General features: G+C 38.0%; 1 protein-coding gene and 1 long non-coding RNA gene across 4 annotated transcripts; one reads left to right on the forward strand and one right to left on the reverse strand.

Annotated features, from left to right (window-relative positions):
* Nucleotides 1-20,501: 20,501 nt before the first annotated feature.
* Nucleotides 20,502-32,049, reverse strand: LOC125612086. Its single transcript, XR_007342387.1, has 2 exons — nt 31,916-32,049; nt 20,502-20,768 (listed from the first exon to the last, which is right to left on the reverse strand). It is a non-coding gene; the product is annotated as an uncharacterized LOC125612086 (long non-coding RNA).
* Nucleotides 32,046-38,615, forward strand: LOC107135725 (ADP ribosylation factor like GTPase 14 effector protein). Of its 3 annotated transcripts, none has more exons than XM_015477733.2 (4): nt 32,046-32,178; nt 34,124-34,623; nt 35,894-36,021; nt 37,078-38,615. In XM_015477733.2, exons 2-4 carry the CDS (start codon nt 34,198-34,200, stop codon nt 37,304-37,306), a joined length of 783 nt encoding a protein of 260 aa, XP_015333219.1. In that variant the 5' UTR covers nt 32,046-32,178; nt 34,124-34,197; the 3' UTR covers nt 37,307-38,615. The 3 variants fall into 3 exon arrangements, with proteins under 3 accessions (XP_015333219.1, XP_015333220.1, XP_048644483.1); XM_015477734.2 differs by having other exon boundaries at nt 32,071-32,207; XM_048788526.1 differs by lacking the exon at nt 32,046-32,178 and adding an exon at nt 33,695-33,711.
* Nucleotides 38,616-72,089: the final 33,474 nt, after the last annotated feature.

The raw sequence follows: 72,089 nt of genomic DNA on the forward strand, positions 1-72,089 counted from the left end.
ACCCTGATAATTAGACATGGCAAGAAGCTACAGTAATTAGTTTGGAAGCACATGGACCACTAGAATGGAAGAGAGAATAGAAAGATCAATGCAAACCTATTTTTTAAATGAATAATCCATGTAAGTAGTCAAAAAGAATAGATTATTCAATAAGTGGTATTGAGGCAACTAAGTAACCAAATAGGAAGAAAAAAATAGAACAATATCCCTACCAGTTTGTAGAACTAAATCATTTCTAGAAAGATTAAGATTTAAACACTTAAATCTTAAAATGTAAAACCATGAGTGTTCTCAAAGAATCAGTGAATGCATTCAAAATCATAGAATGGAAAAGGCTGCTCAGAAAAATTAAAAATCATTGTCAAGACTGGGAAAAATATTTATAAAACATATTAGAGAAAGGAAAACTTCAACATACACAAAAGTTATATAATTAAGACAAGTAATTTAATAAACATAAGCATAAAATATGAATCGCTAACTTGTAGAAAAATTGCTTAAATGGTCAATAGGCATGGGAAAAAATCACAATTAAAAAATGTAAACTAAAATATAATGTTAGTTCTATTCATAGAATGGCAAAAAATTTCAAAGTTTAATAATGACCAGCAATGACACTATTGTTAGAAATATAAATTTGTACAACATAAACTTATACAAACAATTTGGTTATCTCTTCCAATATTTAAAGTATACATACCCTTTGACCAAAAAATTCATTTCAGGGAACTTACCTACATCCACACTTGCAAAAGTTCACCAAGATATATATAGGATATTTATTGTAGCTAAAAATGGAAACACCAAATGCTTACACATTATATTTATTATTAAATTAAGTATGATATATCCAGACTATAGAATACCATGAAGCTCATGATATGAGGAAGGAGATCTGTATCATTAGCTCATAATAGAAAATGAGCAGCTCATATTATTGAGTTGCAACTCAAGTGCAGAATAATGTGTAAGGCATGCTGCTCCTTTCGTGTGAATGAAAAATAGAAATATTTTTATACTGATGTATGCATAATTTATTTTTCTGAAAGACACACAGAAACTAATTATGGTAGCCTCCTAGAAAGGGGCTGGTAGTCACTTAGAACCTTTCTATACTGCTTGACTATGAGTACTATGAACATATCATACTTTATTTTATGCCACAGACATTACAGCTCATTTCCTAAAAATACTTTTCATATCTTTAAAAAATTGTTATTTAACACTTTAAAAGTGTAAATTGATTCTTTGGAGCTCAGAATAAATCACTCACTGAACAGGACAAGCCTAAGAAAACTTAGTCTAATCACACATGTGACTGTATATTCTATTTCTATTTTCAACTGACCATGGGAGCAAAAGGAACAGATGAGATTTCTGTTAGAAAGGAAACTGGTGCTTGCCCACCCCCTTCATCCTTCCTCTGCCTCCTCCCTTCAAGGAAATAACAGAATTTTACTTCAAAAATGAAGGGAAGTCACTAAAATATTTTGAATGGGGAACTGATATAATAAAATTTACTTTCTTGAAGGATTCCCTTAGCTATTTTGAAAGAATAGGTTTACAGGTATATTAGATTCTCTAGAGAAACAGAACAAATAAGGTGTGTGTGTGTGTGTGTGTGTGTGTGTGTGTGTGTGTAGAGAAAGAGAGAGAGAGAGAAAGAGATTTATTATAAGGAATTGGTTCAGACAATTATTATGGATATTGAGAAGTCCTATATTTTCATCCAGCAAGCTATAAAACTGGGAGAGCTGTTGTAGTTTCAACCCCAAAGCTGTCAGTCTTAACACAAAGAGTGGTGTATGTTCTAGTTCAAGTCAGTTAGAGAGGAAGAGTGCTTTCTTACCTTTTTTTTTTTTTCCTTCCTTTTTCGTTTTATTGGAGATAAGGATTGACTCCAGGGACAATATGCCACTGAGTTATATCACTAGTCCTTTTTAATTTTTTTTTTAATTTTAGACTGAGTTTTGCTTAGTTGCTAAGGCTGACCTTGAACTTGGAATCTTTCCTGCCTCAGCTTCTCTGGTCACTGGGATTACAGGCCATTTTCACCATGCCTGGCTAGTTCCCTCTTATGTAAGTCTTACTTCTTTTCAGATCTTCATATTTTTGGATGACTCTCATCTACATGAGGGAGAGTAATCTGCTTTACTCAGACTACCAATTCAAACAACAGACTCAACCAAAAACTCCCTCACAGACACACCCAGATTAAGGTTTAATCAAATATCTGGTCACCCCAGGATGCAGCCAAGTTGGTATAAAATTAACTACCACATAGGACAAGAATTGAAATGGGAAGGCCAGTAAGGAAGTTCTTGCATTTTCCAGGCAGCAGATGATGGGATGTGGCCATGGAAGTGGTGGAAAGTGGCAGACTCAGAACAGATTTGAAATTAAGCCAATGGCAATTGTTATTATTATTATTTTGTTGTTAACATATTAGTAGCAACACCAATAATAATAAAAAACCCTGATGGCACTTCCTAAAAATTATTTAAGAGTAAACTATTATTTATTATTATTGGTGTTGCTACTAATATGTTAACAACAGTAAAAAACTTGATAAAAATCCGGATGGCACCTCCTAAAAATTATTTAAGAGTAAACCATTATTTTATCAAGTTTTTTACTGTATACCAATTCATTTAATACTCACATATTTTAATGTATATAATCTCCATTTGTAAGGTAACCAAGGTACAAAAATTTTAATAACTTATCCAAGGTCACAGAGCTATGAAAGTGAACTTATGACTCCTACTATGCTCAAAGCAGCTTCTTGTGTTTACTTTTCTTTTTAAGTGAGAGAGGGAGGGTGACAATAAAGTACAGATCAAAACTTGGCTTAAGATTAATTAATATTAAGATGTCTATTAGGTATTCAAGTGGACAGGTCAAGTCAACAGTTGAACATAAAAGCGTGGAGTTCAGAAAAGAGGTCAACCCTGGAAATGTAAACTTGAGAATGTATAGGTAGTATTTAGAGCTAAGGAACTGAATTAAGTCACATAAGAATATGCATAGCCAGAGATGAAAAGAGGTACAAAGACTGAGCCTGGGGAACCCCCACATTTAGAGGTCAGGGAGGGGAATATGAGCCAACAAAGGCAACTGAAAACCAACAATCTTTAAAGTAGAAGATGAACCATGAGAGAAGAGTACCTTGGGAACCATGTGGAGGAGCTTTTCTAAGAAAGAGGTCACCCATGGGAATTGACCCCACCTGCAACCCTGAATTCTCAGGTGACTTCACTAAAAGTTTCACTAATTCTTTTTACTGCAGTAAAATATGCACAACAAAATTTACCATATTTTCACCTAATTTTATTACAATTTGTATTTCTCATTTATAGATATCCTATAAACAGAAAAAATCTAGTTTTTATTTTGTTTTTATTTTTAGATACTAAGGAAAGGAACTGACTAAGGAAGAAGTTCTCAAAATAAAATATTGTTGGGTAGGTAGAATAAGTTCCTCTGTCTTGATAGCAACTAAATTATAGAATGCTGGGCTAAAAATGAGAGAGAAAGCAAATGCCTGGGTTTTAATATATTTTCATCATAGAAATGTAATACACTTCCCACACACTTAGGGACACCAGCATTGGCCTCTTATACTACCACAAAACCTTCAGTAATCTTCATATATCTGTTTGGCAGTATGTATTTACTATTTTTACTTACTTCATTCTCAAAAACAGAACATTTACTGGCTATAGTTCCAATTTCTCAGAACATCCTACTGTAAGCTCTATATGTACTATATTCATTCATACCTATATTTCAAAAAAGCAAAAAAAAAAAAGTCATATTTGATGGAGAATGCAATGCTAAACTGCATATTTTGTCTATCATATATAAAAAATGATCAAAGTACCCCTCACTTCAACTGCTACCATGAGTCAAGCAACTCCATATCAAATTCCTGTAGCAGAAGCCTCTATACAGTCACTGGGCTTTCAACATTTCCTATAGTCTATTCCTAAAACAACAGCCAGAATGATCCTTTTAAACATGGTAAATTGCACCACTCTTCTTTTAAAAACTCTCCAGATCCTATTTTAGTCAGCTTTTTCACTGGTATGATGAAAAGACTTGACAAGAACAATTTTAGAGGAGGAAAAGTTTATTTGGGGCTCAGAGTTTCATAGGTCTCTGTCCATAGACAACCAATGCCATTGCTCTGTGCCCAAGATGAGGCAGCACATCATGACAGAAGGGTGAGACAGAGGAAAACAGCTCAGGATATAACCACCAGGAAACAAAGAGAGCTCGCATTTATCAGGAACAGAATATAAACCCCAAAGCCATGCCACCAATCATCCACCTCCTCCATTCACATTCTACCTGCCTACAGTTACCACCCAGTTAATCCCAAAAGGGTATTAATACACTTATCAGATTAAAACTCTCATAACCCAATCATTTTACCTCTAAACTTTCTTGCATTCTCTAACATGTAAGTTTTGGGGGAATAATTCATATCTAAACCATAACACCTCCTAATTCTATTCAGAAATATTCAGATTCTTTACCATGTCCTCTATGATCAGCACTTACCAATTCCTACCACTCTTCTACTCTTCATCTCCAAATGACTCGATATTCCTGATGCTCCTGTCTGAAGTCAGATATGACCCTATCTTAAATATTTATACTGATCATTCTCTTTGCCTGGAGAACTTTCCTCAAATAGCCACATGGCTAATTCCCCCACTTCCTTCAAGTCTTTTCTCAAAGAATGTCTTCTCAACTAAACCTGGTATAGATAATGGGTTGAAAATAATACTCTTTCTCCTTTTCCACAACCTTGACCTTAGGTTTACATTTTAGCACTGTTCCCCTGTAAACCTGATAAAGGTGGAAGAGCAATTCTGTTACCAAGCAACAGTGCTTTTGGTGAAGACAACCCATATCTTTAGACTTCTCAAAGTAGTAAATTTTATAACTTAACATGCCCTTGCAGAACCCCCAAAGCTATGCCTGAGACTATAAAGTGAGATACCATGTCACGTTTGGGACATGGGTATTTTATTATAATTTTATATTATAATTCTCCCACTGGATCTCTTCTCCTCATAACTGAACTCAAACTTGGTGTTGGTAACAGGGCACAAAAAGGACCAACTCATGGATGATTGGACTGCTGCAAGGACTGCTCCTGCCCTGCTGGCAGGATCTTTCCTGGCATATATCCTACCTGAAGTTTATTCCCATGTTGTCTATGGGAGTTTAGTTGAACCAAAGAAAACTTCCAAGGTGATAACTAGGATAAAATCTAAAGAATAAATGAGCAAGAAATCATCCATGTAGCAGACAGGCAAGAATATGGGAGAACTAGAAAGGCTCCCAGAGAAACAGAGAGACAGAGACAGAGAGTGAGTGCACTGAGCATTGATGCAGACAGCCCAAGAATGCAAGACCAGAAAGGAGCCCATGTCTGCAGTGATTAAAAGAAGCAAGTAAGCTCCTCTACACATCTACCTTCCTATTGCCACCCACATCTAAGATGCCTGCATTCAACTCCTGGCCTTTGGGTGGATCCTATAGAGGAAACTAGTGAACTTTCTACTGCTGTTCTCACACCTGATGATGAAACCAGTAATTATCTGCACCTGCCTGGAGTGGGAGCCATAGCCAATCAGCAGCATCTCCTGGAAAGTCCACCTGATAAACATAGTGGCTGAGTCAGAATCTTAAACCAGGCCAGACACCCTGTACCATGGTAACTCTGGTAAAGAGAGGGGAGCATGTGAAGAATTATATCTCTGGTTCTGGGACGTTAGGTCCAGGAAATCAAAATCCATCTCACATTCCTCCCCTTTCATCCTCTACCTTTTTCTCCAAACAGATCCCTTATTGCCTACCCTCAAACCAGATATTCTTCTGCCACCAAAAAAAAAAAAAAAAATCAAAGCAAGACAATATTCAGATATATTATTGACTCGATCTCCCAATTAATGTGAAGGGGATTTTTTAAATTAAACGAGGCACAGCAGGGAGCATGCTTTTGAGCTATATTTTGAAGACATAGGCAAAAGCTAAACTGTAAAGTCTCACGGGCACCAGCCCCTGTATTTTTATTTGTTTCACTAAGGAGAAGTTCACATTATCCAGAAATATTTTGAAGGATTTGCTTTCCTAATCAGCCAGCAGACCATGACTATAGGAGAATATCCCATTTCCAAAGACCCTTCACAGTACAGCTCCTGCCGGCTTCTCCATCTTCATCAACTCCACTCCACCCCAGAAACTTCCCACCCTGAACTTCTGACTATCATTTCACACATTAGACATTTTCCCACCTCCCTACCTTGTGAAGCATTATTCCCTCTGCCAGGCATTGACTTCTCCACTTCACTTTCTCTGTCTGGCTCAGAAAAATTCTGCAGGCCAGCTGAGTATCTTAACCCTAAGTCACCTTTTCTACAGGTGACCTTCTTTCCAGAAATTGCTTCCTCCCCTTCCCCCTTGAGACTGCCCACATTTTCATTAAATTCTCCACTTTATGCATGTGCCAGATTTTCCTACTGGGACTTTGATAACATTTATAGAAATTCACTGAACTTTTTTCACTTGTGCCTTTCTTCATTAGGATCATAGTTTCCTCAATTATTTTATACTTTTGTTCAGTAGTTCAGCATGTATTGACAATCTTTTTCCCTATGTCAGAGATTGTACTGGAAGCCCAGAGACAAAAATGACAAGTGAGAAAGACTATGCCCTTGTGGAATTTACTGTCTAGCAAGGGCCATTAAAATACTTTCTTGGCATTTTTAATTCTGAAGGCCATAGCACACATCACAGCAAATGTGTTTTAAATGTACCTACCAAAATTTTGAAAGGAGTCTTATAATTTTGTGTTTCAGATTATTGGATACAAATAAAACACAAAATTCATGAATTTTTATGATTTTTTAGCACGTAGGCTTATTGAAGACTTTGAAATTAATAAACAAACTTCTTTTGTATGTAGTATAGGTATTAAAACCAGGGGTGCTTTACCCCTGAGCTACATCCCAGCCCTTTTCATATTTTGTATTTTGACAGGATCTCACTGAGTTGCTGAGGCTGGCCTCAAACTTTCAATCCTCCTGTCTTAGCCTAACACATAGCTGGGGTTATAAGCCTGCACCACCACCCCCAGCAAGAAACAAAATTTCTGAATGCAATGAAATATTTATATACCCAATTTAATGATGAAGTAACATTTAACTGAACATTTATTAATTTGGATTTTATTTTTTTATTTTGATTTTTTATTAATTTGAATTTCCAGCTTTATTTTCATGTTTTAGAATTTTTTGAAAACATAATATTGATATTCACCAATAGCTGGTCCTCCTTCCTCATGGGCAAAAAGAAAGCTGCATATTTCAGACCATACACTTGAGCAAAGTCATGTGATTGGTCCCATCTAATGACAGGTGAGTGGTGAGGCAGAGAAAAGCCTATGCTCAACTCTTTAGGCTCTCTCTGCCCCTGCTTTGGCAATCAGGAAAGCTGTTTTCTAGATGGTGCAACTAAAAGATGGTAGAGGATCTATCAGTCTGGTTTTCTGAGTGACTTCATAGAGCCCAGAACCCCCAACTCCTTATTGTCAACCTGCAGTAGAAATGTAATATAAGCTAGTAATAAAGTTTTGATAAGAAGCCAGAAAGACCTGAGAAATAATTGATACTGCAGTACAGCCTAACCAATACTGACAAACACAAGCCTCATTTTAGTGTTTGTTTTCCTTTTCTCACATTTCTTACATTTTCTGGAGATCCTGCAAATGGAGTACAAATTAAAAGTTAAAATGAAATTCAATAGCTGCAATTCTTTCAACAAATATTTATATTATTTATAAGATTTATTGCTATATAGAAAGAGAATAGGGGTCTCTGAGTCACATGGCCTACATGAGGGGGAGTGGATGCTGGAACAGATTCAGAATTGAGTAGAAGAGGGGTTGAGGTTCTGTAGGCGATCAGAGTGTCATGGAAGAGCAACTTCAAAATTATAATGGGCTTAACTTTCACCAATGATCCCAAGTGAAACAAAGATGCTAAAGGAAAGACTATTTTCCTAGGAAGACATGCCAAGACACTGTACTGTGTTATGCCTGTGACTATTAAGGAGGCTAAGAAGGATGGACTTATAAAGAGGCCATTCCGTTAAAAACAAGATAAAACACTTTCTTTTCAAGTATGGTGTGAGAGAAAAAGAAATTGGCTAAGAGACAGTGGCTAGGGAGGAAAAAAAAGAGAAAGAAAGAAACAGCCGGGCACAGTGGCACATACCTGTATTCCCACAGGCTCGGGAGCCTGAGACAGGAGAATCACTAGTTCAAAGCCAGCCTCAGCAGAAGCAAGGTGCTAAGCAACTCAGTAAAATACAAAATAGGGCTGGGGATGTGGCTCAGTGGCTAAGTGCTTCTGAGTTCAATACCTGGTACACCCTACCACCTCCCACCAAAAAAGAAAGAAGAAAGAAACAGAAGGCAAGAAAAAGCTTTCAAGGCTTCTGGCCCAGAAAGCTACTCTCTCCACAGTATCTTTGGCTTCTGGCAATTCTATCAGTAAGATGTTACCTTATAAAATACTCACTGTAAGCCTGCAGGTAGGAGCTCAGCTCAGCTTCTTTTGACTGTGAATATTTGTGTTTTTCAAAATTTTATAATTTTTAAAATACAATTTTCTGTATATAAACATTCTTTTTATTCAATGGATTTTATTAAGGCCTAATTTAACTACAATAAAACTCATCAATATCAATTTTGATGAGTTTTAAAGGCATAAAGTCTTGTATCCATCACCCCTATTGATATATAAAACACACTCCCCAAAAGTTCCCTCATATCCCATTTTTTTTTAAGAGAGAGAGAGAGAGAGAGAGAGAATTTTTTAATATTTATTTTTTAGTTTTCAGCAGACACAACATCTTTGTTTGTATGTGGTGCTGAAGATCGAACCCAGGCCGCATGCATGCCAGGGAGCTCCGCTACCGCTTGAGCCACATCCCCCGCCCCCTCATATCCTTTTGATATGCACTCTTTAAAATGTGGCCTTAAGAAATTTGCCATCCTCAACTCCCCATATGGACTCTAATTAGATTGCATCAAAATAGGTAATTCCATAGCCTTTGCTGGTGAGTGGCTCAGGAATAAATGTGAAAATCTAATTCTGACCTAGGACAAGATTGCTATAGACTTTTGGGAAAGAACAGCCACCCTCTTCCTGTCCTGAGGGAGTAATGCTTATCTAAAATAAATACATAAATAATTTTTTTAAAAAGATCGAAATAGATAAATAAAAATAAACAATTAGAAAGCTGAACAAAATTCATGAAGGGACTGTTTTTGGACATCACACAGCAGGCAGTGTAGGATGAGGTTGTGATCCTGTTGTTCACTCTTAATTTCTGCCCAGAGGTATAAGCCACGCAGAGGCTATTTTACAGAACTGGGAAGAGAGATATCAGAGTTTGGGAAGCTGAGCAGCTAGAATTTATGAGGCTGAGTATCAAAGAGAAGGGAACTGAACTAAGCAGAAAAAGAGTGGCAGAAATATACATCAGATCTGGCAGATTCCCAGAGGCCACGTGACTGGTCAAAGAACAACCTCAATGAAAAGAACAAATATCAGGTTGTTATAAGTTGAGTATCTACTGGGAATGTTTAATTGTGATGAATTAGCTGAAACATTCAACAGGAACCCTAGAAAGGCCACATATCACCATGTGTTCTTTAGCCTCCCCTAATGATATTCCAACTTAATTACTGAACTTCGTGTTTTAGTTTTTCCTCCATAATAAATAAGCAGCTCTTGTAAATATCAGAAGTGTTTTTCCACACTTAAATAAAATTATAAGATTCTTAGAGTGATACAAATTCCCAATACAAAGAAAAAGAAATATGAATAGATTAATATCTATTAAAGAAATTTAAGTCATAATTTAAAACTTTCCTAAAAAGAAAATGGCAGTCTCATTTTCTGGATTCATCTAGATAGATAATTGCATAAAAGAGAAGGAAGATATAACATCAATCTTATACGAACTTTCTTAAGAAACAGGAGAGAACACGTTTCAAACCATTTCAGGCCAATATAATCCTTACACCAAATCCTGCCAAAAACATTACAGACTAATAATCCTAGAAAACTACAGATTAATAATCCTCAAAAATATACATGCAAAATTGTTCACAAAATATTTAAAATTTGAATACATAAATATAGAAAAGTAACACATCACAACTAGTAACTCTTAAATCCATTTTGCATGAACACAAAGTGGGTTTAACAGTTTTAAATCAATCAATATAACTTACTATATTATCAAATAATCAGATACATAAAGGCATGTAAAAAATAGATACATAAAAAGAATTCAACAAAATTTTACATTAATTACCCTAAAAACTCTCAGAAAAAAAAAGAAAAAGAAACACAACCTGATAAGGGACATTTACAAACAAATTACTGTTACCTAATTCTTAAGTCAGAATAAATAAATATGCTTCTACTAAGATCAGGAAGAAACTAAGTTATGATGTTTTTTCATCATAGTAAATGTCCCAGCTAATACAATTGATAAGAAAGAAGGTTGCAAAGAAAGAAAGAAATTTTTTGTCCTTGATGGAGGATTGACATTAATTACTACATAAATAAATTCTACAGAATATACAAGAAAAAAATAACTAGAACTACCAAGTAAATTTAGCAAGAGTTCAGGATGCAAAGCCCATATCCAAAATCAATTCTATTTCTATATATTAACAATAAAATAATTGAAAAAAAGAATCTTAACAAAAACCAATACTTTTGAAAGTATCAAATAAATATAAATCACTTAGGTACAAAAATTCACATAAGACCTAGACTAAAAACTGTGAAAAAATGTTGACAGAAACCAAAGATGATGTATATAAATAAAGATCTATACCATGTTTTGGGTTATGATATTTAAGATATAGATTCTCTATATCTCTAAATTTATCACATTATCAACCCAAGCTCCAGCAAGATTTTTAGAGAAATTGACAAGGTGATCCTAAAATGTATATGGAAATATAAAGGAGCTAGAATAGGAAAACAATTTTAAAAATAAAGAACAATTTTGGAGGACTTACACTTTTTAATAACAAGAGTTATTATAAAGCTAAACTTATAAGGACAGTATTCTACATATAGACAAATGGAAAATAGAGAAATCGACTCACACATACATGAGTATATCATTAAAACACAATTGTTTTAAATGAAGATGGAAAAATAATGCAGTCTTTCCACCAAATAATGCCAGATATGTTATGAATATTCATAAACAAAATAAGTAGCCTCCTAAAATCAAACACAAAAATAAATTTATAAGCATATAGCAACTGGTACACAAATATTTTTAAAGTTCTACTTTATAGTAGCCAAAAGATAGAAACAAGTTAAATTGACAGGTGAATGGTTTAACAAATTTGGCATTTCCACACAATAGCATACTGCTAAACAGTAAAAAGGAATGAAGTATTGATATATATCATGACATGTATGCATCTCAAAAGCATTACACTAAGTAAAGGAAACCAGACACAGCAAACTGAATGATCCCATTCACACAAAATGCCAAGACAAGCAAAACTAATTCGTAGTGACAGAGATCAGATTAGTAATTATCCAGGATTCAAAGTGGGATGAGGAGATTGCCCAGAAAAGACCTCAAAGGAATTAACTAGGGGCGAAAGAGCTGTTTTATATCCCAGTTGAAGAGGATAAATACATTTGCCCAAATTCATTGAACTTAAAAAATGAATGAAACTACATGTAACTCATATCTCAATAAAGTTGCATTTTAAAAACAAATACTTAAAAAAAAACAAACTACTGAATTGTGCTTTCACTGGATTCAAGACTTAGCAATAAAGTTAAACGTAATTAAAATCAGAAAAGTAATATAGTTCTTGTCTATGCAAGGGGCCATAGAATTTCTAATATGGACCAAGATTTTAAAATGCAACTCTTTCCTCTAAGAATTTGAGTTACCATTTTTGAGATTTCAATTGATTTATTCCCTCAAGTACAATATGAATAAGTATTTCACACTACTGTGTTCATGGAGGATTGTTATCCTTGGCCTTTGTGGGTTCTCCCTCTTATTACTTATTTTCACCCTAGATGGATACTACCATCTCCCAATACTCACCAGCAGAGAGAGCCACTTGAAAGGTTTAATTTATGTATTGATTATGCTTATACATCCCACAAAAAGTTCATTGTTTTATGTGTTTTGAGTTTTTTATTTATGTACTTTTTAAATTTATCACAAGATTTCAGATCAGGTAGCCATATGTAGATTTACTTTGTTGCTTTTGATGCTATTTTCTCTACAGCATAAATTTCTGTAGTTTGGTCCCCCATATTTTATTTACCCATTGTTATGGTTTAGATATGTATGAGACAATACAAGAATGTTCAGAGGTGAAATAATTAGTGTATGAGAGCCATAACCTAATCAGTGGGCTAATCCACATTGATGTGGATTAACTGGGTAGTAGCAAGAGGCAGGTAGGGTGTGGATAGAGGAGATAGGTCACTAGGGAGTGTGCCTTTGGGTTTTACATTTTGTCCCTGAGGAGCAGAGTGCCCTCCCCCACCCCATACTGTGTGTGTGTCTCTCTCTCTCCCCCACTGCCCTGGCCCCCTAGTTGGCATGTTCTGAGCTGCTTTCCCCTGCCACATGCTCCCATCATAATGTTCTGCCTCAGCTTGGGCCCAGAGCTATGGAGTCAGCAGGTCATGGACTAAATCTCTAAAACCATGAGCCAAAATAAACTGTTTCCTCCTTTAACTTGTTCTTGTCTGGCAATTGTTCATCACAACAAAAAGCTGACTAAAACAGAAACTGGTACTCAGAGTGGGGTCCTTGATGTAACTAAACTGACCATGTGGTTTAGAAACCTTTGTTGCTGGTTTGTGGGAGGAATTTTTAAAAGTTTAGAGTGCAACTGAAAAAGCTATATAATATTATAAACATAGCTTAATGGGTGATTCTGGTGGGAACTCAAAAGATCAGAATGCTGATAGGACTGTGGACAAAGACAGGGCTCATTAGGTGTCAGAGAAGACATTATTGGAAATTGGACTAGAGGCCATTCATGTTATATTTTGGCAAAGAAGTTGTCTACATTTTGCCCATGTCCTGAAACTTTCTGTGAGATTGAATTTAAAGGTGATGGACTAATGAATCTGGTAGAAGAAATTTCATGGCAGAATACAATTCAGGGTGTGGCATAGGTCTTGTTGGCAGCTTTTAGCCAAGTTTACTGTGATAATCAGTAGCAGAAAGAACAGAAGATTTGAAAAACTTGCAGTTTGGCCAGAAAAGTGCAAGTAAAACTGAGGCTAAGGAACTTGTTAAGAAATTATAGAAACTAAAGAAATGCTAAATACTTTACACAGATACAATAGGAAGGATGAGGGCATCTTAGGAATTGGCAAGACCATGTGCATCACAGGCGCAAGGGTATGAAAGTAATTACTCCTTTGAGAAGAAGCCATGAGGGAACCTACTTGCACAGGGGGCCTAGGAAGTTGTTTCACTGTGCTTAGCCACCAAGAGGCTGCTGTTGCCAAGGTCCCAGGAGGCTTGGCTACTGCTCCAGATGTTGGCAGACCTTGGCATCAACCCGAATCACATGGTGCTGGTTATGCAAGAATGCAGAATGCTGGAGTTATGGGGTCCTAGAAGATTCCACCAAGATTTCAAAGGAAGGCCTGGGAGGCCAGACAAGGTGTAGCATGGTTGGAATTCCTGCAGACTGTCCCAGAGGGTGATGCATGAAGGCAACCAAAGTTGCAGTGGAGCCTCCAGAGATTAAAGATGCCAGTTACATGGAACATTTGATGAGAAAAGCTGCAGGAATTGAGCAGAGACAGGCCAAGAGAGAGGCCATGTGAGCTACAATCAGCAAGGCCATAAAGGAGGAGGTACATAAGCCCTTTGGAGAGAATATCATGAAATTGGATGTGGAGCTATGGGACTTATTTTTCACAGCTATGTTTTTATCTTGCTTTGGTTCCATCCCTTCTTTCTATGTCCCTATTTCTCCCTTGTGGAATGGAAACATTTATTCTGTGCTGTAAGAGATTTTGGACTTGGACTTTTGGGCAGTGCTGGAACTGTTAAGACTATGGTGACTCTTGAAAATAGACTAACCATATTTTGCATTGTGAGATGGACATGAGTTTTCAGAGGAAAGGGGCAGAATATTATTAGGTTATGATAGTCATAACCTAATAAGTGGATTATTAGTGGTAATATGGATTAACTAGGTGGTAACTATAGGCAGGTAGAGTGTGGCTAGAGGAAGTAGATCACTGGGGGTGTGCTTAAGTTTTCTATTTTGTACCTGATGAGCAGAGCTCATTCATGTTTTCTCTCCCCCTTCCCCATCCCCTCAACTTCCTGGTTGCCATGTCCTGAGCTGCTTTTCTCTACCACACACCCTTCTGACACAGATCTTGGGCCCAGAGTTATGAAATCAGTCACTATGAACTGAATCTCTGAAACCATGAACCTTCTTATTTATGTCAGGTATTTCAGTCACTGTGACAAAAAACAGACTAAAACATTCATTACCCTGGTGATGACCATCTAGATTGCCTCTGAATTCTAACAGTGATGGACATCCTTATAGTTGCTTGTGTAGAAAATTTATTGTGTGATACATCCCCAGAAATGGGATTGTTGCTTCATAGAGTATAGTCATACTTAGGCTTTGAGCTTAATTTTCTAGAAATCTTACACCAGGTTCTGTTGCCACAGGCAATGCATTGTGTATCTTAAACTTAAGCTTATTTAAAATGTACTCTAGCACTGTTGAAATATTAACTTCATTTTGTTTCTGCTTACTCCACACTCATAAGTAATAAAGGGAAGACATTGTTCATCCCCCACTACCTAGGAGGTCTGGAGGGTTTTGATTTCTAAGGCCTGGATTTTTCTTAAGGTCTAAGGAAGAGTATATTAAAAGAAAAAAACAAGAAACAAGCAATGGTAGTTCAGAATCTACAATTAAGCAAGTAGCTGAGGAAGAAGAGAAATTTTTAGGTCCTTTCTGCTTTTCATCAGTGGGGTCATGAAACTTTCTTCCAAGTCAGAAAGCAAAAGAAAAGATTCTACCTAACATCTTCTAGTTGGTTCAACATAGGATTCTGAGTTAAAAAGCTACTATCCACAATAAATGTCATGGCATTGCTAATTTATTTAAGTGAAGAATCCTCATCTGTGATTTCCCATCCTTGCTTAGCCAGCTAAACTTTGCCTGAAGCAGAGAGCATGCTGGTAGTCACTAGACTATTACTAATAGTAGTGGGTTTAGCTCATTAAAATGATTTTAGAGCTTCTCAGTACAATAAACACGCCATGATGTTGCTATTTCTACATTTATTTCTTTGGGATATCAACTAGAAAGGCTAGATTAGATTATATAGTAAGTGACTGCAGCTAAGCTAATGGCAATGTGAAGAACCGTGCCCTCCTAAACTTCTGCTACATTCTCAATAGGTGGGAAATGATGGAATTCTTTAGTTAGTCAGATTGCATTCTCCAAAGGGAAGATACTTATCCACTCCGAGTCTTGGCTTTCTTGTCAGTAAAGTTAGAGCAGTAATGCATATGCTACAGAATTATTGTTAATAATTAGAGGCAACGTATATCTAACACACAACGCATTTGAGAAGTGATTGATAAATGATATGTTAATATAGCTTTCAGAAGATTGAAATAAATAAAATCTCTAAGTAAAACACAAAATAGGGCTGGGGATGTGGCTCAGTGGTTGAGTGCCCCTGGGTTCAATCCTCCAAAAAAGATAATAAGATAAAAATAAAACCTAGACGTAAACAGACACTCAATTTATCTTAAATCAGTGTTGTCAAATAGAACTTTTTACAACACTGGCAATGTTCTATATCTACAGTAGTTATTGCACATCTAGCTATTGACATTTAACTACTTGACATAGGAAATGAATTTCTATTATTTTATTTTAAATTTAAATTAAGTTCAAATTGAAATTTAAACAGCTACATATACCTAATGGCTACTGTAATAAATAGCAGTTCTAACCACTAATAGAATGCATAATTCTTATGTTGATAAATATTTAACATATTAAATATAAATATATTACATATGAATATTTTATTACATTATTTGATTCATCCATCAAAGGAGGAGAAAAGCAACACAGAACAAATGAGACCAAAAAAAAAAAACAGATATCATAGTGGTCAGTCTATACTCAAATATATCAGAATGATGTTAATTACAAAAAATAATTTAGAAAAATAAGGATTGTCAGACTGAAAAAGGAAACAAGAACTCTATGCTGCTTATAATCACTACACATTTAACTCTGGAAATTCTTTAAATACTGCCTCCTCTGCACTCTCTTTTCTCATCCTCTAGAATACTCAAATATTAGATATATGTTCAACCCATTCAGCCCACCTCTATGTCTCAACCTTTTTGCTCTATTTTTCCAATTTCTTTATATTTTTGCTGAATTTTAGATTTCCAACTTTGCTTTCCAGTTCAACAATGCTTATTTTAGATATGGCCTACTTACTGTTTGACCTACTCAATGAGGTTTTTATTTCAATGATTTCATTTCTAGGAGTTTTTTTCAATTACTTTTCAAATTCATGTATCCTTATATCATAATATCCTATTTCTCTATAATTTTTATTTCTACTTTTTCACTTTAACTGTGCTAAGCACAGTAACTCTATAGTACTTTTGAGATTGTCACAGGTCCACAAGCTCTTGAAGTTCTAATAGTCCTGTTTGCCATGTTTAATTGTGCTCTGTCATAGTCAATTATTTTCTTTTATGATTTACAAATTTTGCTCACAAGCTCTACTTGAGAGTCCCCTATTGGATGGACTGCTGCAAGGGCAGTCACAGAAGGGTTTGCTTGTGATGAACACCCTAGTGTCCATGTTCAAATTCTAGGGAGATCATCAAATGGGACCTCACACTGGAATATGGAAAAGATTTGGAGCTTTGGTTTTTCAGAGAAGATTTTCTTTCTTTTATTTATTTTTTATTTTATTTTTTATTTTTTTAGTTTTCTAGTTCCCCTGTCACTGAGAGACAGCAAGTCTTAAGATCCTGCCTTGATGCAAGAATGTCAGCTCTGACTTCCTCACACAAGTCAAAGCCTTGTCTTCTTCTCCCCGGTGGGCTTTAAAAATACAGACCCTAATTCTTAGTGGTTATATCTGATCTAAAGCGCCCCCTAGGCCATGGCAGTATTGTTCATTTTGTTGTTCTGGCTTTAATTAGACCAGATACAGCCATACTACAATGAGATTCTCTTACTGCCATGGCAGTAACTCATTTTATTGTTCTGGCTTTATTTTTCTCTTTCTTGCTACTAGTGACATCTCCCTTATAATAATAATTTTTGTTAGTTATTTATCCATATTTTCTATGTGGCTGTAGGGTATGAGAAGCTTTGACTCCGCCCACCAAGCTCCCAGGACTACCCTATGATCTCTATACCATGCTTCCTCCTTTTTCTGCCTCCACTCCTATTTGTTCAGATCTGTTTGCCCATGCTGCCTTCGATCTAAAGGCCTCATTATCATACACAAAATTTCCAATAATATGTATTATTTTTAATAGGCTTTCTAAAGTTCTGTGAAGCCACGGAGGTAAGAGAATCTCATTGTAGTGTGTATTGCCATATGCATCTTGTTTGCACCAACCATCATCTTCATTCTTCTCAACAAGACTCCTTCATTCTCTGATTTTTCCAAAAGCCCATGTGCTCAGATGTCTTCTTCCTGAGCATGCACAGGAAGGCTGGTTCTCTTCATTGAAAGATGGCCTCACCTAGCCCAAAGCAGATCTATTTTCCTACTCCATGGAAATTCTAGGGGAATGATATTTTCTTGTCTCTTTAGACTCTCATCAATCATGCAGAAGAGGACAGAGGCAAGACTAAACAATACCACATTACCAAAGATTTTTTTTTTATTTAGAAAACTGCAGTTAATCAATAAAAAAAGAAACTAAGAATCAACAGATTTAAGAATTGTTTTGACATTCATACACACACACACACACACACACACACACACTACATAATGTGTCTATTAGATCAACAAATATTTATTAAGCACTTAATAAACAATATTCTAGTTTATAGGAGTATAATTAGAAACAAAATACTTAACTTCATTTAATTGCCTCCCTTTCCTCCTAAACGATAAATTTTAGGAGGACAGAGCTGTATTTTGTTTATTCACTATTGGACTCAAACACTTAGCTCTGTGCTGGCACTTAATATTTGTTGACTGAAATGACAGATCATATTAATACACATAGGGATGATGTTACAAGATAATAGCCTAAAGAGAGGCTGGGTATTTAGCTTAGCAGTAGACTACATACTTTGCATGTATGGGACTCTGAGTTCAATCTCCAGTACCAGAAATTTAAAACAAAACAAAATAACACCTAATGGGTAAATCATAGGAAATTGTTCCTTAATACAGCACCTTTTAAAAAATAATAAGACACAAATCCCTCTCCTGCTAGTTTACTCATGTGGACAACTTTTTCTATGGGCAAGATCTTAATAACCCCTATACACTTGTTTCACTTTCTCCCCATCACTCTCTTCTCCTGTGTTTCCTTGCCTGCTATGATGGTTTAGATATGAGGTGTCCCCAAAAGCTCATGTGAGACAAGGCAAGGATGTTCAGAGGTGAAATGGTTATATTATGAAAGATATAACATAATTAGTGGATTAATCCACTGATGTGGATTAATGAAATTAATAATTGTAGGTAGGTTGGGTGTGCATAGAGGAGATAGGTCACTGGGGGTATGCTTTGGGGATTTAAATTTTGTCCCTGGTGAGAGAACTCTCTCTGTCTCTCTCATTCCTGGTTTCCATGTCCTGAACTGCCTTCCTCTGCCACGCCCTTCTGCATGATGTTCTGCCTCAACTCAGGCCCAGGGCAATGGAGTCTGCTGACTGTGGACTGAAGCTCTGAAACCATGAGCCAAAATAAACTTTTCTTCCTTTATATTGTTGTTGTCAGGTCTTTTTAGTCACCGTGACTAAAGCTGATTAAAATACCTGCTCATCCTGGACCTTATGGCTACCTTTCTGAAATACTCTCTTGCTAATATAACCAGGACATTAGACAATCATGATAAAAGTCATGGCTTAGTTTTTCATATCTGGTTATTTAACTATTTAAGTATCACTCTGAGTTTGTTCACTCAGCTATAACAAAATAACATAAACTGGTGGTTTATGAACAATTCATATTATTTTCTTACAGATCTGAAGACAGAAGATCCAAGATCAAGGTGCTGGCAGATTCTGTTTAGTGAGCGCATACTTCCTGGTTCACAGACAGCATCTTCTCACTGTGTCCTCACATGTTGGAACAACTCCTGCCTCTTCAGTTTCTTAGAAGAGCATTAACCCATTCATGAAGGTTCCCCCTTCATGACCTAACCTCCTTCCAAAGGCCTCTCACTTCATAATATTACCACAATGGGGACTAAGAGTCAACATATGAATTTTGGGAGATGCTACATTCAATCTATAGCATCTCAACTCATTAACTATATTGTACAAATTATTAGATGATTATTTCATATGGTTCAACCTAGTAGTCTTTTTAAGCTTCTTTTTCCCCATCTGTAATTTATGATCACACAAACATTGTTGTGAAGATGAAATAAAGTGATACATGCAAAGCACTCAGTCCTGTTTAACACATAAGTGCTCAATAAATGCAGGTCTTTTATAAAACTCACCAAATTCTACTTACTTACAAAATACATATGGAATTTATGTCTTTATTTCATCACTATTTACTTATTCACTCTCTTTGCATAATAACTACATGTTCCAGGTACTAAGATAGATGTTGGAAATGCAATGATGAAGTATACGTGACTTCTGCTCCAATGGTACTTTCAGGATAGAGGAAAAGGAAGACTGCTGAATAGCTATTTAAATGGAAGTAGTAAAAGGTAATGACCCTAAGGCTTTGCTCTGGTTAGTGAGAGAATATATTTTCCATGTCCCATCTCTTTTCTCCAGGGTCCTGGGTAAGGAAACAAATGATAAATTCAGAGATAACAGCGAATTGCTGGAGAAATTCTTGCCACACTGATTTATCTAAACTACCTATGTGCCTTTGTCACTTGCTATCTAAACCACTCTACAGCTCTTAGTTGCCTTCAGGGTAAACACCTTAAAGTGACAGATTTCCCACGTCTCTCTTAGTACTCTTTTCTCTCTCATTTTATGTTTCAACAAAACTGCACTATTTGTATTTCTCTAAACATGTCATGCTTCTTTATGTCTCTATGTTTTGCTCATGCAGCCCATGAAATGTCCTTCACCCTCTGCCTTGGCAACTCCTCACACCAACTGCAATTCTTGTGGCTGCAAAGGAAAGAAAACTATCTCAGACTAGTTTGAAAGAAAAGAAAATTTTATTATAAGGATACTGGGAAGTCTCACAAAAATAGAACAACAAAATGGCTGCACACCCACTACAGGTAAAAGCAGAATGTATTTTCTGGGAGATGCAGGGAGGATGCATTCCCTTCACAGTCATCTCTGCTTCTCTCCAGTTTCAGTATAACTCACATGGTTGTTGTTATTGATTTTCCTCTATCAAATGGCAAAAACAAAGCAGTTGATAGTTTTCAAGCTTCTCTGAGTCCCATGTTGCAAAATCCTAGGGAGGTATAATGATTGGATAATGATTTATCCTCTTACAAGGAAAATCAAGCGACTGAAACAATTCCAAGCCTTCTTGTTACATTGCTACTTTCTCTTAGAAGTAATTATTAAAGGTAAGATAATCTATATAATTGGTTTGAATGTACATAACATTTACAATCAATTAATACAACATTACAGAGAAAAGATGTGAAAGCACATAAATAAGTTTCCACTATGCTTACAAAATTTTCAACCCAGTTCAGTTGATGGACAGTGGGTTTACTAAAACTCTAATTCAATAATGAAAACATTCCCTGACTTCCCTAAAAGTACAGGAAAGGGTAGTGGTTTTCTCACAATTGCCAAGAAATGCATTAAATAAGTGGGGAGAATAATCAAAATACACAACAGAATGAGGAAAAAGTCAGTGAAAATGAGGAAAACAATGTTCTGTTCTCCCTCTGCTGGCACCTAGGCAGCATAGCTCTTCAACGTTTTGCCCAAAGAATCAAAGGAAATTTTTTCATGAAATTCCGGAAACATTTGGAATTATTCACAGTATTCATCTGAATAAGACCCACCAAAGCCAAAGTTTCCCCACTAAAGCCATCAGTACTTTCTCTCCCTATCACTAATTATGAATGATATAGAAAATAGAAAAGATAGATCACATAGAAACTAATGGCTTAACTGATTTTCCAAGGCAGCAGTTCAAAAGAAGATATAACACTTATATTACACATGTACTATATTATATTTTCTGACTTTTCTAAGAATATAATCCCCACAAGTTGAGATGAAGTCTGACAGAACAGCAGAACACTATCTCTTGAGTTAGAAGCCCTGAATGTGAGCCTGGACTCCTCCTTTTTCTTACTGTTTGTATAACCCTTATATATATGGTTGTCACTTACACATATTGGTTGTATAATTTTGCCATTTCTGGAATCGAGTTTCATCAACCTCTAAATGAAGATGCTGTGGAACAGAACTGTTGGCTCCATTTCTAGTTCTAATATTTTATAATTCTAAGTGCTGTTGAATTACAAATTTTAATGTTTTATTTGTGCTTTTTCTTTATACCATTTGGGTCATTCTAAGACATAAGCAAAATGGTTGAAACCTTTCCTGTAGACATCCACTTCCTTCCTTGATAGAATGCCAAACATACTGTGGACACCCAGATGAATCTTAATTGATACAATCATGATTATTATGGCAATGAAGGGCCCTGGGATTTTAATTTGAGCCAAATTCTCTCCTGGTTATATGGCTAGTATTTTGAGTAGCAGATGTGAGCAGATCTGTATTTCCTTCCCCACGCCACCCCCACAACAGTCTGAAATCTTCACTTGAAATGAGAAAAATTAGAAGCTTAAAATGCAGTTTCAATCTGTCCTACTATCCAATCATCAGTTAAGTTCCCTATGTCATATTTCTTTAAATCAACTGACTATTAAATATTGTTGTCAGGAAAGAGGGGACAAGATGGGTGAGAGGGAAGTCAGGAGTTAACAGGTTCAAAGAACAACTCTACTTTTTAGCTCAATATGATCTTTTAAGATTGAAACAGCATGTCATGAATGAGAGACATGTGTGAGCTGATCACCCAGTGTTTCTAGACATAATTGGAGGTCCATAAATGGTAGCAAGAATAATTATAGCTACAAGTTATCAACTGCTTATTATGTGCCAAGCACTATGCTAAACCCTTTATACCTATCTTCATGTATGTTACTTTTACACCCATATACAAAAGCACACACTAATCTATTCCACACAAAAATCCTACAGGGTAGACGTGATTACCTTTATTTTACAAAGGAGAATTTGAAGCCTATAGAATTACAGTAATTTCCCTAGGTTATACCACTAACTAGTAGCAAAACAGATTTGAATCAGGCAGTCTGATTCTAGAGCTCACTTAGAGTCTTGTTTGTGTCACCAAATTGGAAAATGAAGCAACTTGGCTTTAGAAAACAATTAATTCTGTACTTTCTAGAATAACTAAAATGAAAATCAACAATAGCAACTGATGATCCCAAGGGTTTGTGAACATGCTTAGGAATGTAAACTAGTGCTGGAAAGTGTATGAATTTGGAAAACTCTTGGAAAAAATATAACTTTGGAAAACTCTTTGTCAGTATCTAATCAAACAGAACATACATATTTCCTATGATTCAAGAGTTCTACAGCCACTATATACCCGATCAGAAGTATGAATTTATGTGCACCAAAAAACAGAATGTTCATAGAAACATTGTTTGCAAAAGCTCCAAATTGAAAGAACCCAATGTCTATCAACAGTAAAATGAACAGAATAAAATTTCAGCATCTTCATGTAAAAGAAATACAATTGGCAACACCAAAGGACTATTACTATATACAACATGGATGAATGTCACATTGTATTGAGCACAAGTAGACACAGTAGACTACATATGGCACAATTCCAAATTCAAAGTTCAAAAAACTCCCAAAACTAATCTATGGTGAAAGAAGTGAGAATAGTAGTTTACCTTTGACAACATGTGTTAAAAACTGAGGTGCAGTGCAATTGAGGATTCTAGAATATTAGTAATTCTTTTCTGGGGGGAAGGGGGGTTTTAGGGATTGAACTTAGGGGCACTTGACCACTTGGCCACATTCCCAGCCCTATATTGTATTTTATTTAGAGACAAGGTCTCACTGAGTTGCTTAGCACCTCGTTTTTGCTGAGGCTGGCTTTGAACTCAGGATCCTCCTGTCTCAGCCTCCAGAGCTTCTGGGATTACAGGTGTGTACCACTGCACCCAGATAGAATATTAGTAATTTTTGACCTAGGAAATACATATATGAAAATTCATTAAGTAGACTTAAATACTTCTCTGTGGTGTATTAAAATTTAATATGAAAGTTTACAAAAAGAAAATAATTACTAAGAATTCATCCTCCTTCATTTCTCACATTACCCTTCAAAGTATCACACCATCACAACCCAAAGTTGGGCCCCTCTGCATGTTAATATTTCAAGTCTCCTATTTCTTGGTTCATTTCCACATCTATAAGCATCTTTCATGAGAAACTAAAACTTGTCATAGCTGATATCCTAAACTCCAGTTCTATTCTCTAACCACAACTATTTACTCCTCCAATTTAATCAATTTTTTCACCTCTTTACCTTCTGTTTTGAGAGTTCCAGATCTTTTCATTCTCATAGTCATCAGAATTCTGTCTTGTTTGTTTGCAAAGATTTATCACTTCAACCATTCCATTCACTTAACTAATAGTGCTAGGCTCTGGCAATGCTATAGTAAACTAAACAGACATTATCTTCTCTTGAAGAATTCTTGTCATGGAGTGACTTCCATGGTAAAACCTAAAACTCTTTGTTCCCTTGTCCTTCTTATGCATTTGACTGATAGTTCCTCTACCTTGAATTAATCCAGTTGTCTGCCTTCACTGGTAGCACCCAAAAAACACCCACATGCTAAAAGAGAAATTGAAATTTGCATATGTATTTGCATATTTATGGTCTCTAACTTCATATAGTCTCCAAATTCTGTTCTTATAATATGCCTGTAGTTGCCTATTTTCCCTTTTAGCTAAAATCTCACATTTTATTTACTTGCAAATGTAAACAAATTACTTCTATCAGCAGTGCCCATTAGTACTGCTGCAGTACTGGTAACTTGGTCCATAGTGCCAACAACTTTGCCACCAATAGAAATCACAAATTCTTTATAATATATTAGAGTTGTTACAAATATTTTGGTACTCCTCAAAATATTTATAGTCATTGCTACTTTGAAATTTGGGTAATTATTAGATTTACTAGATCAAGCTATTTTTTGCATTAATATAAGCACAGCAGCATTTTAAAAACATCTATGAATTTTTTTAACACTTCTCCCATCAAGAGAATAGAGGCGGGGCTGGGGCTGTGGCTCAAGCGGTAGTGCGCTCCCCTGGCATGCATGCGGCTGGGTTCAATCCTCAGCACCACATACAAACAAAGATGTTGTGTCAGCCGAAAACTAAAAAAATAAATAAATAAATATTTTTAAAAAATCTCTCTCTCTCTCTCTCCCTCTAGAGAGAGAGAGAGAGAGAGAGAGAATAGAGGCTAAGCCCCTTCCCCCTATGAATCTGGGCCAAGCTGAATGAATCTCATATTTACCAATAGAATGTAGAGAAAGTGACACTACATGACTCCAGATATTGTCTTACAGGCTAAAGCAAATTTCACCCTGACTGCCAGCACTGGAAGCACTGAGCCATCCTGTAAGAATCCAACCACCCTGTATATGTGAGAAACTGATGTGACTCCATTTTTGAAAACCCAGCTTCTACCTCAAGGTCTGTCCAAAGGGAGGGGGCGTGGCCCTTTTCCTTGGAAAAACCCACAGAGCGCTCCTAGGCACACAGCCACCCTGCTGAGTTGTTTGTCTGCAAATAACAGGAGAGATCTACAGCACCAGGTGTCCCTGATTCAGTTAGGCTAGGTGAGGACCCATTGCAACCCCCCTAGCAACCACCAATCAGCATGAGACAGAGAAAATACCTGGGATGCCAGATGACTCCCCAGTAGTTTTGGTGGTTGATAACATGTTAAGAAACCATGTAGTTTAGCACGTACACCCCTCACAGATTAAACCAATCAGTTCAAACGAATCCTCCTCTTGTACTAACCAATCACCCCTACCCAACTTGTTCTGGCCAGTGAATGTGCTAATCAATGTTAAGAGTTGTTGTTTGATTTCCCCACGGTATGAAATGATTTGCTGTGTGATGTTGTGACGCATAGAGTATCCCCCAAAAACCTATAAATCCTCACTGAACTAAGGGTCAGGACTCACTCCTTGGGACAGCTGCGTCGGAAACAGTTGTGAGTCCAGGCTCGAGCTTGCAATAAAGACTCTTGTATGATTGCATTGGATTCGGCTCCTGGAGGTCTACTGGGGTCCCAAGAATCTGGCATTACAGACGCCAGGTGGTAAAGAAGACCAATCTAGCAGAAGCAGCAAGACCACATGGAGAATGGGAGTTGGGATTAGGGACAGAGACAGACACACCAACCAACATGGAGAATGGGGGTTGGGATTAGGGACAGAGACAGACACACCAACCAGGCCAGGCTCTGGCTGTTATTTTTATTGTAGAAACTAACAAATACTTATTACAAGGTCTCTCTTCTCTAGTTGATGGGAACACAAACTGTTTCCATCCCTGTTATAAGTACCAGAAATTGTTTGGTCTATTACTTTGGGGGCTTTTTACTTCAGCCACATGGAATTTCACCCTTTTATTATGTAAATCAGTACTCAGCCAAAGATAGGAGGGAACACTTCTGCAGATGTCCAAGACTCTGTCTCTGTGACACCTCTTCCTCCCTGCTACTCTGCTCCTTTGTCTCCCTGAATTCCTATTTGTCTCTTTCATTCAGCTAAACCACTGGCCTCCATATGAATCCCCTCCCTTCTCTAATCACTCCCTGGACATTGCCTCCATGTGGTAAGCTAGGATGACTATAAAACTCAACATTTGTTTTCCTTTGCTCAGGGATCACAATCCTACATAGCCTGGTGTCCAAGGTCTGAACGCAATTATTTCTCATATTTTGTCCATGTTTCTAGTTGTTTCTAGTAAAAGAGCAGTTCTATTGAAGCAAAAGTCCAAATGTAATTCTTAAATCTTAAAATTAAAAAAACTTGAATTGTGTTGTTTGATCTTAAAATTCATATACAAAGATACAAAAAATAAAGTTCTTCATACTTAATATAGTAAAACTTCTTGAAAATGTTCTCTAACTTCTCATTCTTTAATTGGGTATATGCTGGCTTCTACCCTCATCTTCACTTCCTTGAAAAAACTGCTTTCACACCCTTTATGGCCACCACATTATTATAGGTGAAAAATACATTTTATTATTTTTTATTTCATTTCTTTGCAGTTCTTTTCAATTCTTTTTTATATAACTTTCTTCAGTTGTACCATCCAATATGGCAGCCACCAGCCACATGTGACTAATCCATACTGAGACATGCTGAAGGTATAAAACATATCAGATTTCCAAGACTTAATATGAAAAAATATATAACATACATGATTAATTTCTATGTTAATCACATGTTAAAATGTTAATGTTTTAGACATTTGGGTTAAATAATGTTTCTATAATTAATTTTACCTGCTCCTTTTTTTAACCTTTTTAATATTGCTTTTAGTAAATTTGCAATTCCACTTGTGATTCACATTATACTTCTAATGACCAGTACAGCCCTACAGCAACCTTGTCTACTGCCAGAACTCTGAAATCCTCTCCTTTATTAGTCTGTGGGATTCTGCTCTTCCCTAGTTTTCCTGCTACCTTATTGCTCCTTCTCTAACTTCTTTTCTTAGAGTAAATCCATTGCTGTGAAATTTCATTGTGCTTCAAAATAACTCAGGGTTACCTGCAAACAGGACTGATTCTTGGACCTTATACGCAGAAATTCTGATCTGACAGACTGGCCTGGGGGACTGTTATAGTTTAGACATGAAATGTGCTCCAAAAGCTTATGTGTGAGACAATGTGAGAAAGTTCAAAGGTAAAATGATTCAGTTATAAAAGTCTTCACCTAATCAGTGCATTAATCCACTTGAATGGATTAACTGGGTGGGAACTATAGATAGGATGTGGTCACTGAAGACATGCCTTTGGGGTATATATTTTGTCCCTGGTGAGTGGAGCTCTCTCAGCTTCCTGATTGCTAGGTCTTGCTGCTTTTCTCCTTCAAACCCATCCAACTTAATGTTCTGACCCACTTCAGGCCTAGAGCTATGAAGCTGATATTTATAGACTAGACCTACAAAACTGTGAGCGTCAAATAAACTTTTCCCCCTCTAAAACTGTTGTCAGGTCTTTTGGTCACAGTGTTGAAAAAGCTGACTGAAATAAAGACAGAGATTCTGATTCAGTAAAATGGAATGAAGGTGCAAAAACTTGGATTAATCTTCAGTCCTATTCTTTCTCATTTGACCCTATATATTCCTTGGTTAATTCATCTTCTTTACCCTACCTCATCCCCCAAAACAGAACTACTATTACTCATAGACCAATATTTGCCAGATTCCTCTTATCTCCCGACGCTTCCTTCTAACTGCCAACTGCACATCTTCACTTGGATGTCTTAAATTTAGTATATCCAACAGTTAAGTCTTTATCTCTATTTTCCCTAACTCATTTCTCTTTTTGTCCTCCCAGTTACCCAAACCAGAATCCTAAAATCATCCTCTCCTTCCTAATATTGATATCTAATCAATTACAAAATCCTACTAATTCTTTTTGCTTAACTTCTATCTACTTCATGCCTGCTTAATTCCTTTAGTTTAGGGTTTCTCAATCTCAGAAATAAAGTATTGTTGTAGGGGGTTTATGTGGCATTGTGTGATGTCCAGCAGTTTCCCTGCTCTTACCTGTTAGAGTCTGTAAACAAGTCAAAATAACACCTGGCATTTTGCCAGGGGAATGTTAGAGTTGTAAACAAGTCTGGATGGTGCCTGGCAAAATGCCAGAGGGAGTGGTTTGAGAAGTAACAAAACCGAGCCATTAAGTGTAGAGATTCCTGATTGGTTGACTGATGTATCTAGTTTATGCTAATTAGATAAGCTGTGTGGAATGTATAAATACTGCTCCTGTCCTGCAATAAACGGCTCCTACTCCTGCTGTATCAACGTACACAAGTTATTCGTCACCCCCGGGTTATTTTGCTGCAGCTGGACTGCGGCACTTACCCTCCTACATACCAGTAGCATCTCCCTGGTTAGTACAAACCAAAATGTCTCCAAATGTTACCAACTGTTGGGGGCAGGGAGTGGAGTGAAGGAAATCCTCTCATCCTTAGAGCCACTACCTTAGTTAATTTAGTTCGCTGAAGCTCTCATTATCAGTCATGTACATTAGGATGAAAGGATTCTATGCCTTGTCCAGGACTGCATCTCTCCACCATTCTCCATACTCCTTATGGTTTTATAATGTCCATCAGGATAAAATCCAGTATCTATAATAAAGCATAAAAAGGGCATTGCCTTCTACTTGTCTTTCCAGCCATACTGAATTCTTCTGCAGTTTAATTAGTAATGTATGAAATTCATAAAAAGTGTTAACTATAGACAGTAAGTAAGCTACTAGCTTATGAGATAAATGCAAAACTCCCAGGGTGTTTTAAATATAGAATATGAGTAAGCATGTACTTTATGAAACATAGGCAGAGTTGTGTTAAATATGCATAGTAAGTTAGTAAACTATAAGGCATGCCAGAGTTAAAATATATAGAAAATATGATGGAACAGAGGGTCACTTATAGTCAAAGGGATGAAAAAAATAAGTTATGAATAATCATGACATCTCTAGACTGACAACTGTGTCACTCCTACATTGGCGACACACTGGTGAAACCCACAACAGTCTCATATGTTCTCTACCAAAGAAATGCAAACAAATGTTCAGCAGCCTAACTTGTAAGTTCTGGTTGTGGCCAGGCATACTTTCTACCCAAACAGCACGTGCATGCCATTGGCCCAAAGCATTTTCCACTTGTAGGCCTCCTTGCTTATTTTAGTCAGCTTTTTTGCTGCTGTGACTTAAGACCCGGCCAGCAAAATTGTAGAGGAGACAAAGTTTATTTGGAGGCTTACAGTTGTAGAGGTCTTAGTCCATAGAAGACCAGCTCCATTTCTCAGGGCTCAAGGTGAGACTGAACATCATGGTGGAAAAGTGTGGTAGAAGGAAGCAGTTCACATGATGATCAGAAAGCAGAGAAAGAAACTCCACTCTCCAGATACAAAATATATACTCCATAGCCATTCTCCTAATGAACCACTTCCTCCAGCCATACCCCACCTGCCTCCAGTTACTACTCAGTTAATCCATTTAGGCTTTTTTCCCACTGATTAGGTTAAGGCCATAACCCAATCATTTCTTCTCCAAAACCTTCTTGCATTGTCTCACATGGTGAGCTTTTGGAGGACACCACATCTAAATGATAACATTGCTGAAACCTCACTTCTGGCTCTTATGAGCATAGCTTCAATGGAAAAGGCAAAGACGGCAGACAGGTCATATGAACATTGCTTAACCAGTGATTTAGATGGCTTCCATTCACTTGTACCCTATCCTAATCATGTTAACTTACTACAATTCCTTCCTACTGTTTTCATTGGATACCTAAATTGATTCATTAAGCCATATCATTCACAAATCTTAATTTGATCTCATGAGCCTGCTGTTTTACACCACTGGGTTAGCTATCCTAGTGTTCACCTAGAGGCCACCATTGCATCAAGTTCATTTCCCATATGACAATTTAATTCAAGCATTAATCCCTTCCCCCCACAGAATGTCCTTGCATATTAGTATCTCCTATTTTATCCTGTTCATATCCCTATGCTTTTATTATAGCACTTATCAAATCACATTGTAATTAACAATTTATTCCTCGCTCACTAATCTTTGAACTCCTTGGGAGCAGGAATACATTTTATTCATTTATAGTCAGTATTACTTAGCAAAGTGCCAACCACAAAGTAACCAGGAAAAGAACTATCCAAATCAGTTAAGGGGATTACCCATGGTTTTTGCCTTTCTCCCATCCCCTAATTCTAAGATTGGTATAATACAGCCAGTGTCAAAATCCTGCTTAGCTGAGGAGGAGTATGAAAGATGAAAGTGTTGGAAAGAACCATAAACTCACTTTAGAAAACAATTTACAGTAAATATATGAAATTACAAGCAAGCATGGGCTTTGGTGGACCTTATTTGCCTGTCCCATGTCATTCACTTGCAGATTAAAATAGCAATAGTTTTTGGTTTTTGTTGACCTCTTATTCCCACATCATTATGGTTAAAAGATCACAAACCTTCAGTGGAAAAGACATTAAGCCTTATGTATGGGTGTCTGATAACTATCAAAAGAGACTCTGCTAAAATAAGTTTGCCCTAAGTTAATTTGTCTGATTTGACAGACATGCTTTTTTTTGGGGGGGGGGGAATCCAGATCCTGAGATGTATACAGGCAAATAAAAACTATTAAAGATTACCTGCATAGCCTTACCTGACCATAACTGCTATTAGAACCTGTGGTAACTATACTTCTGCTCCTATTGCTCAGCCCTTGCCTTTTTAATCTTCTAATAGAGTTTGTATCTTCCAAAATTTACAAGAATACTATGTTAGGAGGATGGCAACACAAGAATTCGAACTCATCCCACACTGAGACCAGTGTCTTTTTCTTTCAGATTAGTCAGGATGAGATCTTTGATCTCTAAGGAGGCAGGTTCATTACACATGCCCCCCTAAAGCAATCACAGAAGATGGATCTTTCTCGCTCACCAACCCTTCAGATTAAGGGATCAATGTCTGGGGCTGCGGTGAATTAGGAATTTGGGACAGAAAGATATACTGAGTCTAGAAGCACCCAATGTTCAAGTGCAGAGAAAACTGGCGTGAAATCATGCCGCTCCACTCTGCCTCTACCTCTAGTCCAGCCCCTAACAACCAGCCCTCTATAGATGTTAGTACCCCCACATCACTGGGTTGCTGTCTGTCCCCCTAGAGAGAGCCAGCATGCTCTCTTGAATGTGCATACCTTATTTTACCCCAAAGGCATCTCTCTTGAGATTGCCCCCATTCTCCCTTGAATATGTATCTACTTTCCTAAATAAACCTCCATCTATGCCTTTGAAAAAGAAAGAGGGAGGGGGAGAGGAAGAAGAGAAGGGAGCATGGAGCACTAGATGAATGCAGGTGAATAAAGTCCGATTTAAAAATTAATGAGCGCCTACGTGTGGCAGACAATAGAGATACAAGGAGACCATTTCTTCCCTTAGAAAATTACTGGAGGCTAAATTTTACTCAAAATAATAGCTATTTCGTAGTTCATTATTTTAAAAAAAAATAGAATATTTCGTTTGCCTGAAAGAAGCAAAATAAAATGTGTGACCTTAAATCAAAGGCTCGTTCTTGAGGTGCTTTTAACGCATTCACTCCCTTCAGGGGTTAGGGGTATCTGGGAGCAAAAGTTTGGTATCGTGCACAGGCGGAGAGATTTGAAGGCAATTAAAATTAGCAGAACCTGTGTCTCGTAACAGTTGAACCCTAGAGATCGCCCAATTCCCTAACCGAGAGGAGACGGTAAATACCAGTCAGCGCCTGAAGCAACTATTGCCTCGCGTTGAGTCATTTACCAACTCCGGCCACTGAGTCCCTTTCACTCCCAGAGGCGACCAGGCGGGGTTCCACTCTAGGCTTCTCTCGGGCCTCTCTTGATGGTGGCGCTGGGCCTCTCTAGCCGGCGCGCACCGTCTTCTCTGTGGTAGCGCGAAGACGACCTGGAAGGCGGGCAACCGAGTGAGGCCTTCCTGTATGCGGTGCTGCCGGTACCCCGCGGAAAACTCCAGCTAAGGTGGAAGGGAGCTGGGGGTGGCTCTGGAGGTGCGCGAACGTGGAGACCGGTCCCTAAGTGGGGAAGGAGCCCGAGGGCCTCCAGGTGTCTAAGGAGTTGGTAGCGGAGGCCCGCGCTGGTGAGGGGGGTTTCCAGCTGCCGGCTGGGGCCTGCCCCAGCCTCCCATCCCGTGGTTCCCCCGAGCTCTACAGCAGCCTCCCGTCCTGTGGGTCCCCCAGCTCTTCCCCGGGTTCATCTGCGACCTTTTGGGTAAAAGCCCAGCGCAGTTTCCGCCACTTGTGTCTCCTCTGCGGCTGTAGCGTCTCTGGGGGAGGCCCGGAGCCCTCTAAGTTCTTAATTTAGGATCGAGCTACTTAGAATTTTTGTGGCCTCGAACCCTGTATGCAGTTTATGTCTTTCCTTGCTTGTATTTATTTTTAAATCAGAAATCTCTCACCCTTAACAGTTTGCTTGAAGCCAGAAACCAAGTAAAAAATTTTTTCTTTCCTCCTGGCACCATGAACGTAGTAGGTGGTCATTGGACGTATCTGCTTATTTGAATCATTTTGATATAACCATTAACGAGGGGCATTTTGTATGGGACCGTTATAGGTTTAAGATAAGAATAATTGTAGGATCCTTGGACCTAGTCTCATTGATTTAAGGGAGATTCAGCCTTCCTGATTTGAGATTCTGGGAGTTTCTGAACTCATTCTAAAGAGGTTGTTAAGTGTCTGTTAAGTCCCAGTGTTGTGCTAATTAGAGAAGCCACAACTCTGAAAAGGCCCCAGGGGATTTCTTGCCCTCACAGACCCAAATGTATAAAAGATTAACAAGTGACAAAAAAAAAAAAAGCATATGATATTGCTATGAAAAATGAAGTTCTTAAAGTTAATTTTTGACATTGGTTGATAGAGAAAATGACATCATCATGTTCTTGTCTGCCATCTGAAAGGTAGTAGAGAAAAAGTTTCAGTACAATGAAAGTGTTATGCAAACACAGGAAGGAAGCCTTTAACAATAGTATTTGAGTAAGGCTGCATGAGATAGAAGAGGCTGGTGGTGTCTTGAAGGATAAATAATTATTGCATGGCGCAGAAAGTGCCAAAGATTTATAGTACCGCTTGTTATACATCAAGCACTCATCTATTCATGGATCTATTTATCTATACTATAGCAGTACCACACAGTTTAAATTATAACAGCTTTATAATAAATCAATATCTTGTTTTATTTCCCTTTTGAACCTTTGTTCTTCTGGGGTTTTTTTTTGGGGGGGGGTTGCTTTTTGGGTTTGTATTTTGACCTTTGGTCTTTCATAGAGGTCAGCTAGTTTGCATCAGGTTAGGGGTAGAAGAATATCTGATGGAATTTTGATTGGAAGAGCATTGAATTTATATATGGATTCTCAGAGAATTGGCATATTTTACTATAGTCAAGCTTCCCATGATTTGTAGCTTTATTTAGTTATATTGTCTTTTTTGTCTTTCAGTTTGGATAATTTTCTCCATAAAGATCTTGCATATCTTTTGTGAGATTTATATATTTTGGAAGGTATTTTATAAGTGGTTTTGGTTTCCATCATCTCTACTAAATTCTCTTACTGGTTCTAATTGTTTGTCTGTTGAATGTCTTATATTTCCCATGTAGATATTTGTGTCATCTTCAAATAATACTTCTTGTATCTTGCATTTTAATCCTTATACCTTTTAATATTATCTTACATAGAAGCTGTGATAGCAGATATTATGTGTAGTTTTGATCTTACAAGGAATGCTTCTGACATCTGATGATTAAAGATAATACTGTTTATTGTAGGATTCTGGTAGAATACTTACCAATTCTTAATTTGATGAGAGATTTTCTTTTTTTGAAACAAATACTGAATTTTATCAATTTTTTTTTCTTTTTGGTTTTCCAGGTAAAATAGTTTACAAAACAAATCTGTCTTTAATGTTTTTTCTAGGGTAATCATCACATGACCTACTAAAGAAAGATCTCTAGACAAAATAAAACAGGGAAAGTTTGCAAGAGTCAAGAATGATGGATCCATGTTCAGTTGGAGTACAGCTTCGTACCACAAATGAGTGCCATAAAACATACTATACTCGTCACACAGGTTTCAAGACTTTACAAGAATTATCATCAAATGATATGCTTTTACTTCAACTTAGAACTGGAATGACACTTTCTGGAAACAATACAATTTGCTTCCATCATGTAAAAATTTACATTGACAGATTTGAAGATTTGCAGAAGTCATGTTGTGATCCATTTAACATACACAAAAAGCTAGCCAAAAAAAATTTGCATGTAATTGACTTAGATGATGCCACTTTTCTGAGTGCAAAATTTGGAAGACAGCTTGTACCTGGTTGGAAACTTTGTCCAAAATGTACACAGATAATCAACGGAAGTGTGGATATTGATTCTGAAGACCGCCAGAGAAGAAAACCTGAATCAGATGTACGTATAGTAATACTTTTTCTATCCTGTGATGTGTTAGCTTTTTGTCACTGTGACCAAAATACCTGACAAGGACACCGTAGAGGAGGAAAAGTTAATTTTGGATTCATATTTTTAGAGGTTTAATCCATAGGAAGTTGAGTCCGTTGCTATGGACCCAAGATAAGGCAGAAAGTCATGGTGGAAGGAGATGGCAGAAGAAAGCTACTCTCCTCATGGCAGCCAGGAAGCAGAGAACAGGGTGGGGCTGCAGGAAAGATGCACCCTTCCAAGGCAAGCCCCTGTGACCTAACTTCTCCAGCTACTTCCCACTGTCTAAAGTCACCACTAGGATGAATTAATCATGTTATAGCTCTCATAATCTAATTATTTCACTTCTGGGCATTCCTGCATTAACACAGGAGCTTTAACAGGGACATCTTGTAGCCAAACCATAGCATGTGACAAGTATATTAAGAGTATGTCTCAAAATTTTTATTTACAGCCATTTTATAATTCTTGCTGCTGGAATATTTTTTCGAATTTCCCCTTTTTCATTATGTTCATAAGACAGAAGATAACTAAACTTTTTAATTATATGAATTATATGTATTGTTTTCCTTTTGTTCTAAGGCACATCTCTACAAGCCATTTTTATCTACAGTTCATTATTGATACTTGTTGATAACTGTAACTTCAGATGTCTTCATCTTATGTGTACATTGCTCTTGTGTTATTGTGTTATTCTTTTCCTAAATCCACTATCTTTATCACCCAAGGGTGATTCAGGGTAAATGCAAACATTTTGAAAGACCATTTACTTTCACTTCCTCAAATAACAAACATAAGCCCTTAGGCACCAAAATTTTGTTTTATCGAAGCTATTTAAAAATATCATACTATTTCAGAACTTTAAACCATATTGCTTCTCTCATCTTAATACTAGAAACTTTCCTAAGGACCCAAAGTTGTTATCAGGAAGCTCAGTTTTGTGCCATTGGGTTATAGCAGTTTTTTTGCCTTTGTTCCCATGTACCAGCAGCCATTGCAGTTGTCACCATGCCAGCCTGCCTCTACACCTAATTGCTGGAGACTAAAATCACATAATGGAAATGTCATTAATAAAAAAGTTTTAACATACTCAAGGACTAAGTAAATTTTCTTGCACTTGGGTCCTAATCTTTTTTCTGTGTTCCAGGTTAAGAAATAAATCTGGGTCAATACTAAGAGAAGTATTTATTTATTTTCTAATGACAATATTTTAATGGATAATTTGCTTGTCTTTATTCAGGGAAGAACTGCTAAAGCTTTGAGGTCACTACAGTTTACAAACCCAGGAAAGCAAACTGAATTTGCTCCAGAAACTGGTAAAAGAGAAAAAAGAAGGCTTACCAAAAATGCAACTGCTGGTTCAGACAGGTATTCTATGCATTTACTCATATTCTAACTTACTGCTTCACATCTGCATTGTTCCTTTATTTTCTATTAAATTTTCTGAGTAGACATTTTAAGTTGAATAATGTGGAATTGGTAAAAAACCTCCAAGGACCTTGGGGTTTATTCATAGAAAATTAAAGCATCCCTTTCAACTCTAAAAGTTTGTTTCCAAGAAAGTAGCAATGATGTGAAAAGGTAACATTTTGACATGAGGGTTAAGATATTGAAGCAGACTTAAAGTAATTCACTTTGTGAAAAGCCCTAATGATATTATCTTATTGGTATATCTCTCTCTATGAGTGACAGCTAAAAGGTAATTCAATTTTATGAGAATGCAAGATTGCTTTTCATTTTTTACCTGTTTTTCATGGGGCTGAAATAGAAACAGTTCTGGTACAGTGAACAGAAAGAATGGGAGAACTAAATTATTTAAAATATTATTTCACTATTTCTAAAATATAATCATTCAGAAATTTCACTATTTCTAAAATATAAAGTGTAATCATTCAGAATTAAATGCAATTAACATTTTTGTGTATTCCATTTATTCCATTTGTTAAAAGTTTTACATTGGCTAATTACAGTATAAAAACTTATAGTTTGATATACTACAAACTATGTTCACAAAGTAGTGAAGAGATTGATAACCAATAAAGTAAACCACTATTAACTAGCCATTATTTTTTCTTTAAAGGAAAATAATTTTAGCAGAAATTTACATATGATCTGGGACAAAGTTCTTGTCTGTTCCTTCGTTGAACTGACTTTTAAATGAACTTCAGGGAAATGGAGATATAGCTGAGTGGAAGAGTGCTTGCCTAGTACACACAAGGTTCTAGATTCAATTCTTAGCACCTCCTCTCACTTACTGTTTGTAGAATTGGCTGTAAGCCTGGTAAATTACATACTACTTTAGCAGGACCTTATCCCTAATTCAAAATACTTAATGTCCTTAAATTTTTTCATTATCCTATTTTCAGTTAAATATTCAAAAGTAATATATTCATGAGGTATAATTCATTACATTTTATTTTACAGACAAGTGATACCAGCAAAGAGTAAGGTCTATGATAGCCAAGGGCTCTTGATTTTCAGTGGGATGGACCTCTGTGACTGCCTGGATGAAGATTGCTTAGGATGTTTCTATGCTTGTCCTGCCTGTGGTTCTACCAAGTGTGGAGCTGAATGTCGCTGTGATCGCAAGTGGCTATATGAACAAATAGAAATTGAAGGAGGAGAAATAATTCATAATAAACATGCAGGATAATTTGCAATATCAAACCACTGGAGTCTAAAGTTCCTCTATTTCTAAAATTCTGTTACTCTTAAGGTACATTTTAAGCATGATGGTCAAATAACAAAAATTTGAAAACTACCAAAGTGTATGTATGCTAATGTTTCATTTGGGTTTCTTTAAGTTCATTATTTGATGTAAATTTATATGAGTTGTTTCTCAGTAGTCACTTTTAAGCCTGTCTGGGTCAATGTTAAGAAGGGTGTGGGCAGTCCTCAGTTTGTGTGGTTCCCATAGGCACAAATTTCAGTGACCATAATTTAGTTAAATAACAACAGCCTCCTAATAGCATGGTTCACATTCAGTTAGGGTAGCATATCAGCTGTTCATCTTGTGAAGTATTAGCACCTTTGTCCAGAAATTATTAAGTAACAGGTGTGCTTTATAGTCAGTGACCAATTATGTTATCTTTTTTCAAATTCTGCTTGTGATTGGTCCTTGAACATATGTATTTAGTTCATCTATAGCAAAGCGTATAGTTACATTGTCATCACCCAATGTGACATTTTATAAAAGTGGATAATCAAAAAAATTGGCCATCTAAGATTGAAAATGAAGCAAAGAAGTGAACAATAATAATGCTGAAAGTAATAATTTGAACATAAGTGGAGTTTTTAAAAAATGTCACTGATTCTGGGTGTTTAGATACAGTTGCTGTACAATGACTAGCTGAGTCTTGCTAAACAAACTTACCAACATAAGTGAGGAAAGCAGTTGTGATGGAGAAGTAATGGCAAAACTTTCACATTAAAGAATATTTATTGTTAACACAGGAATAGGTCACAACATAGAAAGCACAAACAATAATAAATGGTGGAAGCTGATCCCAACTTAAAAAGTACATAAGTTGCTGGAGTATAGGAGATGCTGACTCAGCATTATAAGTTAGAGAAGGCAAGCTGTGTTAAAACTACTCCTGATTAGTATTTTACAGTAAAGTAAAACTCTCACTCTCACTGTTTAAACTTTCATTTTCATCTACATTTATAACTGGCAGTTGAGAGTGTTTAATACTCCTACAGGTTTTTAAAGGTCATAGAATAATCGTAATTTTCCTTATTGATCATTGGGATTGCTTTGCTTGGACATCTTTATAGTCCCATACTACCATGTAAATGAGGACTGCCTATAGCTGGAAACAATGCCTCCTTCAGAGAAAACTGATTTTGATACTACTGACACTATGAGCTATTTTGAAAATAATCTATATATCTAAGTACTAAAATATATTTATTTTCTCCCAACTTAAATAAAAATAAGTATTAGTACCATAAAACTTTCATTATTTATACGGTGTATTCTTTGTGGGAGAAAAATATTCTTTTTATGTATAAAACATGAATACATAAACATACATTATATCTATTATTGAAATTGTATAAGATGACTGATGAGGATTAAGAGATCAAAAACTATTTCTTAAGGGAATGATAGTGACAAAAAGGAGAAATAGTGGTTAGAACAGGATATAAATAAGATTTTTTGGAAATAGATTGAACTGTGGTTTGGAATTTGTGCGGGTGCTGCTCAGAGGATGGGACAATGATACTTCTGCACTTTGTTTTTTTAAGACATTTACCCACCATTTTGTCTAACGGCTCCTTCTACCTAGAAAATTGTAAGCTGAGTTTTTGTTTTTTCCAAATACGATACCTCAGTTAATTGAATGAACTTTTGGCAATTTGAAATATTTTGTAGCTGTTGAAACTAAATTTCTATAGCCAGTTTAAATTGTCCGCTGGAGTTTTGTTTGTTTGTTTGTTTGTTTGTTTGTTTTAATGCTCTCTTAAATCACTGTTTTTACTTTGATGCAATGTCATTTTCTACTTTGAAATTAAATGTCATTTTGAAGTTATAATTTTTCTTTGACCTAATTATTAGTACAGTTACTTGTCAATTCCTTATCTATGTTTGAACTGAGCACTGGCAAAAGGAATAGTTTAACTTTAAATCAGGTGTTAGATTGTTAACTTTTTCTGAATGAAGAAAATATTTTGTTATAGAGGATACAAACAGATTCCAATTAGGATCATTAGAACTTAGTTTTTTGTTTTGTTTTGTTTTTTGGAGGGATTTCTAAGTATAAGTTAGATTGTACATTGCTTAGACTCTTCAGAGAGAGATAATCTTACACTTTCTCTTTGCTTCAAACAGGATATAGGGCTGGGATTGTTGCTCAGAGGTAGAGCGCTCACCTAGCATGCGTGAGACACTGAGTTCTGTCCTCAGCACCACGAAAAATATAAAGATATTATGTCCACCTATAACTAAAAAAAAATGTTTAAAAAAATTATAAGGACTGGGGCTGTCGCTCAGTGGTAGAACACCTGCCTCACACATATCTGTGAGGTACTAGGTTCAATCCTTAGCACCACTTAAAAATAAAGATATTGGGAAAAAAAATTATAAAAAAACAGAATATATCTCTGGAATAAATGACTTAAGTTTTAAATGGCTGTATTTCAGCTTTCATTCAAATAGGTCTGTTACTTTTCAAAGACAGTAATGATTAAAAGGCAAGTTACTTGGAACAATTTTGCTAGTATTCTGCATTCCTACTTAGGGGCCCAGATAACAGTTGTATTTTTTTTTTTTTTTAATAACATCACAGGTTCACTTACTATTTTTAATCCAGATTACAAATATAGAATATAATGAAATCATCTAGATCCCTTTTATACTACAAAATGTTAAGCATTAAATTACTATATATTCATCTAAAAAGCAAATAAAAGTTATATAAACTCTTATGCTTTATAAAGATTCTGTAGAGAATTTAATGTAAAGCCACTCAAACATTGGTCTTATAAAATGCTGGTCACAAATATTAAAGGAAAAGTGCTTGTATATATTTGAATAAAATGAATGTCATCCCTTGTGACCTTATTCCAACTTTTTACAATTACATGTAAGAATATAGCTATTAACCTTTGGGATATAATACATAGAATTTTTCTGTTTTTAAAATATGTCTAATTCTATATAACAAGCTGTTCTACAACTTGACACTCTATTCTAAAAATGCTCTCTTGACCTAGAGTCCAGCCAATAATTTTGAACAAGTGAATTTTGACACATACATAGTGATTTGTTAATAAAAATATATCTATACATTTAATAAGTTTTAGCATCATTCTTTACAGAAGTCAGAGACCCATGGGGGAAGCTGATGAAATGTATGGACTATTTCCACAGGAAAAAATAAATATTCATGTACTCACAAATTCTGTGTTCAGAATACCTGAACATGGAATGTCTGGGTAGTATGAGATCTGATTTATTTGATTATATTTTAAGTGAAGTTGCCTGTCTAAAGTGTGGTTTGTTTTATTATATGGTGGTGATGTTTTAAATATAGTTCAGTCCTTAAAAAAGCTATTGCTGTCCTGAAAAATTAGATCCCACTCTGGCCTCTTACACCACCACATGCCCCATCTCCAGAAAGGTAATTACAAATTGAGTCACAATGTAAAAAAAGTGTCTTATCTGGACTGAACTTGGTTATTAGAGATTTCTACTTGCATTATGGTTACCCTACTACAAATAGGTTATTTTTTTGTGTAAAACTCATGTAACACCTTAGTTTTTGCTGACATCTGCTGGTATCTTCATGAAAATGAACTCTTCACTGCGGCTACATCTGCTTTATCTCTTCTAAATTAAACTATGAACACATATAATTATATAATCCTCTGCCGACATGAGTATCAAAACAAAATCCTAAAAATAGTTAGTAGCATTCTTAAGTCTTGCTTTGCAGTCAACTATATTGGATTTTATTTTATAAGAATATAAGGATACACAAATACACGTGGGCAATTCTGGGTTTCTTTTTATAAAAAAGAAGGGGTACTTGGAGAAATAATGCTTTTACCTTTTTTAGAAATCACCAAACACCATTGAACACTTAGTTTGAAAGGTGAAATAAACTTCTGCACAGCATATGTCCCAACTTATAGATATTTTGTAAGGATGTTGTAGTGAAGCCAGATTTAAAGTTAGGTAGTCAGTGTAGTTAGGTAAATCAGGTCTAATATCGAGTAAGATTCAAAATGGAGGCCATGTTGAGAATGAATTCTGGGGAAAAGCAGAACAACTCTTGGAATGTTAATGAAGTCCCTGAAAAGCCCAAGGCCCAGAGCCCATCCCAAAGAAATGTTAATGAAGATTACTTCTTTGGCCCACCTGTGCCCCACCCTTTGGGCCTTCCCACCTACATTCCATCACTGAAGAAACTATAAAATGGAGAGACAACCACACTTCCATGGATTCCATCTCTTGGGTCCCCTTCCTCTGGGAGAAGTCTTTTCTGCTGTCCTTTAATAAACTATTTTCCACTCTGACCTTGCCTCGGCGTGCTTCTCTGGTGTTATTCTTCAACATTGGGGAAGCAAGGACTCGTCACAGGTCAACAGCGGTAACAGTAACCAATCACCCCTACCCAACTTGTTCTCCCGCCAGTGAATGCTAATCATGTTTTAGAGTTATTATTTGATTTTCCCGCGGTGTGTGATGATTTGCTAAGAGATGCTATGATGTATGTGGGGGTCCCTGCCTTCTCCAAAGAATGTTTAAAACTGATGCAAACCCTGGACTCTGGGGCCTCTCAGCGTCACCAGTTGCTGTGTGTGCGCCTGGAGGACGGAGCTAGCTAGCAATAAACACCTCTTTGCTGCTTACATCGATCTTGGTCTCTGGTGGTCTTTTGGGGGTCCCGAATTTGAGCATAACACTAACAGGCTGATAACTTATTAAAATTTTTCACTTGATTCTTTTTTGTAGGCACAATTTGAAGTGAGGGCACGTTTTACTTTAAAAAAATTAAAAAGAGCCAGGCATGGTTGTGCATGCCTATAATCCCAGCAGCTAGGGAGGCTAGGCAGGAGGATCAGGAGTTCAAAGCCAGCCTCAACAATTTAGTGAGGCCCTAAGCAACTCAACAAGACCCTATGTCTAAATTTTAAAAGGGCTAAGGATGTGGCTCAGTGGTGCCCCTGGGTTAAATCCCTGGTACCAAAAAAAGAAAAGAAAGAGCCCTTGACTAATGGTTATAAGATCTATGTCTTACCAAGAAGAAACTTAATCTAAAACTAGACAGTATAGATATTAAAAGGAGACCTGAAATTATTCAAAATAACAACTTTATCACTATCCTTTTATTATCAACAATTGATCAGTTAACTTGAAGAATAAACCCAAATTAAACTCTGCTTTTTACTATCTTGTATTCTAAGACCCAAATTTGTGATTGGACTTAAAGAGAGCATTTATTTATGGTGTTATGCTCGAATTCAGGACCCCCAAAAGACCACCAGAGACCATGATCGATGTAAACAGCAAAGAGGTGTTTATTGCGAGCTAGCTTGGTCCTCAGCACACACAACAATTGTTGACACTGAGAGGCCCCGAGCCCAGGGTTTGCAGCAGTTTTACACTCTTTGGGGAAGGCAGGGACTTCACATACATCATAGCATCTCTTAGCAAATCATCATACACGGCAGGAAAATCATAAAACAACTCTAAAATATGATTAGCACATTCACTGGCGGGAACAAGTTGGGTAAGGGTGATTGGTTAGTACAAAAGGGGGATTCGTTTGAATTGATTGGTTTAAACCATGAGGGGTGTACGTGCTGAACTACATGGTTTCCCAATATGTTATCAACCATCAAAAACTACTGGGAGGGTCATCTGGCATCCCAGGTATTTTCCCTGTCTCATGCTGATTGGTGGTTGCTAGGGGGTTGCTATGGGTCCTCACTTAGCCTGAGTCTGGGACACCTGGCTCCTCAGATCTCTCCTTTATTTGTATATAAACAACTCAGCAGGGTTGCTATGTGCCTAGGAGTGCTCTGTGGGTCTTTCCAAGGACAAGGGTCACACCCCTTTCTTGGACAGGCTTTGCTCTGAGGTAGAGACTGGTTTTTCAATGGCTACTTTGAAAATTATTAGGGTCGTTAGATAAAGTAGCCAATAGCAGCAATGCTGATTCCATTTAAATATGTTCTACAAGTTCTGGGTAAAGTACAAATTTAATTTTGGCATTAAGCAGGACATCATAATACAGGGATGTTCAATGAATTTTGGCATTATTAAAATAATAACAATCTCTTGCCTTCACCAGAGGTAAGTTCTTCAATTTGGATTGGACTCTTCCTGATTTTCAGTTCTTCCTTAGTGAGCCCAGTTATTATCAATTATTTAAAAGAGAGCCTAAAGTGCCAATCTGAAATTATCAGGATAAATCTGTCACTTTGAAGCCCGATTTAAAGTTAGGTAGTCAGTGTAGTTAGGTAAATTGGGTCTAATATAGAGTAAGATCCAAAATGGAGGCCATGTTGAGAATTAATTCCGGGAGATGCAGGACAACTCTTGGAATGTTAATGAAGCCCAGGGAAAGTCCAAGGCCCAGAGCCCATCCCAAAGAAATGTTAATGAAGATTACTTCTTTGGCCCACCTGTGCCCCACCCTTCAGGCCTTCCCACCTACATTCCATCACTGAAAGAACTATAAAAAGGGGAAACAACTGCACTTCATGGATTCCATCTCTTGGGTCCTAGCTTCACACATATCCACACCCACATTAGGAGGTTCCTCAAACCTTTAAGGAAAATGGCCCTAGGAGAATCTTAACATTATCCATTTTGTGTTTCCCTGGACCCAGCTGAAGGAGCTTGGCACTCCCTGAGTCAAGGAAAGTCTATCTTTACTTTGGTCAGAAGTTTGGAAGTCAACCAAATGTTACAGGAACATGACCAGAATGATGAAAGTGATAAACTGAGCCAACCAGGTTCTGTCAGGAATTTATACAAAGGAGAAAGAGTTCAGCATCTAATGTAAGGAGAGATGAAATTGTAAAAGTGGTCCACTTCATGCTTTGAATATAGCCCTTGCTGCTCTGCCACTGCAACTTATTTTTAAAACAGACGTGTTTCTTTCTCTTCCTCTCTCCCTGCTCCTCCCTAATTTCCCCCTCTCTAATCTCAGGGGAAACAGGATTACCTTTCTCCCCCATTTTAGGCAGATTTATCTGTCCTTGAGACACCACCATAGGAAGGAAGTAATACTTTGGGGAATCCTAGCAGATCTCAGAAATGACTAATCTCTCAATTTAACAAGTGAATTACACTCCAACAGAGAACAGTAGAATGTAGCCTTTGAATCACCTCTTGGAAAACCTCGAATTCCCCCCTGGGGAGAATCACAGCCTCTGGGACCCGAGTCCTCCGTGCTTCTTTTTTGCTAACAAAGCAATAAAACATCTTTTTCCTTTTCCTCAAAACTTTCCTCATTGTTAGATTGGCATTGGGGACAAGAGCCAAGATTTCAATAACAACCAGAGCTGCTATTAGAAAATACCCAAACTCAAGGAAGCTGGCCATGAAGTCAAAGTCCTTCTTGCTTTCATATTATCCTGGAAACAAATACATCAGCTCCCTTAAGGAAAGCTTAGGGAAGAGTAGCTCTTTCACTCAAATGCACCTGCCCATCTAGTCTAGAGAAACAGACTGGAGGTAAAAAAATGTCATACTCCTGCATATTTTAGTATTGTATTCTTAAATAACTTCAAACCAGTGGTTCTCCAACTTGATCATGCATTAGAATCACCTGGAGGTCTTAAACCACTGGCAGCTAAGCCCCACTCCTGGAATTTCTAATTTAGTAGGCCTGGAATGGAGACAGGGAATTTATACTTCTAGAAAGTGCATGGGTGAGGTTGAGGTTTAGCAAGTCTAAGAACCACCCATGAAAATCAGGGTTTAACATCAGCCATCTCAGCCTCGGATGCACATTGGAATCACCTGTGCAACACCCCCCCAAAAAAAAAAAAAAAAAACACTTTAAACTGGGCCTCATGCCCAGATATTTAATTTAATTGGTCTGAAGTTTGGTCTGAGCATTGGGAAGCCATCTCCATTCTGGCTTTAGTGTGGGGATCACTCACAATTCAAGTTGGTTACTGTGATGGTTAATTTCATGTGTCAACTTGGTTAGGCCATGATGCCCATTTTTGACCAAATATTATTCTAGATGTTGCTTTTTGAGAAAATATTTTTATTGAAGCTGTTATTAACACTTATGCCAGCAGACTTCAAGTAGAGCAGATCATAAACACACGTGCACAAACACCGGGACACACAGATACACACATCCAATTTAATCTGCTTCTCTGAAGAACCTTGACTAATACAGTAACCTAATTAACTTCTATCCCAAATTAGCTCCCAGAATCTAAAAGAGTTGAAACTCTACTAGATTTTTATGCTCTATATGATCTCAGATGGGTCAAGCAGTCATTTTGACCTCTTTTTTGTTTCATATTATAAATCCATTTGGTCCCTTTGGAAGATTCTTGAGTCTGTTTGGGGGTTTTTGTTTTGCTTTTTGTTTTGTTTTTGTTTGGTTTTTATTTTGTTTCTATAACATCCAAGTTTAGTGGTGTTTTGTATGCCCCGTGTCAATTCCCTTTTTTGGTATTAATACTGCAATTTGCCACTGAGAAACCACCCTTCTATTCTCCACCCATGTAATTCAGATAGGGTTGGCCTCACTTTGTGCTTCCTGGTATGGGTGTATGACCAAGGCCTGGTCTTTGGGACTGCAGCAGCTCCCTAGCCTTTGTGAATGTTCTAAGGGTGGACATTGACCGGCCAAGCCAATCATAGCCAATAAACATCAATTTGATGATACTACAGAAAGAGTAATGCTCTTTTTTCTAGAGGGTTGCTAAGCTTACAAATATAAGACTGGACCTCTCACTATATAATCTTGGCACTACTTAAAGCAAATCTGCCTTAGAATAAAAACAATATAGATGAAAGCAGAAGCCAAAGTCCGGACAAACATAGGACTTGAGTGTCTGGATTGAACTATGTCTAAAGTCAAACCTGGATTTTTCAATTATATGAGTCAATCATTTTTTCTTTTTGTACGTGATTGACCATGAAGTGTTTGAATACAAGGTGACCAGATGGAGAATTAGTGCTATCATCTGAGGATTACAACAAAGCTCTAGGGTAGAGTGGCCTGTTTAAAACTCATACCCTTGGAAACTTTTATATATTTTAAGAAAGGAGAGCAAACAGCTGTGACCCACAGCCACATCTTCAATCCTGCTCTAAATTCTTGCGGAATCTTCTCATAATAGTTCTCATGGACCTTAGCTCTACCTCCTTTACACAAATGACATGGCCTCAGTCATTTGCTAAGATGGTCTGAAATTCTATACGCAAAATAAGATATTCACAATTAAGTTATCAATGTTTGGTATTTTTATTGGAGTTACTTGCTTTTAAAGCACTTAGCATAGTTGAAATTGTTTGAATATTTGTAGCATGCTCTCTGTAATCCTATGCTTCATAGCTAGAATTCAGTCCCAAGATAAATGAACAGAATTTTATAATAGCTGAGTCTCCTGAGAATTAACTTCTTGGGCAATTAGAGGTGTATCACTGACTCAAATTTGTGATTTATAATGTAACATAGCATAGTTAGCTTTAAGTATCAAAAGCTCTTACAGGATACCCTGGTCAGTGATGCTGAAGAGTGGAATGTGAAACAGTGGTTCTCACCAAACAAAAGGGAATTCAGTGCAGCTCAACATTTTCGACAAGTCATTTCCATTAATAATGGTGAAAAAAATCAAATGCATAATGACGTTCTGTTTCTTGATAATAGTTTAGAAAGTTGGATAGTCTCAATAATTTGTGATAGGGATACTTAGGTGATTGTTTCGTTTTTTATATTCTAGTATAGATATATTTTTAAAACTTTTCTCAGTTTTAAAAATAGATAAAACAGAGCACAAATTATCTTTGGCATGGATTTCATAGGTTCACATATTTCCAAGGTTTCTCTTCCAAAATGTCTTTATAGGGATATCATTAATTTCCTTGGCAAGTATATAGCTCTAAAATTTGGATAAATTTAGAGAAGGAGTTGGTTTATTATCCTTGTGCTGTTAGCCAAAACTTAGGTAAAAAATAAAATAGGACAATTCAGAAAAAGAAACTACATTGGATATTTTAGTCCATTTGGGTTGCTATAAGAAAACACCATAGACTGGGTGCTCATAAACAACAGAAATGTATTTTCCAAAGTTCAGGAGGCTAGTAAATCCAAGATCAAGGTGCTAGCAGATTCATTGTAGGCCCCCAGATGCATGGACCAATGTCTTTTCGCTATAGCTTCATGTAGTAGAAGGATTGGAGATCTCTAGGAAGCCTTTTTTACAAGGGCACTGATCCCGTGCATGAGGGTCCTACCTTCCTGACTAGCCATTTCCCGAAGGCCAACCTCCTAACACTATCACAACGAGGATGGGGTCTCAAATATAAATTTGTGGTGGATAAAAACTTCAGTTTATAGGACTTCTGCATTGTTGACTACTGTGCTTCAAAACTTAGTTGATTTTACAGTTAATAATTGTGAAGGACATCATTTTTAAATACCATTGAGTCTAACCCTTAGCAACATGCTTCGATAGGTAATGTCTTAGTTCATTTTTGGTCTTCTATGACAAAATGCCTTAAATACCTCAGGCTGGGTGGCTTAAAAACAACAGAAATTTATTTCTCACTGTTTTGGAGGTTGGAAAGTCTGCACCAGCAGATTCTATGTCTGGTAAGGGCCTGCTTTCTCACAGACAATCCTCTCTCACCTCATGTAGTGAGCTAAAGGGGTGAGGAGTCTTTCTGAGACCTCTTGTATGATGGCACTAACTCCACTTATATGTGCTCTACCCCCATGACCTAGTCACTTCCCAAAGGTCCTGCCTCCTAAGGTCACCTGTGTAGAGTAAGGCTTTCAATACAGATTTTGGAGATATGCAAACATAAAGACCACAGCAGGCACTCTGGTATTTCACTTTTCCACTGTCCTACTCAGTGACTGCTTTTATAATCACCACTTTACAGATAAGAAAACTAACGCTTAAGGAATGTAGATAACTCCAATTCCGTCTATTTGACTCCAGAGTGCCGATGTGACCTATGTTCAAGATGTTCTTTTTTCTCCATTCATCTCATCTGTGTGGAGCTCTTCCTATTCAGGGTTCATTGGAGCTATTTGATTCTGATGACTTAGGTATTATCACAGTGTGATCACTCAGGGTTATGTCCTGCAGCTAAAGACTTCCATCCCCTCCACTCAGCCACCTCCACAAAAATGGATGAGAAGTTATTGCTTGCTCCATTCTAAATGTGTTTCTGCTTCCATTCTGAGAACTCACGCGGAAGACAAAGTGATTACTGCCGCTGTTCATCCTGTGAATGGACACATAATTGAACTGTACTTTTGTTCTTACTTGTAAAAATCCTTTGTATCCATCTCTGGTGTATGATTCTCATCTTTCCAGAAGAGGGCGATGTTTCACTACAAACTCCGAGTGCAATGGCTGCCCTGCTTTGGAGAAGCATTGACAGAGAAAATAAGGTCTCTTAAGGTTAGCAGAGTATCATTTGCATAAGTGCTTTTGGGGGAAAGATGTTTCTTCTAAACATGTGGAGAAAAGAAAAATCTCCTATTTCTCATCCCCTCTCTTTTATATAAGTTATTCTTTCAACTGGAAAATCAAATATGCTACTGAAGTAGAGTAGAAGTGGAATATTCCAGAACCAGTCCATAGTGCAATTACAAGTATTTATGATCCAGAGGAAAAAACATGGGCCTGGATATCAGAATATTGATTTTGTGACTTTAGACAAGTTTTTGTTTTAGAAAGGCTTCAAATTCCTTACACCTAGCCTGTAGAGATATTATTAGGATTCAGTGTGTTAAGCTAATAGAGATGCTCAATAAATGGCAATTTCTCTTGTTCAACAGAAATAGTGTTACCAGGTAAAACACAGGATTCTGAAATTTGAATTTTCAATAAACAATAAATAAATTTTTGGCATGTCTCAGAAAATATTTGGGACACACATAAAACTATTACATGGAATATGATAAAAGGTATTTGTTTATCTGAAATTCAAATTTAACAGAATGTCCTGTGTTTTGGGTTAAGTTTGAAATCTTCAACAGAAAATAAAATAAAAATGGCTAGAGACTTTTGCCTGGGATGTTTAGAATGCTATTAGTGTAGGCCTTAATGTTTCTAGTATCTAGGAAAATTAATATCAGCAATATTCTAAAGTTTTGACTGAGCAACCAACCTAAGCAAAGTTGGATGAAATTTTCCTTTAAATTAAGCTTAGGTCATTTGCATTACCTATTGCACTAAATATAATGTTTGCTTCATAGTACATATCTAATATATTTTGTTGAGCAAAATATTTAAAATTGTGGAAAAAAAAGGGAGGGGCATGAAACCAGAGATCAAACTCAGAGGTACAGTCTAATCACTGTATCTCTACATTTTCCCTTTTTCTTTCGACTCCCTGTGCCCCCCCCCCAAAAGAAAGCAATCCTCTCCCTTGAATAGGGAAAGTGAGTTTGACCAAGTATAAATAAGGTTTCGGGAACCAAAGAAGAGCATTTGGGTCAGCTTTTTCACTGCTGTGACTAAAAGACCTGACAAGAACAACTTCAGGGGAAGAAAAGTTTCAGAGGTCCCAGTCCACAGATAGCTGGCCCCACTCCTCATGGCTGGAGATGAGTCTAAATGTCGTGGTGGAAGAGAGTGGTGGAGGGAAGTGGCTCACATGATGATGAGACAGCAGAGGGAGGCCCCACTGGCCAGATACATAATACATACCCCCAAAACACGCCCCCAGGGATCCACCTCCTCCAGCCATACCCTACCTGCCTTCAATTTCCATTCAGTTAATCCCGTCAGGGGATTGATTCAATGATTGGGTCAAGGCTTCATAACCCAATCATTTCTCCTCTAGACCTTGCATTGTCTCACACATGTGCTTTTGGGGACACCTCACATCCAAACCTTAATAAAGGCAAAAAGAGATAAAAGGAAGTGTTTTTCTTGCTGTCCTTTGTTTTCTCTTCAGTGGGTAGGAAATCTATCACAGAAAGAAGCCAAGCAGTCTGTGTCCCCACTCAGGTCCCACCAGGTGACAGCCAAGGGTGCTCAGGTAGGCACTAAGGTGGCTTGCCCTGTGCAGCCAGTAGAGAGTGCTCAGGCCAGAGGTGCAGGGTAGCACCTCAGTGCCTCTCACTGCTGGGTCACCTCTGTATCCTCTGAAAAATTACCACCCAGCACCATATATAAATAAATGAATAAAAACAAAGGTCCATCAACAACTAAAAAAAAAAAAAAAAAGTGATTTGTCTCTCATAGGACGTGCCATCATCTACATTTCCTGGTTGTCTGCTCACAGTGACCTCCATGGTATGATGGGTGGGGGAGATTTCCTCCACCAAGGAAATCTGAGGAATCCTAACCCTGCACCAGGTGGGTGGTGGGGGGAATGACTGCCAGCGCTCTCACTTTGCTGGTTTGGCCTTTGGTCTGGATGCTGACACCCAGGCCCAGCTCTGGAACCTCCCAATAAGTATGAAGTATCAGCTCCCCCACCCACCATGCTATGGAGGTCACTGGGAGCAGATGACCAGGAAATGTAGATGGTGGCACATCCTGTGAGAGACAAATCACTTTTTTTTTTTTTTAATGTTTTTAGTTGTCGATGGACCTTTATTTTTATTCATTTATTTCTATACAGTGCAGAGAATCGAACCCAATGCTTCACACATGTGAGGTAAGTGCTCTACCACTGAGCCACAACCCTGGCCCCGACAAATCACTCCTACATGACAACATGGAGGCCACTGGCACAAAAGTGGAGATTTATACGATGATGTTCATCATATTTATAAGAGCAAAACTTGAAAACTGCTTGAGTTTTCATCAAGAGAAAAAATGGTTGAATAAGTAATGGTATATAATATGTATGTATTAATATAATTTATCCAAAGAATGTTTGGAGAATTTTTAGTGATGTGGAGCAAGATTCATGACATTATATTAATTATCTTTTTAGAGTATAAGACAAGATAAAGGGAATAATTTCAAATTTGTTAAAAAGGAAAATAAAACAGAAAAACAGTGAGAACAGCTAAAATGTTAATAGAATTCATCTTTGACTTGTGATTTTTTAAAAAATTTCTTGCATCATATATGTTTTTATAGTGTTGCAAAAAAAAGTGGTAACATTGTCAGTGCTAATTATTTGTATTTCTTTCTTCTCACATAGCAGATGGGGCACGGATTTTGTGGTTAAGTGTTAAACAACCTTCGGCTGTTCTCGTAACTCTTACCCTCAGTTTTGCATCCATAAGATGGGAATAATTTAAGGGGGAAGGAGAATTTCATGCAATTGTGATGGTTAAATGAGATGATGTGTGTAAACTTTGCGAAGTCCAGTGCTTTGTACAGAGGAAGCAAGGACAGATTCCAGTAAATTACAATAATTATTAAGAAGCAGAATGTATCCATAATTATCTAATTCTAGCTTTCTCAAGAACCTTTTCTCCCTCCCTCCCTCCCTTTCTTCATTTTTTTTTTTTTTGGTGTATACATATACCAATATGTATACACATATACCATATGTGTGTGGATAATATTGAGGACTGAACCCAGGGGTGCTCTACCACTGGTTTACATCCCCAGCTCTTAGTTTGAGACAGGATCTCACTAAGTTGCTGAGGCCGGCTTTGAAATCCTCCTGCCTCGTGCTTTTGAGTAGTTGCAGTTACAGGTGTGCACCACCACGGCCAGTTCTTCCTTTTTCCGTATTTATTTATTTATTTTTGCTTCCTTCCTTCCTTACTGCTTTCCTTTCTTTCAGTCAGAGATAGTTAATATGAGCCATTCCATAAGGTTTAACTTTGCTTCTAATTTTACGTCCATTTCAAACATTGGGGACAAAGAAATCAATACCAGACCCTATTGGGAAATGGTCTCTCAAGAATAAAAAGGAAAAGGAAGAGATAAAGATGGCACACATTATACCCTAGAAGTAGAAGAAGAGGATAGCCTGCTGTCTGCCCATCACATCCTGCTGTGTTCCAGGAAGGAGGGCCCGCACACCATCCGGGACTCCAAAGCATTACAGAGGCCAGAGGAGCGGCCCAGGTACCAGACCTGGGAGAAGTGGGCTTCTCTTATTTAGTTCGTCCAACTCAACCCCCCACCACTGAGACCTGGAGGGCAAGATGAAAGGAAATGAGTTTGAGCCACAACATCAGAGATTTAGGTTAAATGCTTCATTTGACACTCTTTAATAGTGTTCTTGACAGACAGAAACTCCAGAGGGAAAGTAGTACAGGCAGAGTAATGCTGAAAATGAAGAGTTCCTGTGACTATCTATACAACTATCTATGCTGGAGCTGATCCGGACCATGACTCAGTTTACCAAATGTATGTAGACCTCCTTCCTGCTGCACTACCTCCTACCATATTCCTGCCCGCATGACCTAAAAACCAGACATTAGCAGTTTTTCTAGACCCCATCAAAGGAAACCCCTTAACATTTTTCTGAAAACAGTTTTGAAGAGGCTGAAACTATAAACAAAGGAACAACCTTGAGTTTTCTTAAAATCTAGAATTGAGGTATTTTTATCAATTACGATAATCCTTATATAGTCCATAAGCTAGGTACTACAATTGTTCTCATTTTTCAAACAGACAGAAGCTCCTTGAAGCAGTTTTGTTCTGTTCACTGCTTTGTCTTGAGTATTTACAACACCAGCCAGCACTTAGTAGGTGCTCAGGAAATATTTTGAGTCACCGAATGAAGTTAAGTGATGTGCATCGACCACCCCAAGTGTAGGCATATATATATATACACCCAGATCCAGAGGGGAATATATAGGTCATACACAGGCCCCTCTCATTCCACAGTCTGAATTCTTAACCTCTGCCCCCACTTACCTCTTTACACCAACTGCATAATTCTGAGAGAGAATACCAGGTCTGTTGGCAGAGGCACTTTCCTGCATGAAACCTAGCGGTGGCATATCCTTAAAAATGAATGGGATGTGGAGTGACTTTTTCCCTCAGAGTCAGTATTTAGATGTCACTCATAGTCCGAGGCATTACTGGTTAGCACCGTGGTTGCATATCAACTATGAAAGCTGAATATTTCTTTGTAATATAATTCTCCAGGCTTTCTGTTATACCGAGTGATAAATTATAGGCTATTACCAAAAATCTCTAGATACAGGCAAATGTATTTCTAGTATCACTTTAGCAATTGCTGGAGGGTTTTGAAAGACTCTTGAAGACAGGCAGGTGAAGAAGTTTGCCCTAAGAAATTATCAAGATGAGGGCTTCAGAAGTTAAATGCAATTTCTGTCCCTTTCGGGCTCTGTGTTTTCAAAGGTGAACAAATTGAGCATGCATTTCTCTGTGTGATTAACATCAAGCGTCCTGTGTTTGCTGAAAAGGTTCATTAGCTTGAGAAGAACTTAAAAGGCAGGATGGACAACTTCAATTCAGGTAATTGTTGGGAGTGATGGAGTGCTACGCAGATGCCCAGCGTGAGGCAGAGGCAGGGAGGAGCGCCATCTATGAGCCTGGAGAGGCTCACAGAATCCTCAGGTAGCAAGTCTGGTGTGGAGGCTGCACAGCATCTGGGACCAGAGGCCCCGAGTTCCAGCTCTGGCCCTGTCACTTATAACCAGGTGCTAGGTGGCCTCAGGCAAAATCATTCAGTCTATTTCAAGCAGCCCATCGACTTTAAAAGTGGCAAGGGCCATGCAAAACATTCATGCTATTATAAAGATCAAGGAAGATAGCTGAGCCAGCTGAGTGTGCCTTGCTGATGTTCTGGACAAGAGTTATGAGGATCAGCAGCACCATCATAGTGATCATCATTACTAAATATGGTTTAAGAGGCTTCAAAAGTGAACAGAAACTTCCAGAACAATTTTATAGGACCTGAAGTTAATACAATTGTTAAGTCCTCTTGAAGAAAAAAGTATACAAAATTATAAATTACTGCCCTGAAAAGGGCTTTGCTGGCCTCGCAGTATATGCTTCTCTACCTCCATGGAAAGTAGTGTATTAGTGATGAGGAGCATGGATTTGGGGAGGTAGATCATGTGGTCCAAAGCCTGGCTTAGCTGTGTGACCTTGGGCAAGTTACCGAACCTGTTTCAATGTTCATCTGTAAAAAGCATTGCTAAGAAGATTAAATAACTTGAAATATGGAGCAGTGCCAGCACAGAGCAAGAAATATGTTTTTACCATCACTTAAAAAAAATATCCTCTTAAGAATCATTTCACTTGAAACAGTGGAATAAAACAAGTACAAACCATGATCAACACAGAACGTGGTAAGCGTTGTAGGGAAGTACAGCTAGGTGGGGATGGAAGGAAGAAGAAGTGGTATCTACTTGGGGAAATCAGGAAAAGCTTCATAAAGGATGGATGGAGTAGCTTTTAAAAGGCAGCACATTCCAGGAAGAAAAAAAAAAATAGCCCAGGCTTAGGCTTGGAGATGGAACTTGGTTTGGCAAATTTGCAGGCAACAGAAGTCTATATAGACTCAAGGGGGAAGTGAGAGATGAACCCAGAAAGGCAGACTGGGGCCATGGTACGCACGCTTTGGAGTGCACAGCTGAGGAACTGGCAAGCAGTGGGCAGGGTCGGGATGCCAGCTGGGGTTGGAGGAGAGAGAACCACAGGCAGTGACCAGGAGGGACGGGTGGGTTCAGGGCTGCCTGGTCCTCCAGGCAGCAGGTGACAAAGGTGACAGAACTTCCTCCACATAGGCAACACAAACAATTTGGAATATGCTGCCAACAATATTGAGAAGGGCAATAGGTCTTTTGAATACTGGAGAAGGAACTGCCAGTTCATAGTGCCCCTTTCTTTTGTTTCTGTCAGTAGCTGAGTTGAATTTGCCGATCCAACCTATCAGTACCAATGGCAGAGGAATCTATGCCCAGGAACCTACTCCTAGAATGGGTTTTGTTGTGGTTGTTGTTTTGGTTTGGGTTTTTTTTTTTTTTTTTTGGTACCAGGGATTGAACTCAGGGGCACTCAACCACTGAGCCACATCCCCAGCCCTATTTTGTATTTTATTTAGAGACAGGGTCTCACTGAGTTGCTTAGTACCTTGCTTTTGGCTGAGGCTGGCTTTTATGATCCTCCTGCCTCAGCCTCCTGAGCTGAGCCGCTAGGATTACAGGTGTGCACCACCATGCCCAGCTTAGAATGATGTTTTTTTTCAGGTCCCAGCAGGACCCTTTCTTGCACTCATAGGCTCTGCACCACAGGCTGAGTAGGGCTTCTCCATAATCTTTTTCTTCTAGTGGGAACTTCTCCCCATCTGCTCTTGCAAGGACTGACATTTTGCAAAACTTCTTTCTCCGCCCTTTTGGGGTGCCTTCCCCAGGAGGACTGAAGTGCTTCCATGTCCCTGCCTGGCATGTCAATCTTCTCTCTGGCCAGGGGAGCCCACTGTGTAAAGCACATCCCTCATGTGAAAGCTCTCTGCTGAGTCCCCATTTCTCTGGAAAGGAAGTTGCTGTGTCCCCCTGAGAGTTTTGCCTTTCTGGTCTCAGTTGGTCCAGAAATGGGCCTCTGACCTCAGTCACGGCCATCGGCATCCTTCCCTGGAACACTCAAAATTGAAACTAAAGAGATCAAGGTCCCCTGAGAGGTAGGAGCAACAGAATTTGCACATTGGGTTCCCACAGCAGCCAGGTCCCAGAGCATGGAAGAAGATGGTCTGCAAAGCAGAGAAGGATGCTCTCCTATGAGAAAAGAAAAGGAAGTTCCGTTTGAATTGGAATCCCTTCTCTAATTTTCCCTGAAGAGCCACCCGGCCCTTATTCTAGTCCTTCTTTCTCCTAAACATTCAAATTGGATTTTGTTCCCTTTAATGGAAGGGGCCTGATTCATACATGATGCTCTCACCTGTGCCCATCGATCAAAACTTCCTCAATCTGTTTTCCCTCTCTTCAGGGCCCTAGAGTTGGACAGAAAACTCATCTCTGCTATAATCACTCTAAATAATCAATAATCACAGTAAGTACCTATGTACTCCTCTTCAAATTCAAAATAGTTTTTCAATTGATAGTCCACCTGACCCACATAAAACATGGAAAAAGGAAGACACATATAATCTCCCTCATTTGACAAAATAGAAAAGTTAGGTCTAGATAAATTAATTGACTTGCGCGCATTTCCTCAGTTATTTTCTGCCAGAGCTTGAATTTTAACCCAGATCTTCCAAAATCCTGTGTGATTTTTTCCAATGTCTTCTTTCTTGCTCTGGGAAGAGACCCAGTGTTGAGGCTTTGGGATATTGATGAAGGATGGTAAGGGCTAAGGTAGTGTGGTCAAGGGACCTTCATGGAACTCCTTGGTTAAGCAGCTGTCCACTCTGCCTGTGAGGAAGGCATAGTCCTGTTGCTTATGCATGATGAGACCAATGGAAATAACATAAAGCCTGGCTAACAAGGGAGATTCTAAGGGTGAAATAATCAGAGATTGCTCTTTGGGAATCTGGGCTGTGCAGGGGCTTGCCTGGGCCCTATAATAGGATTAAGGTGATAGCTGCAACATTTGGACTCCAGGGGTTTGTGAGATACTTCCTGAATGAAGACACCTCTTCTAGGCTCAATGGGAGGTATGTCAGGTAGAAGAATCCGATGACCAGAAATAGGCCCTGTTGGTCAACTCAGTTGTGCCTGGAACCTGGATGTCATTGTTCTCAAATCTTTGCTTCAGTGCCTTCATGTAAAATGGATTCACCTGACTAACCATGCTCTTAAGAAACATATTTTAGCACTCACTCTGACAATAAAATGCCCTTAAAAGTAGACTCTTGGGTGAAAGAAAATTACAATCATTCTTTTGGAAAACCTAGTAAAAGCTAAACAAATACAAGAAGAAAAAAGATAAAGGGGGAAAAAATCAGCATTTTGAAACCTAAAGGAGATCCTAGAGATAATCTATTTCATGTTGAATTTCTGTCAGTTTTGACCAAAGAGTCCCAATTACTGTACCCTTACTCCTAGGCTGCTCTCATCCATCAGAACCGACCAGTCCTGTTTCCCTTCCTTTCAGTGTCTAAAGGTTCATCAGATCAGAAAATGAAAGCTGATAGAACATAAGTGTTTTTCAAGGTCATATAGCTCTTTAGTAAGGAAGTCTGGATTAGAACCCAGGCTTTACTTATAGATAGTGTTCATTCTACCATGCTGCAAAATTACTACACTCCATATTGGACTAAGAGAGTTTTTGTCCAAACTATGAAAAAATTTCAAAACTAATCATTTTATATATGTGAATGTTTCGGGGTATTTTTGCATCTACTATTTTGTTTTTAATTGTACCTATGATTCAGATAAGAAAATTGAGGCACAGAAAGATCCTGTGTCATACCTGAGGAAGCAGAGAGGTGACAGCATAGCTGCTGTTTTCCTCCACCACTTCCTCCATTGTTTCTGTTTTTCCTGCCAATCTACATGACAGGTCAGACATACCTAGAACTCTTTGTTTAAAATCCACTCTCTCTTGTCCTGTATTCATTATCTATTGCTATATAGCAGATTACCCCCCCCCCCAAAACTTAGTAGTTTTAAACAAAAGATGATCACCTCGTAGTTTCTGTGGGTCAGAAATCCAGGTGCGCTTAACTGGGTGTCTCTGGCTTACAGTCACTCTTGAGTGTCAGCTGGGGTTGCGGGCTCATCTGATGACTTAGCTGAGGAATGATTCAATTCCACACTGTTGGCAGGCTTTGGTTCCTCATGGGATATTGGGCCAGGAGCCTTAGTTCTTTGCTAGTTGTTGGTCAGAGAGCTCCCTGTTACCACGTGGCCTCTCCGCCCGCCGGCTTACAACATGGCAGCTGGCTCCCCTCAGAGTGAGCCTGTGAGGGAGCCTGGCAGGGAAGCCCATGGCAGAAGCCACAGGACTTTGTGTAACCTAATCTTGGAAGTGACACGCCATTACTTTTGCCATGTTCTATTCATTAGAAGCAAGTCAAAAGGTCCAGTCCACAATCAAAGGGAAGGGATTACAAAAGGGTGTGAGTATCAGAAGGCAGAAATCATTTGAGCCATTCCCAAGGCTGCCTAACACATGCTCCAAATTAAAATCACACCTTCAAGATGACTAAGGTGAAAGAGAGTTAAGTTTATGATCCTTCCGTTTTTTAAGGGAAAACATTTTTTTTAATTGTAAGCAAAAAAGGATTATTCATCCAAAAATTACAGCTGGCAGCCTCTTGGATATTTTGAAGCCATTGTGCAAAGTGGACACGTATCCCAAAGGGATAGATCTGTGATTCTGCCATCCATCTCTCCCTTCCTCAGAGCATGCTAATTTCATAGTTTGATTTTTTTTCTGTCTGAACTGAGAGTCTTGCCTTCCCGACAGCACCAGTGAATGACACTGCCTCCATGTCAGAAATTGCTACTGACATTTCAATTTTGCTTAATTTTTTTCTTTCTTTGATAGTATTACGGAGAGAATTTACATTTGAATAAAAAGCAAATAGTGCATGTCAGAGTAAGCATCAGGGAATGTCAAATTGTTTTTTTCCAATTACAACTCTATTTCAAATAGGGTAATGCAATTAAAGGATAATTACTAGAAGCACAAAGCCAAGGTTACGATCAGAAATGGTTACCCTTTCACTTTAAGTCCTGTCTTGCTAAATAAAATATTCCTGAGGGGCAAGTTACTGTTTGAAAATAGAATACACTCATCCGGGAACAACCAAACACTTGGCAGTGTTGACCAAAACACGTATTTGTGTATAAATACAAGTGTTTAAAAGAGATGAAAAGATACTAAAGGTGAGCTGTATTTTCCTTGCCTTTATGACTCTGATTAATAATGTGATAAATTAGCTGTAGGATACAATATTAATTAACAGGATATTAGTTGCATTTTATGGCCAATAACATAACAAGCTCTGAAATAGTAGTCAGACTAAACTGCTGACACGGGCTTTTCTGAAAACTGAGCTGTAGTTTGATTTCTCATTTGTCCAAGTGAAGCATCAGCAACTGAGTAAAACCAATTACCTCCAAACCCACCAAGCCCTCGGCAGCAACTTAGTGCATCTGAGCTTTGCCCAAATGTTATTACTTTCAAATTAGAGGCTGGTCTGAGATGGGGCATCAAAGAATTTCTACTGCTGAAAATAATACAGTATGGCAGTCCAGTTGTAGAACACTTCGAGGGGCCAAATAGAAAGCAAAGACTCCTTCCAAGTCTGAGACATCTTGAATCCATGGCCATCCACTTCTGAAAAGCAAACCCAGAGGCACAGAAGTGAGATACAAAGAGGGAGGTGTTTTTGAAGTGAAGTCCTTGGTTTGGGGTGGGAAATACTTTAGGAAAAAGGGCACAAAATCAAGCATGGAGGAGACTAAAGAGACTCACCTGATGGAAACTATCTCACCTCATCATGTAATGAGAAACTCCACAGCACAAGAGTTCCTCAATTCGAGAGAGAAGAAGGCATTGAGTGAACACGTGATCAGAGGAATTAAAACAAGCAGGGAAGGTGTGTTATAGGTACTGGAAGAAATCTCCATTCATGTATTTATTTCTAGCTTCTCTCTCCCCCCACTTTCTAGCTTCTCTCTCTCTCCCCCCCCATTCCCTCCACCCACGAGCCCACACATGCACACACACAGACACACACAAACACACATACACACACACTCGGTTATTTTTTATCTTCCTTTCTTGCCTAATTTCTTTCATAGCACTCATTGCTATCCAAATTACATTTCAGATAGTTTACTCTTTTTTACTTGTTTGTTACCTGTGTCTCTTATAAACTCCATGAAGTTAGGTATGTGTCTGTTCTGTCTACTGCAAACCAGTTCCTGGAGTATAATAGTCACAAATTAGTCAAATCAAAGAAAGACCCCCTTCGAAGACCCTCCATGTACCAAATACCTCATATGCAAAGAATTCAATTGTAATGCCAATCATAACTACCAGTCACCAAGAGGGGGAACACATTGATCTAAAAGTTTTGCAGATAGTACTTTATTTAGAGTTCTCAGCAACCCTGTGAAACATGTATTTTTATTTCCCTTTTTTTTTTTTTTCAAAATGAGGGTGTAGAGACTCAGAGAGACTGACTTGATGCCACAAAGCTGGAAAGAAGTAAAGCCGTGAATGAAATGGGATTTGTCTGACTCTGACTCCAGGCATTGTCACATTCAAAGATGAATAAGATACACACAGCATCCCTGAGAACCTCAAGGCCCCATGGTTTGGCTTTGAAGCAGCATTGTCTGTGAAGGTCTCCTTTGTCTTCTGTGGCCAGAAAAAGATTCTGGCAATGAATCTCAGAGAACTGGAGATGCACCATTTGCCATCCTGGGAACTTCAAGAATGTGCTCCCTCATGGCAAGATCTGGTATTTCATGCTGTTTCGCCTTTGGGTGAGGTCGGATTCTGCTGTAGAGGTTTGCCAAGCAACATATATTCTCACATCTCCCATTCCCTGACTGCGTGTGAGTCCAACAGCTGTCAGGGATCCTATTTACTTTTAATAAATCTAACAAATGAACAATAAATAAGTGATGAGTCTTCTGCCTCAGAGGATCCAGCAAGGGCAGGACCCAGCCAGGTGCATGGGAAACTGAACTCTTTTTCAGCATTCATAACCGAATTCTAAACAGCAAGCACCAAACTCCAAAGTCAGTCAGACCACCGTTTCTATGTATTTTACAGATCACAAAACTATTCCTTCCTCTGGTCTTCTGGAATAAAAGGAAATTCCTCAGCCTATTCATCCCATGAATTAAAAAAGAGAGAGAGAGAGAGAGAGAGAGAGAGAGAGAGATTTAAGGAAAAAAAAAAAAAGGTCTCCCCGGTTACAATGCTGTTCATGTCCTTTGACCAGAAATAGTTAGAGAAAAACTTCAGGATTGATCTGAGGGACATAGAGCCCAGGTTCCATTAAAGTGCATTAATGCCAAGGTCTGTGTAATTAGTGAAAAGTCAATTCCCATTACTAGTTAACACTATTGAATATCTGCTTTCTTTAATAAAAAGCCATGTCCAGTACAAAGAGAATAAATCAATAGGTTGGCTGCATTTAGATCTATTCGGCCTTCTAAAATGCACAGAGAAACTCCCTGTCAGAGCTGCACTGTCTGTCTGCCAAGCTCCGTCTGTGAGCTGGCAGCTGGCCCTGACTTCTTTGCCTGGAATCTTTCATTAGCACTCTCTCGCCTTCGCTCTCATTTCTCTAATCAGGAAAGTTGAGTTTTGCCCTATGCCTAAAAATCTTCTATTTGAGCTTAATCTCGATCCCCCTCTAATTTGGACTTGTTCAGAAAACAAGCTTCAAAGCCACTCTGTCCATACTTCTGAATCCCAGCATTTGCCGCACACCACCCCACCCTCAAAGCCAGGACAGTGTGAGGTAGACGCAATCACTTACAAGAGACCAAAGATTCCCCAGGGCCTGAAAGAGTTTTCCCCTCCAGATATACTCTCTGCACTTTTACAGCTGGCGAGCCTATTTGCTGCCAATTTTGGAGGCAGCTGGAATGTTCCAGATTCTCAATTGTGTAAAGCAAAAAAAAAAAAAAAAAAGAAATACACCTGTCCTGTAATGTATATAAGTCCTTCCAATCCTCAGCACCATGTGCAGAAGAACACATTCATCTCCTTACTTTGGAGTCTCCCTCTTTCTTTGCAGCCAAGCGGGGCTCTTCTTTCTTCAATGGGGAAAGCTGCTTAGACATGACCTTCATTATAAGGCTTGGTTGATGAAAGAATACTTTAAACCCCTCTGCCTTTTAAGGACGTGTAAGTTACTCTGAAGTTGGAAAAGTGTATTTCCACTGAAGTGAATTACTTATCTCAAATCATTTCATTTTTATTTACATTTTCATTTACCATGATGCTCAATCAGTCTTTGACTAAAAGAGAATCAATATAATCTTGCTTCAGGTTAAGTTTACTGTACATTATTATTTGACATTCTTTTTGATCCTTGGTCCTTCTTTTTACCTGTTGGTTCTCCTTCTGGACCTCCTTCCTTTCTAAAGTGAGTGTTTTGTGGATTGGGAGGGTTTAGTAGTGATATTGGTCTGGGTCACCCTTTCAGTGGGAGGAAGTATTTGAAATTCATTCCTTTCAGGATTTAGCAAATTGGTATAGTGTGCTGGGTTTTTCAGTTGGTTCAAGCCTAACATTTCTCCTCTCAAGCAGGTGGACATGTCAAATGAAACAGGAATTGCTAAAGCCACAGCTACATTTTTTATGCCGCTTTCCATGACCCCATCCCTGGTCCCAAAACCTGGTCTGCCATTAGAGATGATCAAAACCAAGACCTGCACTGTGAAACCAACCAGGGACCACCCTCCCCCCCACACACACCCCATAGTTTTGTGACTATTCCTAAAGCCATTTAAATCATTTGCTGGTCAGAGAACTAGGGGAGGGAATTTCCTGCACCTTCACAATGCAGTAGCAGGGTCACAGTAACCAAGACAGATAATAAAAATGAATGCTGTCCTAACTGAGAGTGGGAAGTGACGGGTTGTGAGGAGATATTCATGTCCTCAAAAATGACCAGTTTTTCCTCTTTCCAGCTTATAGATTTTGAAAAGGTAGGTTTATTAAGTGACAAGAAGAGTCTTAAAAGTCATCAGACAGGTTGGCCAAGGGTACTCGAATAGCTTGGATGACTCTGCCAAAGAGAAACTAACTGGAGAACTCGTGGTGAATGAAGGGATCCCAGATCATTGTTATCCTGAGTCAATGAAACTTTCCACTGGGCCAAGGCAGTGACTGAATTTCCATTCGGAAATGGAGCTCACAAAGCAATGAGCTGGCAGAGCCAAGAAATGAATCCAAGATGAAATTGGGGGAAAAAATATTGGGGAATAAATGAGTGCAGCCTCGAGCAATCTGCCCAGGTGTCTTTTACACAGAAAAACTGTCTTTGAGGAGGTTGGAAGTTGTCTTTGATCCTTTAGTAAATCCAGCCCTGAAAACTCTGAAATGAATAGCAGGAGGCAGACTCAGATTAAACATTTTCACAAAACATATAGATCTGTTTTAAAACCGTGCAATTCACAAAATCACCTCAAATGCTGTAAACCTTGTGAAACACCAGACAACCGATTCCTCTTGCCTTCAAGTTCAGGAAGAGATTTTCCCTACCCTGTAAGAGCTCTTGAGAACTGACCTTTAGAGGAGAGTCAGGTTGCCAAACCTGAGCTGGTAGAAGAGTTGCTCTATGTGACGAGAACTGATGGAATGTGCTCTCTCCTTCAAGTTCAAGTGTATATTGAGATTTTTATCTGAAATTAATTCTGATTAATATCAAGTTGGACTAAAGGAGAAAAACATTTCAAGCATGAGTTTATACTTGTTGACATGCTTATAGGATACACCTTAAATCTGAATCATAAAACTGGAATAAAAGACTACTGAGAAATGCATACCCCTGATCGGGTCTCACCAAGAAAGTCGTCATTCCACATTCCCCAAGGGCAGGAGACATTTGTTTCAAGGTGTTGTCCAATCACTCTCTAGCCATCAGAGCAACCTATGGCTGAAAGCCCTCAAGTCTGTTTACACCACTTTCATTCATTTTAGTTTATTGTCTAAGTTTCTCCCTTTAATGCTTCATTCTTCAATAATTTTAAGTAGAAAGAGAAATGGGCACACCATTCATGGGTGCTTCAAAAGCCTCATTGCTGGTACAGAGGAAGAAGAGAGGGTTAAGTTCCTTGTTCTCAGGAGAACATTGCATCCATCACGATGGCTGTCACACAATCAAATAAGAGAACACAGCAAGCCCACCCACTCAGATGACAATTAGGCACATCCCTGAAGTCAGCTCTCCTCACTGAACCTGAACTTTTGCCTCCAGCGAAGTCAGATTGTTCAGTGGAGGTAGAATGGAATTCCCAAATTAGCAAGATTTGGAACAAGGCTGGTAAGCTCTATCTATCACAAGTAGAGGCAGGTTTATATACCCTAGAGATTAATGCTCTATCTGATGTGGGAGGGATGAAAATTTGTTCTCAAGATGTAGGCTTTCTATTCACCTCACTGATTGTTTCTTTTGCTGAGAAGAAACTTTTTGGTTTGAAGACATCCCATTTATTGATTCTTGCTTTTAATTCTTGTGCTATAGGAGTCTTATTAAGGAAGTTGGGGCCTAATCTCACATGATGAAGATTAGGGCCTACTTTTTCTTCTATTAGACGCAGAATCTCGGGTTTAATTCCTAGGTCCTTGATCTACTTTCAGTTGAGTTTTGTGCATGGTGAGGGATAGGGGTTTAATTTCATTTTGTTGCATATGGATTTCCAGTTTTCCCAGCACCATTTGTTGACGAAGCTGTCTTTTCTCCAGTGCATGTTTTTGGCACCTTTGTTTAATATAAGATAATCGTAATTTTGTGGGTTAGTCTCTGTGTCCTCTATTCTGTGCCATTGGTCTACCAGTCTGTTTTGGTGCCAATACCATGCTGTTTTTGTTACTATTGTTCTGTAGTATAGTTTAAGGTCTGTTATAGATGCCACCTGCTTCACTCTGCCCGAGAAGAATTGCTTTAGCTACTCTGGGTCTCTTATTTTTCCAGATGAATTTCATGATTGCTTTTTCTATTTCTATGAGGAATGCCTTTGGGATTTTGATCAAAATTGCATTAAATCTGTATAGTGCTTTTGGTAGTATGGTCATTTTGATAATATTAATTCTGCCTACCTAAGAGCAAGACAAGTAAAAGCAGGTTTAGAGAGTGAAAATATAAGCTCTTGGATAGTCAACCCTTACACTCCTTATTCCATCTGCATGATTTCTCAGGAAAAATTTCAGTGTATGAAATAGTTTTATTAAATGCCTGCCCACCTCACACAGAGTAAAAACAAAGTCTTTACCAGGCCTTCATCATCAGGCCACCAGCCAACCACTCACTCACTCCCCAATTCCTTCTCCAGTCTCTTCCAGGCCCACGAACCTACTTATTAGTCCTTAAGTATTATAGACACATTCTTCTTTTAAGGTCCTTGAACTTGCTCTTCCCTCTGTCTGGATTATTCCTTCCACCATTGCCACATGGAAAAACTGGGTCTTGAATATCACTTTCTCAATAGACATTGATGAGCTTGCAGCCTACCTAAAGTTCTAACTTCCCCTACCTCCCAAACACCTCCTTTGCTAACAAATCATATGGTTCATGTTTTCAATCATATTTATGATTTATACTCCCCACTCAGATGTAAGCTCCATGAAGACAGTGTTTGCTGTATCCCCAGTGCATTTCTAGAACAATGCCTGATGAATAGTAATGACTTAATAAATACTAGTTGAATGAATGAATGAATGAATGTCAATGATTTACCAAACCCATCCCTTCATTCACCAAAAAAACAGTCTTTATATGGTCACTAGAAGCATTACCACCATGGTCTTCATTACAAATGACCATGAGCTCTCACCATGTGCTAAGTATTGAATGGAACACCATATGTGCACTATCCTATTTAAGCTTACGATGAATAGATAGATGATAAGCCAGGAACAGTCAAGTAATCTGTCCATGTTGCCTTACTAGTATGTGGCAGAGTTGAAATACAAGTTGAAGTTTGTCTCACACAGTGGGTCTCAATGAGGGGCAATTTTGCCCTCCAAGGAACACTTGGCAATGTCTGAAAACATAATTCCCTTGTCACACTGAGGTTTGCTGTTGGACTGTGAGTAGATATTGATGCTGCTAAACAAGTCCAACGGTGCACAGGACAGCTCTCATAACAAAGAATTACCCAGCCCAGAAGGTCAATTGTGCTGGGGTTGAGAAACCCTGGTCTAACACCATAAATGTTTTGAGTTGCTTTGCAGTTTTGCTCGATTAGTCGCTAGCGGCGGTGCAAACTGCCTCCACCCTTCTATAAAGGAACATGGCAGTATTTCTTGAGAGTGTTGCATGTTTTCATACCTTTTTGACCTTCCAATCCTACTTCTGTAAATCTGCCTTAAAGAAATAACCTAAAATGTGGAAAATGTCCCCAAATATTTCTCAGAACATTATTTGTAATAATAAAAAAACTGAAAACTACCTAATGTCTGATAATAAAAGAATCATTAAGTAAACTCTGGAATACCCACTTGTTGGAACATTAAACAGCCATTAAGATGTTATTTATTGAGAGTTTCTAACAACATGGGAAAGTGCTTACATAGAAATGTTAAATTTTAAAAATTAGGTTTCAGGCTTACGTAAGCAGTGTGACTATTAACTGACAGAAATTACACACACTAAAGAGGTCAAGCAGAAATAACACGAAATACTGATAATGTGGTAGAACTATGGCTGGTTAATTTCTTTCTTTTATATTCCAGTACTTCTGAAATGTTCTGTAATAATTGTACTCATTTTCCAATGGGAAAAATATCATTTAGGAAATCAGGGTTTTTTTTTTTTTTCTTATAAAAAGAAGGAAAAAACTTAAAAAAAATATAGCAACTGACTGTCTCTAAAGTGAATTTCAGATCTGTGGGAGTAGATTTGACTCTTATTTACCTTTATTAGCTAATTTAATTAGAATTATTATTATTATTTTCAATCAACTATCTTTGTTATAGGAAGCAAAGAAAGCGTAGTTAGTAGTTGCTGGAACTAGCTCTGTCTTTGACAGAAAATATTTTCCTCACTCATCTTCTACCTTTTTTCTAATGTTTTAGAAACATTTGATTCCATAAGAGAAAAACATGCTTGTACTTGGAATAAGCCCTGCTGTCTGCTCAGTTGCTTAGTTGGGGGGAGCCATAAATCTAACACCTAGGACCATGGGCTCTGGAATTGAACAGGCCCTGGTTCACGTCACAGCTCCCACCCACCATTGTGCCCTTGAGTGAGTCCTTAGGCTCTTTGTGCCCTCTCTGAATCCCAAGCCTAAGTTTAAACCCACTGTGGAATGCTGTTAATGCCATCAGATGCTATATGTGTTGGTCTCCATGACTTAGGACTGTCCATTTGAGGTAACCTGCCCACAATTCCCCAATATTCATCCTTCACACCACTTTGAGAGCTCTTTATCTCAACACAACTTGAGGCCTAGCCATGGAAGTGACAATGCCATCCACAAGAGCTTCATGTGAGGCCCCCTATCTTCCAACTTGGTTTTCAACTAAACCTGAGCGTTGGCTTTCTGGTCAACCTTGGGCTGCAGCCTAAAATGAGGAGCACACAAAGCAGCCAAGAGAGAGAGCCTCCTCACTCACTCAGCCACTACTGGGGAAATGAAAGAACAAGAGAACTTGGTTATTTAATTAACCCTCAGAGTCTCTGGAATGTAAACGTTTTCTTTGTAAAGCTCTGAGACCTCTCTTGTGTCCAACCCACAGGCTTTTATTTCTGCCTCTCCTTCTGTTTCTCTGCTCTTGACCCCCCTGTAATACATTATTACATGACTTGTTTGCACAGAGGGACAAGCACCCCCCCTCCCAATTCTTGAGGTGTTAGAAATTTTCTCCCTTATCAATTTTCCAAGGACTGGCCCTTTATTCCCTAATGGCGCTAGATTGGTACACACTGCAGACACTGGCTCAGAAACAAAAGGAAAGGCAAGAAGATAGAGATACACACAGCCAGCCTCCCCGTCTATTCCCAGTGTGTCCAACTGACAATGCTGTGTGGAAGGGAAATTGTTCTATCAGCGACTGTGTTAGATTCATGACCCCACCACAACCTTGAATTGGCCTTTAGTTGTCGCTGATGGGAACTGAAGAACAGCGCCTGTCGACATGATTGCTACTCTCCAATGAATCAGAACATACAGGGCGAGGAGCAGCACATTAAAGTAGCAACAGAAATATATCACTGTACTTTTATATAGATGTATTGCTTTTGCCCAGGCATATAAATGATTGGGCCAGCCACTTATTTTTTTTTCCAAGGACTATAAATTAAAAATAAGCTAAGGGTTTTTAAATTATGTTCTTTTTAAAAAAAATCAGGGTAGCTATTTTAAGGCAACAGTCAAATATTTAAAGATCATCTTATATGGATATTTCAGCCACTGTCATTGGGAGGAACATCAGCTCTTGCCACCTGCACTCAGGTTACTTAACACATGGATTTATCACGGGTTGGCATCTGCTAATTGATCTTTTTTAAATGTCCGTGTTTCTCCGTGTTTGTTTCTTTGCCTGCTTATCAAAGAAAGTACCATTCACAAAATTAAGTTGTGATTTAAATGGATGGCATGCATATTCACCAGCCTGAACAAGATGCTGTAATTGCTCAGAGAAAGCTGATCAACAATTCTTAAATTTGGGAGGTCATAGGGCCCCATGGAGAAGGTACTGAAGTGAACCCCTCCTTAAGAACATGCATGCGTGCTTGCACTTACAAGCAAAAATTTTCATTTCGCTTCAAGGACTCACAAGTTTTCTGAAGCCCTTCCTTGAAGCCCAGGTTAAGATCTCCTGTTTTTAAGAGTCTCCTATAAAGCTATCTAGTTGTGACTCACTGGGATGTGGTATCAACTTTGAAGCATATAGATCAAGTAAATAGTTTCTAGTGATAGGTAAAGTATAGAGGTCTACAAATAATTTATTCTTTATAAATATGCACAGGTGAGAAGATTCACGTTCTTTTATGGCATCACTTCCATTTAATCGCCAGCTGATAAGATCTTATGTGGTCTGGCCCCTGACTACCTCCCTGACATGGCTCTTACTGATTTTCTCCTCACCCTAAAGGCACCAGCCACACAGCCTTCATTCTGATCTCCAGCCTAGTGAGTTATTTCCTGCCTTGGGCTATTTGCCTCACTGGGTGATGTTCCAGGCACAGATTGAGCAAGACCACAAGATCTATTTTTTATTTTATTTTTTTGTGGATCATATTATATTCAATGAAGAGAAACAAGCATTAGGGACATAAACAAATTCATAAGTTTGATATCAAATTCTATGAAGAGTGATGATGGGATGATGGGCTAGGAGATGTGTGGCCAGGTAAGGCCTCTCTGGGGAAATTTTAACAAAGATTTCAGCTAAGATGGAAAAAAAGGTGTCCCTTTGCTGCATTTAAATGTCAGACTGTACTTCATAAGTATATACAATTATTACATGCTGATCAAAAAATTATTTTTAAAAATGCTGCAAAACACAGTGGCACAAGCCTGTAATCCCAGCTATTTAGGAAACTGAGGCAGAAGGATCCACAAGTTGGAGGGAGGATCCCCTAGACAACTTAGGGAGACCCTGTCTAAAAATTTTTTAAATGATTGGAGATGTATCTCAGTAATAGAGCACCCCTAGGTTCCATCACAGTACTACACACACAGACACACACAAAAAATACACACACACAAAGTATACATACACACACACAAAATACATACACACACATGAAAATAGAAGTACTAACTACTCTGATTTAATCATTACACTTTATATGTGTATAGAATTATGACAGTGTGACCCACAAATATGTACAATTAAAATAATAATTAACTTAAAAAGAAAATAAATAGCTGCAGGTCAAAGGAAACATTTTCAGGCAAATGCAGCAACAAGCGCAAATGCCCTGAGGTTGGAAAGAATTTAATGGATTGGTTAGAAATTTGGAATGTAAGCTCTGTGGCACATGATATCTCCTCTCAGAGAGAAACTTAAATTATCCATTCTGCTGCCCAACTTATTGATATGCAGCGGTGGAGATAACAAATCAAGTGCTTTATTTAAGTGCTGCAATGATTTTGACTTTTCATCAAAATCTGGGCATGTGAATCAAGGTAATTTAAGACCTAATTTGAAATGGTAGTCCAGAGAGGTTAAGTAAATTACCAAAGGTCCCATAGCTTGTTAATAAGTTAACTTAGTGGAGAGATCAAAGAAAAGCCCTGGCTTCTGCCTTTGCAGGGTAATATTCTTGCACTTCTCTGCCTGCCTATACTCTTTATGTCATTAGGAAAGGTCAAGTTGCCTTGAAAACTAGTGTCTGGTTTCATATGGAATTATGGTCTAGAGCCTCACCATCTGTGTCAGTCAGCTTTTCACCACTGTGACCAAAATACCTGAGGGGGTAAAGTTTATTTTGAGCTCATGATTTTAGAGGTCTCAGTCCATAGTCTGCTAACTCCATTGCTCTGGACAGAACATCATGGCGGAAGGGCATGGCAGAGGAAGGTGGCTCAGCTCATGACAGTCAGGAAGTTGAGAAAGAGAGAAGAGAGACGAGATATAATCCAGGCCATGCACCCAATGACCTAATCCTTCCAGCTGTGCCCTACCTGCCTACAGTAAAAGAGTCCTTTCAATGTATTAACCTATCAAATGGATTAATCCACCAATGATGTCACAGCTCTCATAATCTAATAATTTCATTTCTGAACATTACCGAATTAACACATGAGCTGTTCAGGGGACATTAAAGATCCAGATCATAACACCATCATTACATGGTTTTCAACTTTTATGAACTTTTATTGAAACTTCAGCTCAGGGCTGCTGACTTCTTCCAAGATGGATGTAACCATGGGTGAGCTAAAAATCTCTCACCCCTGGAGGAAACAAAACACTATCTCCTTTGAGCCAAGCATCAAGGTTCAGGAGACTACTATAATTTCTGGATCTTCACCTGTACCTAATGGTTCTGGCATTTGGAATCCCAAACAACAACTGAATGGACAGAAGTTTGGATTCCTACTAAGTGTGGGGATTTCTTGATCCAATGGAATCAAGTATTTTAAAAATATCAGGAAAAATATAACACACTATTTTAATGACAGAATTGGGTCATTGTGTCATCAAATAAGTTTGGGACCCACATACTGTATCCTTCTTTTTCAGAATCATAAAGCTTATTAACAAGAATCCTGTCAGAAAAAAAAAATCCTGCAATAAAGAAATGATTTAGCCATGCTTAACTCAATGTTTCTCAAATTTATTTGGCCACAGAAACCCTTCATTATAAAATCCTTCCTAATATACTCCAGAATAAGTGCTCTGTAAAATATACTTCAGAAAATACTGGGTTAAATAAACTTATATGTCTGTATCCTGGAATACTTTGCTGCTATTTAAAACAATTTTAAAGAATATTGATTCCCCGGGATAAGTGCTGAGGAATATAATGTTAAGTGGGAAAAAAGCAGGTTATATAACAATGAATATTTTATTAGCCTAATGTTGGAAACAGAATAAATGTGTCTGCAATTATACCAAAATGAAAACAGGTTTGATCTCTTGGTTATGGAATTACTTGATTATTTTTTCTTTGTGCTATTCTGAACTTTACCAATTATTGATATTAGCCAGTCATTGATTTTATGAGGAAAACATTATGTTGTTTTTTTAAATATTTTTTTAGTTGTAGATGAACACAATACCTTTATTTTATTTGTTTATTTTTATGGTATGAACCCAGTGCCTTACCCATGCTAGGCAAACGTTCTACCCCTGAGCCACAACCCCGGCCCAACACTATGTTTTTAACTTTTTGTTTTGAACTATGTTTGAAGTTGTAGAAAAGTTGCAAAATGTAGTAAAATTTTCACACACCATTTACCCACATGCTTCTTGCAAAAACTGTACAAGTATTGAAACCTAGAAATGAACATTGATAGAATATTCATTTGAATTTCACCATTTTCCCACTAATGTCTTCTTTCTGGTTCAAAATCCCACACTGTTGTTAGTAGTCATGTGTGCGTAGTTCTTGCAATCTATGCCAGTTTCTCAGTGTTATCTTCAATGACCTTGACCCTGTTAAAGAGTTATAGTTATTTTTAGGGTGTCCCTCCACTTCAGTTTGTCTGCAGTGTTCTCAACTTAAATTCATGCAGTTTTTAACATTTTGTTCCCTTCCCTGTGTATCCTATCAG

This window comes from Marmota marmota, unplaced genomic scaffold (assembly GCF_001458135.2).
Source record: "Marmota marmota marmota unplaced genomic scaffold, marMar, whole genome shotgun sequence".
NCBI lineage: Eukaryota > Metazoa > Chordata > Mammalia > Rodentia > Sciuridae > Marmota > Marmota marmota.

Excerpts from the sequence above, each read along its gene's own strand:
- LOC107135725 (XM_015477733.2), top strand. The coding sequence starts at position 34,198 with ATGATGGATCCATGTTCAGTTGGAGTACAGCTTCGTACCACAAATGAG. Across the intron at positions 34,624-35,893 it reads GAAGAAAACCTGAATCAGAT|GGAAGAACTGCTAAAGCTTT; the intron begins GTACGTATAGTA and ends GTCTTTATTCAG. Across the intron at positions 36,022-37,077 it reads GCAACTGCTGGTTCAGACAG|ACAAGTGATACCAGCAAAGA; the intron begins GTATTCTATGCA and ends TTTATTTTACAG.